At 42.9% G+C, this 72,089-nt stretch overlaps 1 protein-coding gene and 1 long non-coding RNA gene across 2 annotated transcripts; both read left to right on the forward strand.

The window, feature by feature from the left end:
* Window positions 1-8,946: 8,946 nt before the first annotated feature.
* On the forward strand, window positions 8,947-14,758 carry HLX (H2.0 like homeobox). The gene is made up of 5 exons (XM_040985707.1): window positions 8,947-9,014; window positions 9,385-10,385; window positions 11,113-11,292; window positions 12,022-12,206; window positions 13,922-14,758. Exons 2-5 carry the CDS (start codon window positions 9,773-9,775, stop codon window positions 14,450-14,452), a joined length of 1,509 nt encoding a protein of 502 aa, XP_040841641.1. The 5' UTR covers window positions 8,947-9,014; window positions 9,385-9,772; the 3' UTR covers window positions 14,453-14,758.
* A 7,315-nt stretch (window positions 14,759-22,073) lies between these two features.
* LOC121160050 lies at window positions 22,074-39,210 on the forward strand. Its single transcript, XR_005884485.1, has 3 exons — window positions 22,074-22,393; window positions 33,874-34,008; window positions 38,339-39,210. It is a non-coding gene; the product is annotated as an uncharacterized LOC121160050 (long non-coding RNA).
* The last annotated feature ends 32,879 nt before the right edge of the window (window positions 39,211-72,089 follow it).

Below are 72,089 nucleotides of genomic sequence, written 5' to 3' on the forward strand. Positions count from 1 at the left end.
TAAACTCACAGCTGAGAAAGAAATGACAGCGGATATGAAAAACAGAGTAGGAAGGAAAGCTGTTTCAGGGCCTGCACAGGCCCTGTGGAAGGAGACGGCATGGTAAGGTCTCAGATTCCATATAAGATTAACTCAGGGCCCTGCGTGGTGGCCTAGCACCTAAAGTCCTCACCTTGAATGCACCAGGATCCCATATGGGCACCGGTTCTAATCCTGTCAGATCCAGCTCCCTGCTTGTGGTCTGGGAAAGCAGTCGAGGACAGCCCAAAGACTTGGGACCCTGCACCCGTGTGGGAGACCTGGGGGAAGTTCCTGGCTCCTGGCTTTGGATTGGTTCAGTTCTGGCTGATGTGGTCACTTGGGAAGTGAACTAGTGTATGGAAGATCTTCCTCTCTGTCTCTTCTCCTCTCTATATATCTGACTTTGCAATAAAAATAAATAAATCTTTAAAAAAAGATTAACCCAGTTCTTCTATAGAGAAAGGAGACCATGGAAATAGCGGGGCTGGACAAATGGACAGTGTCTTAATCATGGAGAGCATTGTGGGTGATATGAAGGTTTAAAGACTGGATGCTAAGGGTGGTGGGAAGCCACTGTGGGATTTGAATAGAGGAATGGCATGATTCTACCATGGAACTGTGGATAATCACTTTATTTGTAGAATATACAACAAGGGTGCTGTGGTGGTGTAGCAAGCTAATTCTCCAGGAGCAAAGAAGCCAGTGTTAGCAGGCTGCTGTAGAAGACATGATAGTACCTAGGGGATAGCAATGGAAGATGGTTACACAAGTGGGAGTTGGAAGACTCGTTAAATGTGAGGCATGACAGCAAGAGTCCAGGGTGCTTGTGCTTAAAGAGAAATGTATCAGTTTGGAGAGGGAAATAATTAGTTAAGTTGGGGTCATGTAGAAAATTGAGAGGCAAATGGAACAAGTAAAGTGAGTGTTTTTCTGGAGTTGGGGCTTCAAGTGTGAACCCTTCACTCTTGTGTGTGAAGCACACTGGTGCATGCCAGCTTCATGTCTGTTTCCTGCTCACATAGTTTCTTTGTGTAAATGAGATATTATCATTTAGTACTACAAGTTATTATTTGAAAAGTTAGTATTCCTTTGTGTTTAGTGTTCCTTTCTTTTTTTTTTTTTTAAATACTTGTAGGCAAAGAGATAAAAAGAGAGAGAAATATAAAGAGATATCTTCCATGTTCTGGTTCACTCCCCAAATGGCTGCAACAGCCTGGACTGGGCCAGGGTTAAGCTAGGAGCTAGGAACTCTATCTGGGTTTCTCACATGAGTTGTAATAGCCCAGAGACTTGGGCCATGAGTCTCTGATTTCCCACGCTCATTAGTAGGAAGTTGAATTGGAAGTAGAGCAGCTGGGACCCAAACTGGACTCCTTTGGAAGATTCTGAAAGACACAATGAGCAAGCAGCAAATTTAACCCATTAAGGGAGAAAGGGAAAGAAACCAGTGTCCTAAATGGCAGTAGGGTTTCATGTACTCAAAGTGGTGTGATTTCTCATCTTCCTAATGAAGCTCTTGTAAAGCTAGCCACTAAAGAAAAAAAAAAAAAAAGCTAAGCTCCCCGGAGATTATAAGTATTTATCTTCTACAAAGTAAGGGTTTTATGATACTTTTGTGTTCCCAATCTTGCTTTTTTGAACAGACCATCTTTAATGACCACATAATGCTTTTATAAATACTTCTATTTTGAACCTAACAGTTTGCTTATCTGTACCAAATTGCAAACAAACACAACACTTAGTTTTCAGTTCAAAAACACAAACTCAAGAAGGCAGCAAAGGGTGGCTCACATCCTTGGGTCCTTGGGTCCTTGCATCCTCATGCGAGACTGGGATAAAGCCCCAGGCTCTTGGCTTCAGCCTGGTCCAACCATGGCCAATTTGACCATCGAGGGCGTGAACCAGTGGGTGGAAAAATCTCTCTGATGGAAGATCTTTGTCTTTCTGTATATAAATCTTCCTTTCAAATAAATGAATGTGATCTTTTTTTAAAAAAAAGAACTCAAATACAACTGATCATCACTAAAGAAGCATGCACTTTTTTTTTTAGTTTCTCCCATTGAATCAAGAAGCCACAAAACAAAAAAGCGAAACATAATGTTACCAACACTATTAAATTATCAACAGGTGCCTCTTTTACAAATGCACAATGGAGTGTGGTTACAATAATTCTCTCTGGGCCTGGCATGGTAGCCTAGTGGCTAAAATCCTCTCCTTGCACGCACCATATGGACATTGATTCTAAAGTCCTGGTGGCCCCAGTTCCCATCCAGCTCTCTGTTTGTGGCCTGGGAACGGAGTCGAGGATGACCCAAAACCTTGGGACCCTGCACCCATGTGGGAGACTCGGAAGAGGCTCCAGGCTTCTGGTTTCAGGCCAGCTCAGCTCTGGCTGTTGTGAATACTTGGGGGGGTAAGTCAGCAGATGGAAGATCTTCCTCTCTGTCTTTCTCCCTCTTTGTGTATATGACTTTCCAATAAAAATAAATAAAATCTAAAAAAAAAAAGATTTGACCAAAAGTCCAACACATTTAATAATAATAATTATTATTCTCCCTTAATAAGGGAAATGTCTAAATCCCAAATGTAGATGCTTTGAAATCTTGGATAGTACTAAACTGTGCATTGAATATCTTTTCCTATATACACATACCTATGATGAAATTTAATTTATACAATTCAGCTTAATAAAATTAGCAACAATAAATAATAATTGAACAGTTGTAACAATGTTCTGTCATAAAAGTTTTGTGTGGGTTCTTTTACTGTCTCTCTTTCTCTCTCTGAAAACATCTTTTTGTATTTCTTACCTTTTCACATAAAGGAGACACATTCCAGGTTTCCTTAGGCATATCTGAATTGACAGAACCACTGCTGCTGTGGTTTGGGGTTATTATGAGTAAAATAAGGTTTACTGGGACAGAAGCATTGTCATGGTTAATCTGGGAACTAAATAGAGCGTGGATCTGCCAGGTAAAAGAATGACTCACACCCCATATCTTTCAGTAGGATGACATGTGATTTCATTATGTGACTCAGAATTGAATTGTATGCAATCTACAACTGATTAATTGCTTCTTTCAGGACATTTCCTCTTTATATTTTCTAAATACTGTTGGCTACAGGCACATCACACCTCAGGAAGCAAAGCTCTGGGCAAGAGAAGGCTATTGAATGTATGTATTCCAGCACTACATGTTCTCTAACAGGGATTGCTCAAGGATGAAGTTACTGAATAGCCTGTTCATCTTATGACCTAGATGTTGGATAGTCTGTCTCCTGATCCCCATCCACAATAACTATCTCTGCTGGAGTTGAGGCTTCCCTGTTTCTCATTAGCTCCATTTCTGAGAGTAAGCTGAACTCGATGGACACCAGTCAGCAGGAGAAACCCAGTTCCACTGAAGTCTAGTCAGCAAGAGAAACCCAGTTCCACTGAAGTCTTTTGTCTCTCTACTCTTTTGCAACTCTGATCCTTTTTTACCCTCTTTCAAAACCCTTGAATACTATTATTTTGAGTATTTGTCATTCCTAAGACTGAAACATGAGCAGCACAGACTATGAACTATGCTGGAGTGTAACAAAATTGGGCATTGAAATCCTGCAAAACTGTTTGGTTTGATGTGTGGTGGTAGGTAGTGGTGGTGCATCCATGGCAGAGTACACACTGTCAGCTTCCTCTCTGCATTCAGAGTACTTGCTACAGAGGGGACAGATCCTAGAACAATTCTGAAATGGAAAGACACCTTCCAGTCTCTTTGGACATGCTCCATGGGGAAGCCAAGCCCCAAGGCTCCCACAGGGATCTCTGTGTGGTCTACAAAGGCCTGTTTTTGTGGTTGTACTTCACACTCAGGACCTGCTTCTGTTTTCATTCTGCCTGTTCAGACAGTTCTTGCCCTCCAGTATTGTCACAATGGAGAGATGCTTGCACATTAAATCATAACAGGATACCTCATCTCTAAAGGAGGAGACGTAGACTTCAGGTGTCTTCAGAGAAAGAGAAGAGAAATATTTTGGATCCAGGACCTCTCTCATACATCCAAGTTAGAAGTTAATGATATAATCACCAATTTGCTCACATTTGACTGTTTATGAATCAATTCCTAAGTTAGACAGTTTCCTTCTCCAGTCTGTTTCCTAAAACCAATGTACTTTCTGAGTAGAGGCAAATGTATGTTCCTCTGAATGAGTCTTTTGCCCTAAAGAAATGCACCACGTGTGTAGCACTGGGTGATGAGTCAGAAAACCAAGCTTTTGTTCCTTGCAGCACTGTTTTCTCACTATGTAACCTTGGGCAAATCACTTAACCTCCCTGAGAATTAGTTTCCTAAACTCAGACTAAGATCCCACCTTACAAAAGGCTGAGACTGTGAGTGTGAACTGGCCTTGAGATCTGTAAAATGCAGTCTTGTTACTGAAGAATTAATGCCTCGCTCACCTTGTCTCTTGGTTTTTAACACATAATACAAGAGCTTTTCATATTGTTGTCAATATGGTAGGAAACAGCTGCTGGTCAAAGCCAATTTTAGAAACTCACATTTTTACAAAAGAAAGTCAACCTCTATACCAACAATGATGCTAACATAGGATGGGCACTGCCAAAAAAAATGCAGATGTGATCCAGCAGGTGTCAGCAGAGAACCAACTTTTAGAACCCCATGGGCTCATTCAGGCAGAGAGAAGCTGGTGATTCTGCCATGACATCCACAGCAATCCCAGCTCTGGTGTGGCAAGGGTAGGCAGATTCAGATCACCAAGATGGGGACAAGTGTTCAGCTTTATCTACAAAGTCCTTATCATTGCAATTACCCTCGAGAAGATCTCCCCCATTCCTGCCTCTGATTTCCTCTTCTGGGTCTGAGTCTCTCTTCTGTCCTCTGAGTATGTCCTCTCACTCAGAAAATCTGTCTCAAAGTGCAGGGAGGTTTTCTTGTTTCTTTAGAGAAACAGTGCTTTTTGAGTGACTTAAATTGCTTCCTCTCAATACCAGGGCTGTTTTGAATATATTATTTTCTCCTGTAGTTCCTTCTTCTATCTTAAAAGTAGGGTTTGAGGCAACAACTGCAGCACCTAAAGGCAGCTAGCTAATCTATTGCTGGTGGGAGAACACTGTTTACAAACACTAAAGACACCTGTGGAATGAGTTTTTAAATCTCTTCTATACCACAGATACTTGCTCATATGCTATTCTTATGGGGGGCCAAATTTCACAGCAAAAGTAGTGCATTTATGCTAAAACATGACATGTAGACATGGGTCTGACCATAGGCTTTTATGAAGTATAGGATCATTCCTGCCTCGATTTAGAGAAGATGTCTTGTAGAGCAAGAGATACAACTCTTCGTAACAGGAGCATATTCCTAAATATCTGCCTTAGCCCCTGTGTGTGTGTGTGTGTGTGTATGAGAGAGAGAGAGAGAGAGAGAGAGAGAGAGAGAGAGAGAGAGAGAGAGAGAGAGAGAGAATGATATATCCTAGTAGTGGAGGGAAAGGAAATACATACAAATTCCAAACTTAGTGAGAGTTAAGGCCAAATAGGATCAGACCTAAGGGGATGCTTGAGACTTTGGATCTAGACCAATGGGTAATAAATGCTCAAGGGCAGGAGCATGAGCACAGAGACAGCTGACCACATACAATTCTTCTGAGTCTGCCACCCCTGGGAAATGGTGACAAGCAAAACGAATAAATCAAATGGTTACAAACCCTGGTGGTCCCATTGCACTAGGATTTGGCTTTCTCACCTTGTAGTAAAGTCCAACTCTCCTCAACAACACAAGAATTGTGTTTGGTTCTAGAATAACTCTGTGGTCGCCAGGAAAATGGCTGTGGCCCACTTGGAAAAATCCAATGTGCATGTGAGTGTCTGTGTCCAGGATTATATCTAGAGTGGTCCCTGGAATCCTAAACTCCGGAATGCAGCATCCACAAGGCATAGAAGCCCGAGGGTCACCTTTAAACATGAGTGTTTGGCCTAGGGATCCATATGCTTACTGGCTGAGTAAGAGACCAAGAGATTCCTACTCCATTGTAAATCTCTCAAATCCTCAAACAGTTGGGGAATCTCTGCTTCATTTGAATATTCATTTCCACCTCTAAAATCAGTAGGCCTCTAGTTTGAAAGAATAGTTAAGACTGAGGGGGTGGGGAAGGGATTCCAAGTCCACAGAGCAATCATCTTGTGCTTTATTTTGTCTTGAGTTTACAGGAAAACACAAGAACAGGTAGCTGAGCTGGCCAGGGCAAGCTGTGTGGAGTTACGTTCCTATAACAGGTGAAACCCACAGTCATTGACCTTGTGTGTTCAGTCAGTGTGGATTCGTGCCCCGGCAAGGTAGTCAAGAATTTTGACACTGATGTAACTGCTCAAGTCCCCTACACAGAGAGACCGAAAGAATAGTGAAACCCATCTCTTATCCATAGGGTCCCTTTACTCAACCCCAAACCCATTGTTAAACAGTCCTTCTCTGGCCTTGCCCACACTAGTCAGCCCTTCATTCCACCAAGGGAAAGCTATATGAAGCATTGAGACACTTTAAAACAACAGTCAGAAATTCTGGAAAACCTCAGCCAATGTCACACCTTTCAAAAACTGGATCCACAGTAGTCTAGCTGCTGAGCAGGCCACGTTTAAGTGAAGAGGGTTTAGGCCACTCTCTCTTCCCCTCCAGCCTTAAGCCTCCCGGTTACCATATCAAGGGAGCATCGCCCTTGCCCACTTAGCCTCAGTTGCCCGCTCCAGAGCTCCAGCGGATTTATTTCACCACAGTCAGGAGCCGCTCGGAAAGCAAAGATTAAAGGGGAAAGTCGCAGCTGTATATTTATATTTTCATTGCTAGAAGGGAATTGATTTCCGCGCATTTATTTTGGTAGTTGTAATACACAAGGGCGGATTTGCGTCACCCAAGCAACTTGTCGGTGGAGATAAAGTTGCACAAATATTGAAAGGGGAAGTGCTAGGAGTCATTATAGAGTTTTTCTCCGGAAGAAATAAGGATTTCTGCAGTATCCTAAAATACTAAGGCCGCTTCTATTTTGAGACCAATCTCACAGGCACATCCGCTCATTTAGTCGGAGTTGGAGCCCATCAAAAAACAGGAGATGACCTGAACTCCGACGAGCCCAGGGTTTCCTGCTGCTTTCTTGGTTCGGAGGGGGCGGAGGGGATCGCTCCTCAGGCTGCCTTGAGCTAGGGTAGGCCCTGGATAGCGCTGGCTGATGTCTTTACTGAGGAACTCGTGACCTGCGAGTACAGAGGATCCGTGGGCGAAGCTACAGCTTGCAACCGGGCTGCGGGCTGTAGTGCTGGGAGAGGCGTGCGGCCTGGCGAGCTAGCAGTCTGTGTGGAATCACGCCCTCCCGGCTCTGAAGTTGTGAGAGCTACCTAACGCGGGGGATTTGGGTGCCACAGGGAATCTGAAAGACCCGGTGTTCCCGGGCAACAGGTTCCCAGGATCCTCCCAAAGACACTAGTCAAAGCATGTGTATGTGTGTGTGTGTGTGCGCGCGCGCGCGCGCGGCCGGGGGCGTTGGGGGGGTCGTTTTCATTTCTCGGTCTGGTGCCTCCCTGAGCATAAACTCAGAGCTGAGCCCCGGGCTGAAAGTCCACTGTCAAGTTGGAACCGCCCGCGGATTCCAGCGCTCGCCAAGCGAGGACAGGACGCACGGCCACCCTGCAGCCAGGTTGCTGGGGCCCGCCTGCCTGGCCAATGCACACCTTGGGCCGGGTGCCCCACCGCCCTGTTCCTTGTCACTCCTTTGCCTCCAGTCACACACAGCATCGATCTTCCTGCCTCTGTAGACCCGGGTTCCCTGCTTTCAGGTGACCACACTCCTCCATCTCGGTGGAGAGTGCACCCCTGTCCTGGCCAGCTGGGAGGAGAGGGAGAGGGGCAGGGAGTGGGTTGAGGAGATCCCAGCGCAGGCTTCTCGGAAGTGATCGGCTAATCAATGATGCCGAGCACTTTGGAGAAAGTCCAACCCTAAACAGGGCGGCAGCAGCCTTCCCCTCAGCGAGCTCACCCACAGTCTGTCCCTGACTTGGGCGCGGCGAGCCCAAGCTCCCCTTCCAACATAGTTGGTCAGATGTCTTAGTGGTGAGGGTAAGTCAGAACGCCACAGAAGTTCTATTAGGAGATGCTTATTAGGACAATCGAAAACAAAATGTTACGTGGTTTCATTATGGTTATTATTTTATTTTCTTCCTGAAATGTGCAAGAACAGCTCATCTGGGTGGCCTGTGGTCGGTTTGGGAGAGGGGTGGGGAAACCCGTCCTGACTATAATTTAAAAGAGGGTGAATTCTTAAAATAGAGATGTTGATGTTGCAGAAAATCCCCCCCCTCCCCAGCGCACCGCACCCACCCAGCCTACTACAGACCCCAGAGCGCGACTGGGTGAAGGCGGCCAGCCCCGCGACTCCTGTGACCAGGCCAGAGACGCTCCCAGACCGGGAGAGAGGAGGTCAAATTGAAAGTGGTTTTTAACCCTAAGGAAATCTGCTTTCCTGGGCAATTTGCAAAGCAATGGCCCCCACGTGATAGGGGGTGACAGGGATGAAGCAGGAGGGAGCCGAGGACATTTCCTACAAGGTGCGTGCCTTGGGGACACGCGTGCCACCCTCCTGGGCTCTGTGCTCCGGGGACTTGTCTGGTTACATCCTGGGGAGATGGACATTCGGGGTCATCCATTCGATTTTGTTTGAAAAGCCACTCGTCCAAATTGTCACTGCGTGACTGTTCAGAGTATAACCAACTTGTTATACCCCCGTCCTAGTTTCTCGGGAGGATCTCCGCGGGACTCCAGTGGGGCTGGCGGGAATCGGGGTCACAGCACCCGGGCAGGGCCCTGGGCAGGATGCGGGAATCCCGCGGTAAACGCAGAGCGCTAGGGAATCGCGCAAGGTCACCAAGAGCCAGTCAGGAAAGCTCCTTGCTCCACCCAGACGCGCGGGAGCAATAGCTCCCCACCTCACGAAGACCCCGACCGGCGGTGAGTGCTTCCCTCTCGGGTGGCTTTGGAGGACTCTGGGGTCCCCGAAGCCGCCACCCGCCCGCCCCTAGGCAGCGCGTAACCGGCGCAGAGCCCAGCTTGGCCCCAGGCTTTGGCGTGGCCGGGGCGTGGCAGAGAGCAAGGGCCACGCCTCCTCTGTCCCAATTCCCGTCCACTCCCGGGCCCCATTGGTCTCGAGCATGGCCAATGAGCGCCCGGATCGAGGTCCTACCCCGGGACAGACTAGTAAGCTCCTGCCAAAACTTTGGGAGTTTTTAGAGAGGAGTTTTTTTTTTTTCCCCCCCCCCCCCCGCCTTTACTTTTTTTTTTTTAAGCTAACGGATTATTATTGTTGTTGTTTTAAATTTAGCTCTCAGGGCTTAGCTGTTGGAGTTTTTCTTTCGGTGCCCAGCCCCTGTCTCCCCGGCGTGCGCTGAGCCGCGGCCCCCGCCCGCCCGGCCGCTCCAGCACCTCTCGCTCGTCTCCAGCCGCTGGGAGAGCGCGGGCGCCTCGCCGCCTTTCAAGTGAGGCCAGGGGCCGAGGTGGGGATCAGCCGGCGCCTCCTCCCTCGGTTGCGCCAGGGTTCCCTGGCCGCTCTTCTTCAGGACAGGCGGAAAAGCGAAAGCGGATCGTCTCTGGCCTGGCCTCCGCCGCCTCCCGCTGTCGTCCTCGGCGCGCCCGGTCCCCGCACATCCACCCAGCGGCCCGGCTCCGGCTGGACTGCGGCCGCCGCGCGCGTGCGGCCGGCCCCTGCCAGGATGTTTGCGGCCGGGCTGGCCCCTTTCTACGCCTCCAACTTCAGCCTCTGGTCGGCTGCTTACTGCTCCTCGGCCGGTCCGGGCGGCTGCGCTTTTGCCTTGGATCCAGGCGCCGGGAAGAAGCCATCCTTCTGCATCGCAGATATCTTGCACGCCGGCGTGGGGGAGCCAGGGGCGGCTCCCGAGGGCCTGGTGGGCACCTCGGCCGCCGCCCTCACCGCGCACTTGGGTTCCGTTCACCCGCACGCCTCTTTCCAAGCTGCCACCAGGTCCCCGCTTCGACCCACGCCTGTGGTGGCGCCCTCGGAGGTCGCAGCTGGCTTCCCACAGCGGCTGTCCCCGCTCTCAGCCGCCTACCACCACCACCACCCGCAGCCGCAACAGCCGCAGCAGCAGCCGCAACAGCCACCCCCACCGCCGCCACCACCACCACCACCGCAACCCCGCGCTGGCTCCTTGCAGCCGCTGGTCTCCGGCACTAGAGGGGCCCCGAACTCGCACCACCACAGTGGCTCGGCCCCGGCCCCCTCCAGCAAAGACCTCAAATTTGGAATTGACCGTATTTTGTCTGCAGAATTTGACCCCAAAGTCAAGGAAGGCAACACGCTGAGAGGTAGGCGTTGGGTGGGAGGCTGCGGGCCTCTCCCTTGACCCCGGACTGGCGTGGGTTGCCCTTGAGCGTTTTCACAATTCTGGACAAATGGTTGAAACGAATTGTAAGGAACGTGGGATCCACTGGGTCTAAAACTCACCTGCTCTACGCAGAACAAATCATTCCAAAGAGGCTTTAAAGAAAAACACGCATGCTAGAATCAGTATTCATAGAAAACAGTGGTTGGTGTAAATGTTGGCCAGAATGACCATGATCTCTCTTGGATTATATGCTGAGAGTGAGAGGACAAGAGAGAGACACACAGAGAAACGGAGAGAGCTAGCGAGTTGTGTTGGCTGACAGGGAAAGCCCTTCTGGGGAACACTTTCCCTTCCTTTTATTTGATTTCTAGTACAATCCCACCCAAGGGGGATAGGTAAACAAAGCCTCGGGGGTCCGCCGGATTCCCTGAAGAGATGCAATGCAGCGGCCTGGGGGTACCTTGGTAGGGGGTGGTCTGGCCTGTGCGATGCCCGAAGGCTTCTTTGCCTTGCTTCCGCCAATAAGTGACTGCGTTTGGGCTCATTCTGTGGGACCCTTTGCGTGGATGTGGGCGTGAGGGACGTGCACTTGGGAGCCCAGAGGCGCGGGTGCAGGGGGGTCTCTCCTGACTTGAAGCCAATCCCCGTTACGGAGTGTGCCTTTGCCCCAGGTGTAACGTTCTTTCGTTTTTTGGTCTCCTCTCCAGATCTCACATCCCTGCTAACCGGAGGGCGGCCCGCTGGGGTGCACCTTTCGGGCCTGCAGCCCTCCACAGGCCAATTCTTCGCATCCCTTGATCCCATTAACGAGGCTTCCGCCATCCTGAGCCCCTTGAGCTCCAACCCCAGAAACTCCGTTCAGCATCAGTTCCAAGATACGTTTCCAGGTACAGAAACTCTTGTCTCCGGCCCAATGGTCAGGCGTGTTGACTGTCAAAAAATCCCAGGACAGACGAGGTGGCGCAATCCTGTAGTCTGGGCGGGCCAGCGGCTACAAAGTCAGGAGAGAAACCGAAAGATTTCTCCCCAGCGAGCTGAGCTCTTGCTTGCTTAGGTGGCTCCTTGGGGGAGAGGGGCAGTACAGGGGGAGCCTAGAAAATATCCAGGATGAAGGAGGGGTGTGTGTGTGTGGGGGGGGAGCGCAGTTGAGAGCTTTCCCTAATCTTTTCGCTGGAGAGGGTGGTTTGAAAAATATGACACCAAGAAGTGTGGCTTATAAACAAACACTGACACATTTTTCGGGGATAGGCTCAAACCCCCTTAGCTCGGAGAAGTTCTCTGTCCCTGGGCGTATCAAAGAGTACACGCAGGCACGCACGCCTCTGTGCACCACCCAGGCCCCAAGGACTTTTTTTTTTTTGCCTATCATTAGCATGACTGATGGCCATGCACTAGTGTTTGTTTTTACCTTGGAATTCATCCACAGCATGTTGGTTTTAAACTTTCTGTTCATCGTCTTAAAAACTGTATTGAGGAGTTAGGCCATTCAGTGTGTGCGTCAGTGGATACGGAGCCATTAGCGCAGTTTGAAGCAGCTTGGTGAGCCGCAAGGCCAGGCCTCAAGCTGGACATTAACGTGGCACTGTTGTCTCTGCTCCCGCGTCCATGGGGCACAGGTCCCTATGCTGTGCTCACCAAGGACACCATGCCTCAGACTTACAAGAGGAAGCGCTCGTGGTCACGCGCCGTCTTCTCCAACCTGCAAAGGAAAGGCCTGGAGAAAAGGTTTGAGATCCAGAAATACGTGACCAAGCCAGACCGAAAGCAGTTGGCGGCCATGCTGGGCCTCACCGACGCCCAGGTAAGTCCGTACCAGCATCAGCGCACAGCGCCCTCGGGCGGGCGGCGACACCGGGTCTAGTCCTGCGAGCCCTCTTCACCTAGGCCGACTAGCCGGCCACCTGCGGCCTCAACGCTGGGTCTTGGGTTCCAGGAGACTTGCTGAAGTTGGAGACACGAGGTCCAAGGAGAGAAGGGTTAGTTTGAAGCGCAGAAGTTATGAACAAGTAGCCCATCTCCAAAAATGTCAACAAGTCTCGCCTGTTTATTTTGGCCAACAAGGGAATGAACTTCAGCGAAAGCAAATAGGCCGCGGGAGATAGTAATTATGTACTCAAATGTAGTGCCGGTGGCTTTAGGATGAAGTTTATTTCGGAAGGGTGAAAAACAAAAATGGATTATTCTCCCCCCCCCTTTTGTCCACTCTCTCTCCCTCCTGCCCTCCCTCCTCCCCCTGCTGCTGCTGTTGGATTATGAAATCCCCAGTTGTGAGGAAGTGAAAATATCATTTCCAACAGAATGACTTAGCTGCTGAAAGGCAGGCGTCTGCCTGGAGCAGCCACAGTCAGCCCCATGTTTTGCCGGCTTAGGCTTGGGAGGAAGTCTGATGGTGGTAGGTTTTGCCTACTTGAATTTGGGGGAGAGACAATAGGACACCTCCAGTACTTCCACTGTTTTGTTGTTTTTGTTTTCCCTCAAATTTAAGAAATGGGGTTTCCTTTTTTTTTTTTTTTGAGTTTGTGGTTGACTCGTCTTGTTTTATACCCCCCACAGCAGTGGCCCTGGTGTCCTCAGAACTCATAGTCGCCAGCAGGACAGTGACCAAAGGAGGGGGGTATGCTTCTCAACCCCCAGATACTCTGGCTCTGTGACTATGCCACTGTGCCACTGTGCTGTCCTCCACTGTACAACTTCTCTTCCCAACACACACACACACACACACACACACACACACACACACACACACACACGAGGAGCTCAGCCGTTTTCCACCAGCTGTGTATGTTATTTTTAAAAGGGAAGCTGGAACTTGTGTGAATACATCGTTGAGTCCCCCTAGGGGATCGTATATATTTATATAGATTCTCTGCCCCTGTGGCTACCCTCCTCTTCACTTTGAACACGTTGAATTTTTTCTGAGCCCGAGGGAGGACTGACTGGGGCAAGGTCTCTATCAGCCAAGGAAATGCCCTGTTACTGAATTTTTTCCTGGGTGCATCCACCCCTCTGGGAGAACTCTTCCAGCCCCTGCGGGCTTCTCTGAGTCCCATAGTTGCTCTTTAAACAATCATTGCTCTTGCAGGGACTTTCCTTGGTTAGGGACAGCAGGAGAGGGCAGACATACAGCCGGGATTCTTGACATTGGCTCATCACAACGCCAGACTGCCTTTAGCTTTAGCGTGGTTTTTCTGAGCCACGGGTCCATATTTTTAGGCAGATTCTCATGGTAGTACTTACTCAAGTGTTTAATCAAGAAGCATCGATTTAAGGTTGAGAACGCTAGTAGGTTAGGGATGTGTGCAAGAATCTGCCTTTACAGTATTCACCCAGGTCACTTCAGGTGGGACGGGAGAACCACGTTTTCAGACCTGTTCTTTCCTCTGGGACTCTGAGCCTATTGCAGCGTTTGGCACTTGGGAGAGCAGCTCGGTGCCCGCTTGCCGTGCGGGGCTGCAATTGAGTCGTCGTGTCAGCGTCTCATCCCAGTGTCCTTTCTTGCCTCCTTGTGCGACCCAGGTCAAGGTGTGGTTCCAGAACCGGAGAATGAAGTGGCGGCACTCCAAGGAGGCCCAGGCCCAGAAAGACAAGGACAAGGAGGTGGGCGAGAAGCCTGCGGGCGGAGCCTCGGCTGCGGATGGAGAGCAGGACGAGAGGAGCCCTAGCCGCTCGGAAGGCGAGGCGGAGAGTGAGAGCAGCGACTCGGAGTCGCTGGACATGGCCCCGAGCGACACAGAGCGGACCGAGGGGGCAGAGCGTACTCTGCACCAAACAACAGTTATCAAGACATCGGCCTCCGGCTCCCTCGTCCCGTCCAGCAGCAGCAGCAGCAGCGGAGGCAGCGCTGGAGGTGGCGGCAGTTTTAGCTTCGGCAGCGCAAGCGGCCTCAGCGCAGGCGGCCTCAGCAGCAACAACAGCTCGGGGAGCGCCAGCAATCTTGGCTGTAATGGCGCCCCGGAATTGCTCCCTGCGCCCCAGCCCGCCACAGTCAGTGGTGCTCCCCAAAGCCCCGAGCCAGCCCCAAACTCCGCTGGGCGGCTTATAGGCTAGACCCAAGCGGAAGGACCAGGGGCCCTGCGTGCGGCCTTTGCAGCTGCACCGGCTGGGTTTTGTGCCTACTTTATGTTGGCAGCCACGGAACAATGGGTGGCAATATGTTCTACCCCTGGATCGCACTGAAGCTCGCACCCGCCCTGAGTCCACGCGAGGCAAAAGGCTCCAAGCGAGTGGAACTCTCCTTGGAAGGGAGCCGTTGGGGACTGAATTGTGAAGTGTTTAACTGTTCCTCCCCTACCAGAAGTCGTTGCGTAAAGACGCGCTGCACTTCCGCGGACGCCTTAAACTTGTAAATAAAAAGTTTACTATGGTTTTTAAAAGGATGGTTGGCTTGCTGGGGCGAGGCGGTTGGTCGTTAGGGCCAGGGATCTCCCATAGCCTGCCTCCCTTGCACTTCAGAGTGTAGTAACTGAAAGGCGAGGGGCAGTCTCAAAGCCACCTCTGTGGTTCCTCTAGTAGTTCCAGGTTCCAGCCATGATCCTTAGGGTGGCCTGGGTGAAAAGTGGGATATGAAATCCGTGAGGCCAGTGCAGCAGATGATGTTTCCACGTGGAATCTGGACTCAATGAACATATGCCCCGACTTTACTGACTTCAATGTGCAGAGTCGGAGTGGAGAAAGCTGCGGTGCTGAGCAGCTTGGCTGCCCAACCAGTCTTACTCACCAGGAAGCTGCTCATCACCCTGCACAGGCTCTCCCAGCAGCCGCACCCCTTACTCAGAAATGGGTAGGAGGGGCACAGGCAGGACTGTAATGTTACAGCAGAAAAGACAGGCTAGGGCTGGAAGCTCAGCCCATAGCCCCGTCATGATTTTAAAAAGATGCCTGAGCAATTCTGTCAAGGAGGTGACTTGTCCATGGTTTAGGGGGATGCAGGACCCCACGGTCTACTTTCAACGAGCCATAAGCCTATAACTGACTTCCCTACCCTACAAATCTTCCTTGGAAAATCAGCCACTGCAGGGATGCAGCACAACAGAGCCCCTTTCTTGCAAAGCCAGAGGCGAATCCAGAGGCTGCTTCCTATCCCTATGGGAATATGTTGAACCTGTTTTACCTTGACACTGATGCTAGGATGGTCTGTTTAGTACCATTTTTTTTCAAGTTTCCAACTCAAACTTTTCTTGAGATCGGTCATCTCTGGATCTCCTTTCCTGGATACTACAAGATGGCTGGGGTTGTAAATGCCCCTTTGGGAGATATTAAAACAAATTTATGTTGCTGAAAAATTTTGACCACTCGACGGATACTGTAGAAACAGCACAGCAGGCCTCCAGGCCCCCCCCACCCCCAGACCCAGAGTCCAGAACAGGGATATATTTAGGTCAGACAGCCTAGGTCCCATTGGCTCCTTCATTTTGACTCATGTCCCTGGAGTTCTAGGACTCTCATTCTAAACCTCCCCACACTGGGGTGGAGCAGAGGCCACAGATGTAACCTCCTTTCTCAACAAGAGCATCAGAGTGGGTACAAAGACTCCAGGCCCCTAGCCCCCTGTGCCAGCCAATATCCCAAACCCCCAATGGAGCAGGGCCTCTTCAAGCAAAGGCACAGCTTAAAGGGTAGCGTACTACAGGGGGAACCCAGCTTCAATGGCCTTAGCTTTGTCTTGAGAGTTTCTACACGCCCCTCTCTGGGTGGGGACTGGGGTGGTCCCTCCAGTTTTTCCACAAGGCCTTCTAACCCTTCCCAAGGTGTTCTGTGTTTCTGTTTCATCTTTATTACTGAGGGCTGCGTCTTCTGACTTAGCAAATTTGAAAAATCTGGAACTAGAACATTAGCATTTTGAGGCATTTAAGCCAGGTGTTGATGCTAAGGAAAATAACCTAGCCGCATAAACTCGTATTTAGTTGGGTAGCTGAGGTGGGCTGGTGGCGGGGTGGCGGGGTGGCGGGGGGGGGGAAGCTTGGGAGGGATTGGTTCTGTGTGACCGATAGCTACCACCAAGGATCCCAGCACTGCCAGCCCACTCGGAGTATCCTTCCATTCCTGCTAAACCTCTACCACATTTCCCCTCCACCCCCTGCCCTTCAAAAGTGAAGGAAACAGTCTCCAGGGGCACACAGTGATGTGATTTCAGATAGAATTAGGCCTGAACTCGTCCAGGTTCCTCCAGGTCTGGGAGCTGGGGGCAGGGTAAGCCATACAGCAGTCACCGAATATGGTAAGGGGCAGCGCGGAGATTGAATGCTTTTTTTGCATGGGTACTCCTCCAACTCCCCAGCTTCGGAACATTCGTCCCATGAAATTCTCTGGAACAGTTTTACCCTGGACAGTAGAGTTCTTCCACATTTCAATCAGAAACGAATTGTCAAGAATCCTGGTGAAGTTTCCCAGTCTTTGGGAAGGAGAGTGGCTGGGAGGTAAGGATTTCTTTCTGTGAGTGGAGCCGGGATGAGAAAGCCCTCCTGGTGGCGCTCCTTGCCAGCAGGCACGGCCGGCCAGGGAAGCTAGAACCCAGGGTCCCCAGGCTGGAAGAAAAGGCTGAGCTTGTGTTAGGTCCCTAGGTGCCGGGTCTCGAGGCCGGAGCGAATGGGCGGGGGTGGGGGGGTGGGGGGGGTTGGGGAGGGGAGGGGCGGGGAACGGGGGAGTAGGGGATGGAGCAGGTGGGAATAGGGGAGGAACCTAAGCTCTGGGGCTGAGCTACGTGCCCTGGAGCTGCAGCCCCTGGTCCTTGGGCGTGCCACTCAGGGCTCCAGCTCCCCTCTAGCACCTCTGAGCAGAGTTCTACACGCCGGCACTCCGGGAGTCCACGGAGCGCGCAGTGCTTTGCGCATAAGCCTACCAAGGTGCACCGAAACAAACAACGGTGTTTGTTTGGATAGAGAGAGACCTAATCCCACGCCCCCCTCCGTCTCTGGCACTTACAGACAATACACAGCGAAGACACGTGGACTCGCGTAGAAAAGGATGATCTACTGGTTTCTTCAACGATTGTGGACCAAATTCCCGATCCTCTATGACAAGGCACAGCTAGCCTTCTCCTCCCAACCCTTTACAGGCCGACTGCTGCGTCCGCGAGTGGGTGGGAAGGTTGTCTTAGCAGAAAAAAGTTGCCAAGCGCTAAGTTCCTCAGACTAAAATGCTGAATCCGTGCCATGTTCTCCGGTATTTGCCGACTCCAGGCAGAGTGGGCAGGTGTCTTCAAGTGGGGAAGCACCATCTCCTGGGGACAGAACGGACAAAGCTGACCTGCGCTGGCACACATAGAAGTTGGGTCTTACTTTCTCCAAAGAGGAATTTGGCAGTCACATCAGCTGAGGAGCGCACTCTGTGTTGTCTCCCACGCCCACTCCTAAGTAAGGATTTCTGTGCACCGAGGCTCAGATTCCCGTTTACCTAAAACTCCTCGGAGCACTCCCCTCTGCTTCACTTTCCGCCCCCACCCTGTCCCACAGCTCTGTACAGCTCTTTGGGGGAGACTAAAGGAAGCCCAGTGGCCCAGATCCTTTTACCATATGCTTTCCCTATCCAGCTCTGGAGAGGGAAGGCAGCCCTGGATGTTGGAGAGGTCAGGGTAATATGAAAGTGAATCTGGCCACACTCTTCTCTGGGCGTTGGTGGAGGGAAGGCAGAGCAGGAATCTGGGCCATCAGTAGGGCTTTGTGGCTTGAACTTGACCTGTGGAGCTTTAATTCATTCCTGGGTCTGACTCCACCTGTCCCTTAAGCAAGACCAACTTGAAATGGACTCCCTTGGATGGAATGGGCTGAAGTGAGAAATGGGGAAGAGATGTTGGAGGCTGAGATCACGGCAACGACTCCTTTGTCACCTCTTGGTTTGAGTGTCTCCCCGTGGTTTGTCCTTTTTGAAAAAGAAAAAGCAGAAGGATCTTGTGTTCAGCACATTCCACTGCTTCAGAGATGCCCGAGAGAACCCTAAGCACACAGGCACCTCTCTTCCTCCTTCTGTGGCTTCTGGCAGGGGAAGATGCAAGCTGGGGGTATTAAGGAGGACTTTGACTCAGAATGTCAAAACTGAAGGATTAAAAAAGAGAGTATAAGAGAGTCCATGGTGGTGAGGAGTTCCCATTAGCCCTCCTTTTCCCCCCCGGGCAGTACCTGAAGGATGTCCCAGTGGGAGTCGCCATTCTCCAGGAGAACTGTGCGTAGGGGCCTGGACATGCCGTGCCTGTGGGCACCATTTGTGAGGGGTTTTTTCCCCCTTCAGTTCTTGACTGGAAATCTAGGAAAGATTCAAGACTGGAGGTCAGTAGTGGCCTCCGCAGACACTTTCTCTATTCCCTTATTAGTTCTGGACTCAGCCCGAGATGCAAGTCCCTATTGCTAGACAGCAGAAGACAAGGCAGCAGGTGGCACCACTTGATGCAGGTTCAGAGCTCCAGGCTCCTGATGTGGGAAGTATGAAAGAAGGCCAATGGAAGGAGCTGGGCGTGCCTAGCAAGGACTGTGTAGATACCGACTAGGCACAGAGGTGTGCATTCCTCCTTCCTTCCCTCACTTACCAATAACTAGTGACATGACCTAGGGGCATTCAGCAAACTTGGTGGCTTTAGTTTCCTCCACTGCATGACAGGATATAGTCAAGCCTATCTCGAGGATTTATTGTATTGAAATAATGCATGAATGGGACTGACATTTGACATATGGTTAAGAATCACTTGGGTGGCTTGCAACTTATATTGAAGTGTCTGGGTTCTGGCCTGGGTGCTGCTTCTGATTCCAGCATCCTGCTAATGTACACCCTTGGAGGAAGCATGTGGCTGCTGAAACAGTTGTTCTCTTGCTACCCGCATAGGAGACCTGGATTAAGTTGGTTCCTGGTTTTTGAATGCCACAGCTGCAACTGTTGGGGAGCATTTGGGCAGTGAATGAATGAGAGATCTGTCTTTCTCTATGTGTCTTTCTCTTCCTCTCAGATAGACAAAATAAGTTTAAGACTTTTAAGAAGTGAATGAATATAGTGGCTTATATACAATTATAGGTTTGGAAGTCATAATATCTTCTTGAATTTATCCATTGTAATATTTATTGAGGTAATTGTTAGCATTTTTATATAATGGGGACAAAAACACAATGAAGACGATCCTTAAACTTTTTCAGTCATTAGGTGGGGTTTGTCCTGTGGCCAAGTGCTCAGAGGATGTCCTCAAGGACAAGCCTGGCAGTTAGGACCCTGTGTGCTCACTGATTCCATTTATTCCATTCAGGCATACACTGGCACCTCTTCCTTTTGATGTGTTTTGGATCTGAGCTCAAAGCCTTGTGGATAGAGAAGGTGCTCAACACAGTTGATTGGAGGTGTAGTTGAGATGGTTTTCTGACACTTAAGACTTGTGGAAAGCCTTAAGCAAGTGTCTGGGATCAGCAGAATGAAAGTTATGCCTACCTGGTCAGATGTTATCAGGACAAATGAGATTCTTAGAGAATATTGTGTTAGTGTTCTCACCTGACTGCAGTAAGAGAATATAGGCAAAACGGAAACGGGAAGTCAACATGAAGGCACCCTCAGTCTCCTGGCCATCTTCTGGATCCCACTGGGAGGAGAATCACAGGCTGAGCATGCCCCACAGGAGTGGCCCCTGAAATTCTGCACAGCCTAGCTTGTCATGCCAAAAGCACAGAGCTGGCTCCAACCATCACGTTCTTTGAGTCGCTTGATCTCCACCGATTCTGCACCGTGTAGGTAGGTCTGAATCAGTGTTCTGGGACCTTCAAGAATTCAGGTCCACAGTTGGGTGGCCAAACATCCAGTCCCGTGCTGGTCAGGTGCGAGCCGAGCTATAGGACTGGGAGGCTACCATTTTGAGGGGGCATTGGCTATAGTTGGTGATCTAAGCATTTTCATTTCCTTTGCCTCTCAAAGGTCCCTACAGCCTGTGATGCCCACTCTAAAACCCTCACGCAGCATTTTGTGCCTGAAAAAATAAAAAGAAGAGATGAAAAGCTATACAGAAATAAAAATTGGGCTGGTGCAATAGCTCAATAGGTTAATCCTCTCTCTTACAGTGCTAACATCTCACATACCTCTGGCTGATCCACTTTTGATTCAGCTTTCTGCTTTTGGCCTGGGAAAGCAGTGGAGGATGGCCCAGAGTTTTGGGAACCTGAACCCACATTGGGGACCCAGAAGAGGTTCCTGGCTCCTGGCTTCAGATCAGCTCAGCTGGCCATTACGGTCATTTGGGGGAGTGAATCAATGAATAGAAGATCTTTCTTTCTGTCTCTTCTTCTCCCTGTAATTCTGCCTTTAAAATAAAACAAATAAACCTTTAAAAAGAAGTCAAACTAAAGACTAGCCCAATTTCAAAACTGTGTGCCCACAACAATTTACAGTTCTCACCTCTCTGGCTCTTCCCATTTCTTTGTCCTGCTCCTAATTTGTTTGTCTCACCACTTCCTATTTTTCATCGTTTCTTTCTCTGCTTCCTGGGCTCTGGCCTTTATTTTGGGGATTTCTGGGTGTTCAGCTTTCATCCTCACCCACCTTTGAGGGGAGATCTGGGTGGAGGCTGAATTTAGAGAAGGAGGTCCCAGGCAGGGCAGCCTGAATGCCCCAGGGTGACGGACCCTAGTTGGTGAATCAAAATGTAACGAACTTGACTTTTGAAAATCATTCTAAAAGGAATTGGTCAGCTTAATTTTTAGAAAGTACCCCACAGATATTCCATTCTCCTCAGGGGCATTGTTCGGGAGCCAAGAGTGTGGGGCAAGACCCAGTGTCATCTGTTTATACATTCTTGAACCCTTTGATCCCCCACTATGTGCTGGGTTTACCTGACATTCCCAACCATCAGTGTCTCCGGGTACAAAGAGCTGAAGGCTCTTAAATGCATCTTCCAAACCAAAAGCTCCTGCTCCCATCTCTTTCCCTTTTGGTCCCTCGTTTTTCCCATCCCAGAAACACACAGGAGCAGTAGTGAGTAGGTGTGTCCCACTTCATGCTGGCCCATTGCATCTGCTCTTTCTGCCTCACCCACTACTCCCCACCAGCCCCTATCAGTTTGTTTTGGAACTTGTAGGTAATTACCCCTGGTGCAGAGTACAGCTACAGGCACAGTTCTCTGGGCAAACAGTGGGAGCTCAATAAGTGGGAATTGTTATTAAACTAGCACCATTACCATCATTTCATGAAAATTACATGAAAGCATCTGCACTCGGGGCTTGAAATTATTACAGGATGTGGGGACAGAATGGAGGAGGCACGAGCCTTTCTCCTTAAAACGAGGTGACAGTGTTGCACCTCATGAAGTCTTTCTGGCAAACAGAGGAAGAAAGTGGTTCTCCTCTCACAGATAGGCATGCTGCGGAAGTCCAAAATTTGGGTCATTTGATCGAAGTAAAGTATGTTAAGTAGCCAAGCTGAGCCTCCATCTCAGAAGTTCCCTAATGTCTCCAACTAATCATCAATTCGGTGTGCTTCGGAGATTGAGTCAAAGGAAAAGGAACATACGAAGTTTGTCTTTGTTGACGAATTAGCTCAGCATTATTTCAAAACATTTAGCAACGTTAGTGTAGATGCAATCGCTGAGTTTTCGGAATAATCAGTTCCGTTCCCCACAGGAAAAGTGTATTCCTAGTGTGGTACAGAGCGCAAGGCTCATAATCTTGGAGAGCGCATGGCTTCGCTGCAAAAATTGGTCCAAGCTAATTGGAAACTGCACTTACTGTGCTGGTGCTGACTTCAGTAGGAAAGGTGTGAAAACTTTAAGCAGCCACAGGAGCTTCCCTTTACTGGCTCCTCACTGATCTTTCTCTTTACCCCGCTCACCTGGCCCTCTTTCAGGCCTCGCCTCCCAAAGCCTGCCTGCTCCGCTGCCCCAATCCTGCGGTCGGGGGCCTCCTGGAGGCTGAGCCCTGCGTTTTAGAGACCCCCGTGGTGCACTTGTAGCTGCCGTACTGCGGAGCTAAGCTGCAGAGCGCGGCTGAGAGCGTCGGGAGGGCTTTGACACCAGCAGTAGTCACCGGGGCGCGGGTAAGCGACCGGCGCGAGGAGGCGGATTCAGGCGCGCAGCCCCCCAGACTCCGAGCGCCGCGCCGCGCCGGGCGGGTCGGGAAATTTATGGTCTGTATACACTTTCTGGCTCCAAAGCCCTGCGCACCAGGAGGATGGGGCCCTGCGAACCCGAGGCGGCGAGCTGGGGGCCTCACACCCCGCGACCATCTATGGTGCCCACGCGTCTTTCGGTTCTGCCCGGCTGTGGTCATAAACCTCCCTGGGCGCATGCCGCTGAAAACGAAAGTCCCGGCGAGAGGTCGCGCACGCTGCCAAGTGCCGGCCCCGCCAGGCACGTTTAGGAAACCTGTTCTTTGGGGCCGGGTTGGTTCGCCCCTCCTCGGTGAGCGGCTGGGAATTGCGCGCGGTGCTACGGGATGGAATTCTGAACCCTGTGACTGGCTGTGTGACCTAAATACGGGCAGGTCTCACTCCCGAGTGTCCGGACCGCGCCCTTCCTGCTGTGGTGGTGTGAAAATTTAGGCCGTCATCTTTGCTGTTAGAGACCTGGATGGGATTCCGTTCCTCTCGTCAGTATGCAGCAGATAAAAAGGTCCATCCTAAAGATAGGGCAGCCAAGAGAATCCTCTGGGCCCTGGACGTCAGAGTAGGCGGCGAGGGCCCTGAGAACCGCCCGGAGCAGAAGGCCTAACTGCGTGGGGGCTCAGAGGTCGTGCTGCTAGCGTTCCACCGTCGCAGAGCAGGCCACGCCGCTCCCCTTTGAAGTCCGATCCGGCTTTCCACGTCCCTCCGCCCGGTCCCAAGCCACACCTGTGCAAAGAAGCTGCGCGTTAAGCTGCTCCATCAGAGCTGCGCAGGTGCTTTTACTCTAGGGGTCACACAAGCCGGCATGGCTGACTCTAACGGCGTAGGTTAAACGTACAATATCAGGCATAACCTTCCCATTTGTATTCATAGTAAAATTTTGCGCGCAACGTTGTGCCAAGATCTCAATTCCTTTGCTTTTTTTTTTTTTTTTTTTACCAAATTCCAAAGTTTTTTTCTTTCCGTTATTTACTTGCCTGTTGACACGTGCCCAGCAAATGGCATTGGGAGCAGCCCCCTCCCGCATCCCTGTCTCCATCAGCGCTCATTCCCGAGTCATCTCCAGCACTGGAGTGTGAAGAGGCAAGAGACAGAGAGAGCGGTAGACCGCTTTCCTCAGAATGTCAGGATCGCTGTACTTTGAATCCTTTCTGCGAATCCTTTCCCCAAAGGAGCAAGCGCGCTCTCTGCTCTGGAGCTGGCTGCCGTGTCCTCAGCCAGAAGAGATGGCTGTGACGTGAATATCTGCTTTTGGGCAGTGAACAGCAGGGGTGTGTTAATTGAACTGGGGGCAATCCAGACAGTAAATTTCTCTTGTAATCTGCGTTGTTCTGATTTACTGTAGGGGTTGGGTCTCTGCACCCTGACGCTCCGTGGGACTCTAGGCTTGGTTAGAAACCACGCTTGCTCGGGGTTCACCCGACCTTTGGAACTGAGGTGTGGTGTTTGACTCTGTACGGTTTCTCTCTGAAGCCATCTAATTATTCTTGTCTTAATAAAACAATTGTATTAATTAAACGTATTTGAGAGGCAGACAAACGCACGGAGAAGGAGGGGCGGGGAGAGATAGAGAGGACTCCCATCCACTAATTCATTCCCTAAGTGCCTGTAAATGGTAAGCACAGAGCCAGGCCAGAGTTGGAACTAGTGGGAATCTCACAGGCAGGTGTATGGGCAGAACTATTTGAGCTATCACTGCTGCCTCCCAAGCTGCATACGGCAGGAAGATGTGATAAGGAGGGGAACAGGGACTGGAACGCCAAGCACTGAAGGGATGATGGGACAGCAGGACTTTTTTTCTTTTTAAGATTTATTTATTTTTATTGGAAAGGCAGACCAGATTTATGCACAGAAGAAGAGAGAAAGATCTTCTGTCTGCTGGTTCACTCCCCAGATGGCTGCTGAACTGATCCGAAGCCAGGAGGTAGCTTCTTCCTGGTCTCCCAAGGTTTTGGGTCTCCCTCTGATGCTTTTTTCCCAGGCCACACACAGGCAGACCAACAGGCAACCGGCAAACAGGTCTTAATCAGAGCCTTAACCTCTGGGCCAAATTGCATCTCTAATGGGTGCCTATGGGTTTCCTTTCTGGGATAGGGAAGTGGCATCAAAGGAGGTGGAAACTTTGTTTTTGGAAAACTGGACAAGCAGAGAGAAAAGGGGGAAAAATAGGAAGGGAAGATGGAAACCCTGAACGTAAGTGGGATTCGGAAGCGTTTCTCACATTTTTAAGGAGGGTGGGCAGAGTTGACACAACTGGGTTGGGTTTGGGCCATAAATTCATAGAAGATTTATTCCTCAATCAGGGAAAAGCCATTAAGATATTCTTGGCTTCATCTGTGGGAAAATAATTTCTTTGATTGAATTGCCCCAAAAGACCCTGTGAAGCCCTCTCTTCTTTGCCCTGACCCGCCCCGTCTTTCCTGCCGGCTGGAAGGAGGGGAGAAGCAGGAGACTCCAGGGACAAGGGGCCTCTCCATCTTTTCCAGCAGCTTGAATTTCACTTTGGGCTTTTCTTTCTGCTACTCGGCTGGAGACGCCTTCCTTGGGGACTTGGAGCCTCGGAGGGAACATCCTCCTGCAGCTAGCCAAGCTGCCGTCGCCACTCTCCATCCCCCAGGACAGCTGCTTTGACCCAGGGCTGAGACTCAGCCTCTCCCTCCCACCAGCCCAGCCAGAAAAGCTGAACCTGGGGGTGGTGCAGGCTAGGTGAGAGCCACAAAAGTGGAAGGAAGGAGTAGTGGATTAGGGAAGCCTTTGTTTTTTTAGCACAAGGGGCTGGGCTCTGTCAGTCCCTGGAAACCCCAGGGTTGGTCCTGGGCCTCTGAGGATCCCTGCTGCCGAGACCTGTGAGGTAGGGCTATGTTCATAATCAGAGCTTATTGCCCTTGTCACAACTGAACATCGGTGACTCCCAGAGGCTTCATGACTGCGTGAATGTGAAGTCATGGCTCAGGTGGCTGAGAGAATGAGTGCACACATCCTAACAGTTCACAAATGTTATTTTTTATATTTTACCATGGTAAAAATGCTTGTCAAATGTTTTATTTTTATAGCTATACCTGTGTTTTGTGTGTGTTCATATTTAAATTCAATATGGGGTGAAATGAAAACTTTGACTACCTCGGTCACCAAGACAAAATTCTTCCGCAGCCACAAATGACTAGTGGCTGTCCAAAGCATGGTAGACACAGATTGCCTCTGCCGTTTCAGAATCTATGCCGTAAGTAAAAGTAGGTGTAATCAGGATAGGACAGAAAAAAAAATCAGTGTAAATCAGCTGGGTTCCTCACTCTTAGCAATCCTTTACATTTGTAGAAGATGACAAAGTTCTTAACATCTTAACAGCACTGTCACTAAAATAATCAAATTTCTGTTTTTGGTAGAGTTTATATCTTCCTAAGGGTTTAGTGTTCTTTTGAAAAATTGCTTTTTGAATTAGAGAAAACAAGAGGGAGAGAGTGAAGGGAAGGAAGGAGAGAGGGAGAGGGAGAAGATGAGAGACTTCAGCTAGCTTGCTCCCCAAATGTCAGAGCTGGGACAGATCTGGTCTGCTGTTTAAGTGATAGGAACCGCATGCTGGAGCATCACTACCTTCTCCCAGGGTGCATGTTAGCAGGCAGGTGGAGTTAGCAGGGAGCCAAGACTTTTATCCAGGCACTACAACATGGGACGCCTATACCCCAAGTGGCATCTTGATCATTGTGCCAAACAACTGATATGGACTAAGTTTTCTGTATTTTTTCCTGTAGGTGAATTTTCAGTTGAAAATATTGGACAAATACAACAGGTGTACTAATTACGATGAGTTAAGATGCAAATGAAAGGAATTCCAACTAAATGTGGCATACTTAATGAAGGAAATCTTTGGCTTTCTATGATTAAAAAGGGGTAGTACTGCTAGAACCAATTTTGTACATGATTGGATCTGAGTTCTAGCTTTGCTTTCTGTGGGATTCTTGTCCCTGCATTCTCTCTATGTTCATTTTATGTTGAACCTGGCCATCCCCTGAAGGTTTCACATCTATATGAACTACATTATCTAGAAAAAAAACCCAGCTGAACTGATTGGCATGATTCATATATCTCTGGTTACTTCCATCATTAAAAAATATATTTATTTTTATTTAAAGGTCAGATTTACAGGTAGAAAGACAAACACAGAGGGAAAGATCTTCCATCCTCTGGTTTGCTTCCCAAATGGCTGCAATGGCCAGCTGAGCCAATCCAAAGCCAGGAGTCAAGAGCTTCTTCCCAAGGGTTTGGGCCATCTTCTCCTATTTTCCAAGGCAACAGGCAGGGAGCTGGGTGGGAAGAAGAAAAGCTGGGACATGAGCTAGTGTCTAGACGGGATGCTGGTACTTGAAGGTGTAGCCAGATCAGCCTGCCAAGCCATGGTGCCAACCTCTTGCTCCTATAGGCCAGGGAATAGAATACCCTAATTGAATGAGCTGATATTGTTTCTTCACTTTAATCATAAAGATCCTAAAAAGAATATTGAGAGGCTATTTGGAAAGGGAAACAGAAAATGGAAAATAAAGAGGCAATACAAAACTAATGTCCCTTCTCCCTGGTTGGGGGAGGGTATAGAATGTTATCTTCATGGAGAAGACAGTTGAGTTGGGATTTCATTTTTCATGATTGGAGCACTTCCCTTGTCTTCTTTTCAAGACCTGTGTGCTTCATGGGCATTGAAATCAGCTCTTGGTCAAAGTTGGAAGGAAGAGCAATTGTGGAAACATTCTAGTGTTGAATGACAGCTCCTCCTCTTCCCCCACCACATCATTAACATTGTTCCTATTATGAACATTCCCCATCTTATGTTCTTGCCCTAGATTCTGCACCTTGTCTACTCATCTCAAATGTGTGTTAAAATCAAGATTCTTGTGGCTTCTCTGCTAGATTCTGATCTGATAGATCTTGAATATGGTGATGACTGGATGTTTGGGTGTTTAACAAGGTATAGAGTTGGTTTCTATTATCAGGCTTGTTTACAAAGTAGTGAACTGTATTGGATCATGCAGTTCCCCTTTGAGCCGTTTGAGCTTTGTGTTGTTATCCGTAGATTAATGTTTGAAAATTGTCCTGGATTGTGTGAATTTTGAAACTAATATTTGTTTTGGCTTTGTATTTATTTTATTTTCTTTTCTCTCTACTTTTCTACAATAAAATTTTATTGTATCAACTTCACAATATACTATCTTAAACTCTTTTTGAAATGTAGTTGAATGTATCAGATCATATTTTGGCAGGCAAAAGAAGATACACTCAGTGGGATTTTTGAGGAGCGTTTTCACGAAGGATTATTCCCAGAAGTGTGGGAACCAGCAAGAAATGTTGCTATTAGCAACAGCAGGCTGGGCCATATGAATTCCCTATGCTGTTGTCACAAACGAACACAGATTTAGGGATTAAACCAGCAGAAATTTACTTTGCTGCAGTTCTGGAGGTCAGAAGCCTGAAATGAATTTCCCTGGGCTCCAGTCACAGTGTTGGCAGGGCTGGTTCCTTCTGGAGGCTCCGGGGAGAATCCAGTCATTGCCTTTCTCAGCTTCTGGCTGCTGCCAGCATTCTTTGGCTTGTGTCCACGTCACTCTAATCTCTGCTTCTCTGGTCACAGAGACTTGTTGTCTGCATCAAATTCTCCACAGCTTTCCTCTGATAAGCACCATAGTGGCTGCAATTAGTGCCCACTCAGACAATCCGGGATGATGTCCTATCTCAGTCCTATCTTAGTCCTATTTCAGCCAGGTCCTGTTTGCCACATTAGGTAACATACACAGGTTCCAGGGATCAGAAACTTGTATCCTTGGGGCTGTTATTCAGGATCCCCATGAGGAATGGGATTGCTGAAGCTTAGTAGTAGGAAAGGCAGGCATGCAACAGTGGCTGTGGTGAGAAAAAATAACCACCATCAGAATGAAGTTCCTTGTCTTTGTAGGGAGGGATTGGGAGGAAAAAATACCCTGACCTTCCTTTCTCTATCCCCTGCCAGCTCTCCAGCCAGTGCATCCCACCAGCAGAGGCAGAAGGTGATTTCTGTACAGGTCAATCTCCTGGGTACAGGATAAGAGCAGAATGTGGATCTGGAAGGAAACCAGAGAGCAGGTAGCATCAATGCAGACCTCTGCAAAGATGTGGGCCTGATTATAGTCTTGGATTCTGAGCAGTCTCTTATGCCAAAGGAAGCTGCATGTGAGCACATGCGTGTACACACACACACTCCAGAGTTTCCGTGCCATCTCTGGGAGGAGGTGGTATGAAATTTAAGGCCAACCTTCAGTTCAGGATTTACGTTTCTCTTTTGTTATCTTCAGCACCCTAGTTTAAAGTGTAAAGGACTGGGTGCTGTGAAAGTTATAGAATCCCAGGCATTCAGAAAACCACCTCTGAAATCAGAGCCAGTCTCTCATCAGAAGGTTCCAGTCCCAGGCTGTCAGGCTGCAGGTCTTGCCTTCTGGAACCCCATGCTGTTCCTGAGACTTGCAGTAAAGCTATGATACCTTGCATACTACAGCTTCCAACTCCACATAGAAATTTAAAACCCAGCTTAGGTCAGCAAGGGCAGAAGTCTGGCATCCGTATGGTGTAAGTAAGCCTGTGGGGCTGCAAGCCCAGGTCCCACAGTCTGTGCCTACACATTCCTCAGTTTTTGCTGCCACTTCCTAACAGGTACCTGTTTTTCTACCTCTGCCAGAGATCACCTATTAGTCTGTCTGTAGCTATAAATTTGGTCCTTTATCTTTTCCTCATACCTTTCCCAGTTAAGAGTTGAGAGGTTCTTCATGGCAAACTGGCTGGGATTGACATCAGGTGATTTGGGAAACACCCATGTTCAAATTCTTGCCTTCTAGTGATTGCCCTGATGTTTAAAATTGACATTTGAAACTAAAGACTAAACCAGCTGCTTCTTGAAGAGCTAAAAGCAAAACATGAAAAGAATCTCCCATATAACCCACTCCACTCTCCCAACCAAAGCCCAACCAATAAAATGAATCCAGCCAATAATTCAATCTCCCTGGCTCATTCACTGTGACTAAAGCCTGCAGAAGCAGCACAGCAGGGACCCTTCATTGACCACAAATTTATCATTAGTAATTTTATTAGCTTTAATGTAGCCAACAGGGGCTATTGATAGTTTTAGTGTTCTTTTTCCTGCAGCATTTTTTTTTTCATCAAGGAAAAATGTACTACAGCACTGACATTTAGTTGCTTTTATAATTTAGGACGGATTGACTGAATGACAAATTTTTCAAAATGCCATCCTTAAAAAGGGAATCCACAGTTTGTAATCTGTATAAATTTGCCATTTGTACCTTTCTTTTAAAGATTTCTCAGGGCTTAGAAGCATATCAAGTGTAATTATTCTAATACTCCTCTAAAGGGAGACACTCATCTGTCATGGTTGAGAGCAATTTCTTTTCAGTAGGAATGGTTTAAAATGTCTTGTTTGGAGAGAAATGGCCATCCATTAATTGGTAATTTAAGCAAGTTCCCTAAAGTCAGGCAATGGGGTTAATGAGAACTTTGGGTCTTTGAAGTTGAATGGGAGCAGGGGTGAGCTCACCACTCCTTAAGAAGACATTAAATCAATTTGGTGTAAAAGGTGGAGGGACATAGTCCCCTCCTACAGTTTCAAGAAAAGATCATGCACACACAGATTAGGCTCCAAGCATGGAAATTAGATGGTGGGTCCCTCAGGACTTCTGGCAAGTACCATACTATCGAGGAAGAAGCAACAGCTGCCCGAACTATATCACACGGAAGGATGACAGCCTGGATTAGGCCTCACATTGGAGGCCAGAAACTTTTGAGGGAGCAGCCGCAGGCAGGACAGAACCAAGGCCGCATGAGTGCCCCAAACTGAAGCAGATGAAGTTGCTGATAAATGAGTTGAAATGCTAGAGGTCCCTGAAGTGGGAGCCTGCTGGATTTACAGAGGGTTGTCCCATTGCAGGGCAGTCTGCCCATCTTCAGATATTAATCAGAGACATTCATGTGTTCTGTCATCCACCCTTCAAAGGAAGGTGTCAAATGTCTTGATGAAAAGCCTCCCATGCTTACCCAGACATGGGGATCAGCCACCTTCTTGATAAATAAGGATGAATCTGTAGAGTGAGGATCAGGTTTGACCAGACATGTGGTCACAGGGCAAGAGTAATTATGTCATAAGTGTTCTATGGGCAGAACTCAGCCAATGCCATGGTCCACATTTGAAGGCAACATTTGCAGTTGAGAAGTAGAAGGCTGTAAGGAGTGAGGGTATGGAAATGTGGAATTCAAGAAGACCTCACTATGTTATGGTAGCCAGCTTTTGCCAAGTCCAGGCTCCACATAAGGAAGTTTGGAAGAAGAAGCAGCAGAACTGTCTGATGTTGTCATTAGTGTTGACAAGGGGTAAAAGGATCATTTGAGGAACCTAGAAGAGTGAGGCCATCTAGGTCACAGTGGCTGAAAGGGAGATGCATGGTGGGTGAATTCATATTCACTGAACAGCTGAGCTGAATTTAGAGAGAAAACACTGGCATTTCACAAAAACACCATTGGGGTTGCAATTTGTAGCTGGAAGGTGCTACTGTTCCAAGGCTACTTCCCTGCTGTGTCCCCCTGCTTGTGTTACTTGCCTTTGGCACCCATCAAACACCCCAAGATATATTTCCTTTCTGGGCAACACTATCATTCACCCTTTAGCTTGGAGGGACTTGGAATGGTTTCCTTCATGATGCTGAGAGGAAGGAGATGGGGACAGAAAGAAAATCCCTGCATTCAGGTTATTTTTAGGGCATCATCCCAGGATGGTGCTGACCATTCTTCCTAGGGGAATCTTACGCTGCTAGTTACCTTTGTCATCTGGTGTTAGAAACATTTGGGTCCATGTACAAATACTCAACAGCTGCTGTGTACCCCTGCCTTGTTGGCTGATCATTTGTCCCATCTTTCATCTCTCCTTCATCCGAGAGCCACTCCTGTGTCTTTCTGACTCCTGGACCACTTTTGAGGTTCTCTATACTCTGATGTCCTGCCCATTATGACTTTTTGGGGTTCTGCTTCTGGATCATAGTAAAGTTAGTCCTTTTTGCCCAAGTTCCTGATGGTTATGTCTTCTTTTAGTTAGAGTTAGAGCACCGGACTAAGTGCTTACCTCATTTCAATATACTGAATCTAAAAGATAATTGTGCCTGAACTGTGGTCTCTCTTGGACAGCCTTGTGGTCCAGTGGCCAAAGCAGTCAACATGTTTTATTTTATTTATTTGACAAGCAGAATTACACAAAGAGAGAAACACAAGGAGGGAGGGAGAGAGGGAAGGGAGAGAGGGGAGGGAAAGGAAAGGAGGGAAAGAAGGGGAGGGGAGGGCAACTCAAGTTTTTGGATTAGTTTTCCAGGCACACTAGCAGGGAGTTTAAGGGGAAGTAGAGTAGCCAGGACTTGAACTAGTGCTCATAAGAGATGCTTGTGTCACAGGCAGCAACTTAACTCATGTGCCAGATGGTTGGTCCTGTTTTCAGGGATTTCTGAATTTTCATTTTGTGTTTTCCTCAACTGAGATTATATTTTCACCTTTGCTGCTGCTTATGCAGTTTTGAGAGCTGTACACCAGGTGGTGGTAGTTTCCTCATCCTGTCATTATACATCCTGAATAGCTTACAGAAGACAAAAATGGAAGAGGAAAACAAAATTTTGATTATCTATCATGGGCCAGACTTCTGTACAATAGCTAAAGTAGTCATTATAACTAATTTATGGGCAGTAAATTCTGTTGTCATTTTATACTTAAGGCAACTGAATCTGGGGAGAGGTACAGTAACTTCCCCTAACTTAACCATTGTTCAGGTTAAAACTCTGGTAGATGTTGCAGCTGAGCTCTCCAGCTTTGTCTATAAGGTGAAGAAACACATCTTTTCCATGTGGTCACACACACACACACACACACACACACACACACACACACACACAATGAAGTCAATTGTCATTGCAGTGCAATTGTTCCAGCAATGTCTGTGGTGTCATTTGATATCTTCTTTACAAACTCCTCTAATGTAATGATACAAAGTTTATAGATAGGCAAAAAAAAAAAACACAAACAAACAAACAAAAAAAGATCTATAGTTCTTGGTAGAAGAAATATCAGCTTTTAAAGCATCTGATGTTCCAAAGTATGTACTTCCCCACAACTAAACCCATATATATATATAAAATTATATATGTATATGTATATATATGGCCAGTTCACCATTTTGCTTTACTTTGAGGGGAGATCCTTCTGTCCTAATGACTTGAGTGTTTGACCCATGTTACTGTGGATAAGTCTTAAGGATAGCTCTTTCTCTTTTCTTGGCTCAGATTTTCCATAAGGCCATTTCAGCCCTCTTTCTCCAGTTGGGTTGATAATTGGGCTGTTGCATGGCTGCCATTCAACTGATTCAGCAGCTATAGGGACATGGCATCACCAAGCACTCCTTCTCAGAGGTTGATTCAAGTAGTGTTTCAAAAATCAGAATAATCAAGCTGCTTCTTAGGGAATTTCGTGGTCAAAAGTGATTTCCTGAATATACCTTCCAACCCCTCCCACCATCTCTGTTTGAACCTTGTATCCATCAACAAATTATATCTCTAAGGAACACACTCCTTTCTTTTTGGTTTTTCTCAGACCATAACAAGCATGTATGTTTGAAGCTATTTCAAAAAGTTTGAGAATGAAAAGATAAGTTTATTGCAATGCAAGACAAATATTGAAATCCTTGTATGAGGGTCTTCAAAAAGTTCATTGAAACTACTTAGAATGAAAAAATGGCATTTATCTTTAAACTTCATCAGCAGCACTTGTTCAAGGAGTATTATTGATGCACTGGGAGTATGAATGTTTTGTTGTCGTCCTCTTTGAATATGAAACCAATATGGTAAATTAACTGTGAGACAATTGGGAACACCTCCATTTTGGGGTTTATGATATTTGGATTGGAAAGGTTATGTTTATTCTTCTTACATAGAAATTAAGTAGAAATAAGCGTTTCTGATGATGAAAAAAATTGTATATAACACACAGAAAAATTTATGCTGCCATTCCTCACAACCCACTTCCACTTCACAGTAAGGTGCTTGCATTATTTCCCAATGAAGGTGCTTGCATTATTTCCCTCTTCATATTTTAACCAAAGCCAAAATCGCAAATTTACTATGACTAGTCTGGTGAATAATAACATCTGCGTAAGAATTTCGGGAGCTATGGAAAGGAGATGATTCAGAAGGGCTGACCTCTCGCCCAGCTGAGAAGCAAAGCTGCGACCTTCAATTGCAGACAGCTGAGCTTCTACCAAGAGGCTTCCTCCCAGGCCCTCATCAGAGCAAAGCCTGGAACTCTGCTTAATTAGCCATTGATTGTACTCTTTTTTTTTTTTTTCTAACCTACACCTGCAGTTATCCTTCTCTTTAAAACACTTCACTGGCTTGTTGGGAAGGGAAGAGCGCATTTTGGATCCAGCGAGCACTTCTTCGCCAGGATTGCTGGTTTGTGGAAACAACCCCCTTTCTCCTGTGACTGGCTATCTAGAGGTAAGCACAAATGGCTTGATTATTTTGCTCTGTAACGTTGTTTCTAATGTTTATGTGACTTAACACAGTGGGGTGAACATGTGACAGAATTTGCTTTGTAGCAATGCTGAACGGATATGTTGTTACTTAACAAGCGTTTAGATAAATTATTTTCAGATTCTTACACATAATCTTATAAGGCATATTTATAGAAAAATTTTTGACTTCATATTAGGTGTATTATTTTATGGAAAATTTTGTAAAATAGCATGGTTAGATATTCTTCTCGTTGTGGTTTTTGGTTTTCTTTGAATTTTGGTTTCCACTTTTTGATTGTAGTAGGAAATTATAAACAGTGGATTTTTTCTAAGTGCTCCTAAACACTCAAAAACAGAAAGACGAAAACAAACAGCCCTTACATACCAGACACAGGTGGCAAAAAGTCTCTTTCTAATTTGAATGTTGTTGGTTTCCAGTGAAGTTTTGAGTTTTCACATATTTACAGATTTTTAAAAAGAGATTATTTTACTTCTATTTGAAAGGCAGAGAGTGAAAGTGAGCAAGACAAAGAGAGAGACAGAGAGAGAGAGGAAAAAAGGAAGGGAAAGAAAGAAAGAAAGAAGAGAACAGATCTTCTATCTGATGGTTTGCTCTCCCAAATGGCTACAACGGATGGAGCTGGGGTGATCTGAAGCCAGGAGCTCAGAGCTTCTTCTGGGTCTCCCACAGGCACATAGGGGCCCAAGCACTTGGACTATCCTCTGCTGTGTTTCCGGGCCACCAGTAGTGAGCTTGATGGAAGTGGAATAACAAGGACACTAACTAGCATCTGGCATCTATATGGGATGCTGGCTTAGCTTATTATGCCACCATGTTGGCTTAAAAAATTTTTTTTTAAGGAATTTATTCGAAATGTCAGAGAGAGGAAGAGTGAACTTTCATCCTGGCAAAGTTAGGAGCATCACCCTGACCTTCCACATGGGTGGCAGCAGTTCAAGTACTTGGGCTGTCATTTGCCACATTTTCAAGAGCATTGGCAGGAAGCTGGATCAGAAGTGCAGGAGCCAAGACATAAACGATACACTGATATGAGATGTGGGTGTCACAGGTTCAGGCTTAATTCCTGCATCACAACTCTAGCTCTGGCATGTTTATTGATTGTTGCTATTTTTGCTATAATTAACTAGAACTTAATGTGCTTGGCATATTTTTTTTATTGGAGTGTTTTTTCTTTCATGATCTCTCATCAGATTCTTACATAGATAGAGGCAATAACTTGTGTATAAATATTTTTCCCTGGTGATATTTATTTTAATTTTAGTCCTGGTGATTTTTTTTTTAATATTCAGAAAATGTCAATTTTTTTTTAAAGGTTGACTTTATTTTTTCCTTGGAAAGTTAGATATACAGAGAGGAAGATCTTCCGTCCAATGATTCACTCCCCAAGTGGCTGCAATGGCCAGAGTTGCAGCAAATCTGAAGCCAGGAGCCCAGAGCCTCTTCTGGGTCTCCCCTGTGGATCCCAAGGTCTTGGACTGTCCTTTATTGCTTTCCCAGGCTACAAGCAGGGAGCTGGATGGGAAACGGGGCCACTGGGACTAGAACCAGAATCCATATGAGATCCCTGTATGTGCAAGGCAAGGACTTTAGTTAGGCTACTATGCTGGGCCCAGAAAATGTAAATTTTTATATAGCAAAGATTCCATTTTTTTCCTTCCAAACTAACATTTTATAAATGTCCTTTAAATTTTTCACAAGAAGTGAAATTAAAAGATGTTTATTTTTTGCAAAATATCCATGCAGGTTTTTCATAAAAAATATTTCTGTGAAAACTTTGAAGACCTCTTGAATATTTAGACTTTGAAACTATTTCCAATTATACATTTTAAAATTCAATAATTTAACATTTGTAAACATTTTTCCAGTCATTTCATATTTACACATTATATAAATACATATCTTTCTTAACAGGAATGTTAATATCACAAAATGAGGGCTACATGACAATGATCATGTAGTGGGGAACATAGGATAAATTGTCATTATGTGGTATAATTCAGTCAAGCAATATATAATTATATACAAAGTCTTATAAAAATCCACATAATTTTTATACTCTGTACCTATTAGCTCAAACATAGATATCATTTTTTTCCTGATTTTTCTCACTACTTTTTTTCCCTCAAAGACTTATTTATTTGAAAGGCAGAGTTACAGAGATCTTCTATCTGTTGATTCTTTTCACAAATGGCTGCAACAACCAGGCCTGGAGCATGTCTCAGGAGCCTGAAACTCCATCTGGGTCTTCCAGGTGCATTAGCAGGGAGTTGGCTCTGAAGTAGAGCAATCAGGACTTAAACCAGTGCGAAAATGTCATGAAGGGGAAAGCTTAATGAGCTGTGCTAGAACTGACACCCTCAAGTCTTTTTTATAAGTGTATTTATCATCGTCTATTTGAAAGATAGAATGAGAGAGAAGTAGAAAGAGCCTTTCCATCTGCTGGTTCACACACCAGAGGCCTAGGAAAACCAGCAGGGGTCTGCCTTCAAGCCCGGAGCCAGGAATTTCATCTGGGTGTCTTTTTTTGGGTGTGTACTATCTGGTGCCCCTCATGATGCATTAACAGGAAGCTGGCTGGGGAGCAGAGCACCCGAGACTCAAAGTTGCACTCTCAAATGGAATATGGGCATTCCAAGTGAGAACTTATTGTGATGCACCAGAATGCCTGCCTTGAATAAATATTTTGGGGGATAAGCTTATCTTTTAATTCCATTTCACCTTGAACCATATTAAATACCCTTGAATGTTTTAAAAGATTTCAAAATATTCTATAATTACTTACTTTGTAATGTAGTGATCTGTCATTGATCTGGTATTTATTTTGGTATATAAGATGAGGACTCTTATTATTTCACCATATATTAAATAATTTTTCTTCCTTCACTTATTTCAAATGCTACTTTTAGGTGATTCTATTTTTAAAATTTTATTTAAAGTTATGTAAATTTATTCTATTTAACTCTTATGAAAAATGTATTTCTAGTTGTCAAATTGTGGGAATAGTGAGAAGTTTCAGGAAAGAAGCAGAATGATGGGGACAGTGATGACATTGCAGAACCAGGAAGACTAGCAGCAAGGACACAGCCTTAGATCTTTACTTTTCGATTAGAAAAATCCGTCACAATAGGATGAGAAACATATTCCTATTCTTTTACTGCTAGAAAATGTTTGTTGATTTATCACTTCTGGATCTGATTGCACTGTGGGTTCACATGTCAGTCAAAGATCGTCTCTGTCATAGATGCCCTTATCCCTCCTTGGTGGGGGATCATGTTGGCTAAGAATATTGTAAAAATGTCTAATTTATATGTATTTTTATTCTTACTAATTTCAATATTTATAGAATATATATTATGAAGTTGCAATTAACTCATGATCAGGAGGTACAGCATATAGATTGATCTAACATCATGAGACATTTCATTTCCATTGAAGTTCAAGTCTCCTAAGAACTTAGTATAGTATCCAACTTATATATTTGTGTTTGAAGTTTACAGAAAATTGGTACATAGTCGATTCTATTATGTGGGTCACTTAACTTAGGAAGAGACTCTATCCTAAAGTACCATCATTATAAAGGGGACATATTACATTTACATTTTACCTTTGTCACATGAATATTGTTTATCACTCTTTGCGAGTTTTAGCATGTATAGATGTTCTTGCTGCTTCTTTTCCTTCCCTTCTTTTTTTGATTCTTTACTTTTTATTTTTTCTTAAAGATCAGTTGATTTGAGAGAGAAACCTTCCATCTTCTGGTTCACTCCTCAAGTAGCCACGATGGCTGAGGGTGGGCCAGGCCAAAGCCAGGAAACAAACTCCATGTGGGCCTTCCATAACAGTGGTAGGATGCTTGGGTCATCATCCACTCTTTCAGGTGTATTAGTTGGGAACTAGATTGGAAGTGGAGCAGTTGCAACTTGAACAGACACTCTGATGTGGGATGCTAGTGATGCAGGTGGCTGCTTAAACTTCAGCGTCCCTGTGAACAAAATGCGTAACTAAACATGATTCATCTGGAACCATGGTGGTATGCAAATACTGATCTTAGTTTATCAGCTGAAAGATCAAAAGACTTTGGGTTGTCCTCTCTGATATTATAGGTCTTTCCCTTCATTGTTGCAAGAGAGCTGCAGCTTCTCCAATCATTCCATCCTCATCCAACCATGGTCAAAAGAAAGGGACAATGACAATGCCGAGTTAAGAGTTTTCTTTCATTGTGCCACCCTTTTACCATGGAAGAAAAATATTCCAGACGTTATCAAAGTGACTTTCTTTTTTCATCTTGTAGGTCAAAAATGAGTCACATTCTCAGGCATAGATCGGAGGGTGGGTCCACTTCTGGAGGCTAATGCGTATCTTACCAGTTATGAGGAAGATTCTGCTTCTGTGAAGAAGGTGAAAGGGGAAATAACTCTTGAGGCAAAGAATGGTGTTTGCCACACAGAGATATATCTTTATACAAACATGTCTAGTAAAATAAGTCCTTACAGAGAGATTCCAATATGTTCTGCTCCTTATTACCTTGGTAAATGTAGACCATAAGACAGTGAACACTTAACACCTATCAGCTACTTAATGCAAATGGTGTCATTTTTGATACAACTTGTGTAGTTCCAACTTTGTGTTCAGTTTTGACATGTGGCAAAGGACAGGCCAGAGACAGGGTGGGGATGAGGATTAGGTCAGGCACAAAATGAGTTTTGAAAAGATCCTGGGAAGTCCTCTTAGGTGTCTGCACATATCCCAACCTAGACCAACAGTATGGAAAAAGAAGGCTTCTTCTCTTACTAGTGTGTTGGAGGACACTGTTTTCAGTGTGGGGTTTCTTAGATTTTCATGCAGGAAGGTGGATGTCTAGGAAATCTACAATTTGAAATCTATGTGGAGAGAATCTGTGGTGAATGTTGATAAGAAGGAGTGGTGAACTTGCTCCCTCTTGCTTGATGTTTACTCGTCCTCTGGGGTGTGGTTCATGAATTCCCACAACCTGCTAATGGATGATGTTAGACTCGGTTCCCATCAGGCAAAGCGCTCTCTCTCTCTCAGCTTTTAAAATCAACCAGAAATTGAAAGAGTGGCAATGGGGGTGACTCTATAGGGGACGTTGGTGTTGAAGTTCAACCGTTTCCTTTTTGTGGGTGTGGGAGAGAAAGATTTCTGAATGTGCCCTGACCTTTTAAACTTTAGCCTGCTTGCTAAACTGGTTAAAGCCCAAGTTCCTCTTCTAACCACAAAAGTCCTGTGCTTTCTCCCTGGAAATATGGAGCCTTGCCATTACCCACATCTGCCAGAGAGTCTTTTAAACCTTGTTTGAACCTTGGTCCACATTTAACCAACCCATCTACTAAGGCAGCTTGCTAAACAGATGGCTTTGGATGTAGTTAATAATCTTGTCATTTCTACCTTGTGGTCTTTCATATCTTTCCTCATCCAGTTAAATTAAATTGCCATCAGTCTCTTTCCCATCAGGGTGAAGATTAATGGGTCTTCAACTGTCTTCTTAGAACACATGTAATTGACATGTTCTGAAGAGAGAGGTTAGGGCTAATAAATTATGGGCTGTCATCACAGAGGATGGTTGGTAGCTCTGGAGTCCTTGGTTTACAAGGGTTTAAGTTGGGCATGTGCGTGGTGGGCACCTTATTGCAGCACCCATAACTGCTAATGCTTTTGAGAGGTGCAGGGAACCTGGGATTTTGTGAACCCAGGAAGTGCATGGCCAGTAAGCTGTTTCTTCTTGTGAGGCTTTAGGAGTATTGGAAGCAGGCAGGCCTATTCCCACAAGGGATGCCCTCTAACTGGTTAGCTACTCTTGCTACTGCCACTCTGTTGTCTGGAAAAATATTTCTGTCCGGCCCAAGGATTTGTCTCCTGAATCTCTGAAAGGCTTGTCCTCTCTGGACATGAATAATGGCTTTCTAGATCATATTGAATCATGCAGCTCCCAGGAATGTCCCAAAATATCACTGCCAATAAGCAACTCCTGGGCTTATAAAACCTACGGTGATCACAATGACATTGTCCTCTAGTGCTTGCATGCCCCTGCACTTTCTCATTGACCAGTTGTGAGGAAAGCTTGAAAAGTCAACAGTGGGAAGAAATCCAATTCTCTTTTAATAGAATAGACTTGCTTTGTAGTTGTTCGTTGTTTTATTGATGGATTAAGTTCTAAAAAGAAGTAAAACATTTACAGATGGATGTCTTATTGGTACCAAGTACTTCCTGATGTCTTTAAGAAGCAAAAGCAACAGTGCAGTTGATAAAGCAACCCTCTTAACCCTGTGAGTAGAGTTGAAGATTTTTGTCTCATTTCCTCCCTGACTGTTAAATCCAAGGTATTGGCCATAGCTAATGATCTAACTTTATTCTGGGAATCATTTTTTTTTTTTCTGTTGGTTGGGAAAACTGGCTCCGGTGGAAAATTAGGTGTCACAAACCTGAACAACTGTAAGTAATTTTGCTTTTTACATATCAGCAAATATAGAATTTATTACTAGACTTAATTAGAACATAAATGATCCTATATTCTAAGGAATTTTGAGACTCTGAGTAAGTCCTTTTATTCCTTCAATCTTTGCTGATGTTTGGTTTCTTCACATGTAAAAATGGAGATACTAATATGACACCCACTTCATTATAGCATGTAGGACTACTGATATAAATAGATCATAAAGAGCAGTCTTCAGTTCAGTAGATGAATAGCATTTAGTTTAACAGGTTGCATTGATAAGGTGTTTCAAACAAGTTTCTAACACATGTCTGATCTTAATTGCTGCAATTAAAAAAAAAGGATTTATTTTTATTGGAAAGGAGGAACAGAGATAAAGATCTCCTGTCCACTGTTTCACTCCCCAAATGGTTGCAATGGCCATAGTTGAGCCAATCCAAAGCAAGGATCCAGGAGCTTCTCTGGGTCTTCCACATGGGTTCAGAGTCCCAAGGCTTTGGGCTGTCCTCTGCTGCTTTCCCAGGCCCTAAACTGAGAGCTATATTGGAAGTGGAGCAGGTGGGACATGAACTGATATCCAGCTGGGGTGCTGGTGCTGCAAGACAGACAATTACCCAGTTAAGCCATTGCACCAGTTTCATTTGCTGTATTTCAATAGGTATACTTATTTTGCTACTTCTATAGAAGAAAACAACTGACATTATTTTCATTTTCCCAAGCATTAGTTTTTACTCTTAATCTTCTTATGAACATTATGAGGACTAGATATTCTTATTGTTATTACAGATAAGGATATGAGGGCATGGAGAGATTCAGAATCTTGTCCAAGATTACATAGTAAGATGAAGAGCTGGGAATCCTGGGCAGGTGGTTTGGTTCTAGAGTTCTCAGTTGTAATATATTCAGTTATATAACTAGGGTAAAGCAGTTAATGAGAGACTCTTATCCTATATCAATTCTCAGTTTTTTTCTCTTTCCATACCACTTCTTGTTTACTTAATATCCAGGGTGTTTATCATTTCAAAAATCGTTATAGAAACTGTATGTACATGTGCTACATAAACACACACTTATCTCTGTATATTTAGACAGTGTCCCTCAAATATGTTTGCACTAAGAATGCAGCAGACACTCCCCATTCTGATTAGAATAGGGAAAAAGTGATAAAGGACCTCCAACTGGAGACTCACCATCTTGACAGTCACCGTTTATGCTGAAATGTGCACTGTTTTCAGCAAGAAGTATGATCCTGGTTTCCAAAGGTCAAATAAATCACCTTTAAAGTCGTGAAAAGGTAAACAGACTGATGCCTGGGCAGCTTTCCTGAGTTTATGAGGTCTTCTGGCAACAGGGATATACAAAAGCCCCATCCATCAACCCCCACCCCCACACAGGCCCCCAAAGCATTTATTCCTAGGGGAGGAATCGCTCTGCCATTCAGGGTAATTTCCCCTCAAACCATTATTAGGAAATATGAAGTCAAAAGAAAATGTAAACCTTGGAGTAAATGTACTTCTACAGAAAGGCAATTTCTCTCTAATCGAACTTTATAAAAATATAGCTGTGATTCAAAAATGCTGAGCAAGAAGAGATTGAATGTTGGGATGGAGGAGCAGGAATTTAATGGAAGAGTGACAGAGCAGAAGAGTGGGGAGAAAATAGGGCAGGCTAGTGTGATACAACATAAATAAAGTAGTTGTCACTGATGAGAAGTAATTCCACGCGGCACTGCAGTGAATGCTTGACTGCCAATCATGGTCCACTTTGTTGGTATCATCTTTTAAAGTCTCTAGAAGGGCTCTACAAATTGTCTTTCAGCACATTCTTAAGTTCTACATATAAATAATAATAAAAAAAACCCCTCCCTGTAAATCTATAAGTCATGCTGGAAATGACTATTCTGTACAAGAAAATAAATGTCTTTTAAAGACCTTTTCATCAGAGTACTTAAATTCTGTGCTATGATTTCTCTGCCATGTAATGAGAGCTGGCCTGGTGTAAACAAAAACCCTTTAAAGAAGCGATTACCGCCGTGCCTAGTGAGCTGCTGAATGGATCCTTGGCCATTCAGCCATGTTGAAATCCATACCAGTCTCCTGGGAGTGATCTCATCTTGTCCCAAGTTTTTCTTCTGGTTACAGCAACTACCCAAGCCAGGCCTTTCCTTTTGGAGAAGCTTCTTTCTGTTTACATGCGAGCTGGTGTTTTCTACCTGTCCAGATTTCATCGAGGACATGTGGGAAGAAGGCTAACTAAACACCTTTGAATCTTGTAAGATTCTCCTTCGGAGTTTTTCTTTTTTTTGAAATGGGAAGGCCAAGGGAGATTAAAACTCATTTTTCTTCTGTATTTTGCTCCTTTTAAGATTTAAATACATTTTAGAATTTGGATGAAATTTGATTTTTTCTTGATCCCTTTTCTTTTTCAAGTGAACTTAGCCTGGGATTTGTCCAAGTCAGACTGCAGAGACCACCAAGTGTTCTCATCAACCAGAGACCTAATTGTGGTCATTTATTATAGTCACTTATCTGATAGTAGCTTCACTATCTGTGATAGTTTTACAGGGACAAAATCCACCAGGCATCCAATGGAGTATATAAACATGTTACCTTGTGACAGGGTGTCTGTTACTTACTGTCAACACTAACTGGCCCTCGCCACATATCTGCAGCTTATATGAAGTAACGATGAGTTTAATAAGCTCCAGTGAAAGCTGCAATGTAAACATCACATCAGGAGTGTTTGCCTTGTAAGGCCTCTTAAACAAATAAAGGTGATGGAGAAGTACAAACATGATGGGACTGGAGGCTAATGAGATGACCAGCGGGCAGCCCGGGGAAATTCCACTGATGCTTCTCTGCAGACAGGATTGTCACAACAAACAATGCATTTGTATCTACCATACTTAGAAGGAGGCTGCTCAGAAATTCACAGCTGAAGCTCACTTCAAGCTCTTAATTTGGAAACTTGGGTGAATTTGTTGTCCGTTTGGGGGCAAATATATACTGACAATAGCTAGTTGTTTCTCAAGATGAGTTTGAAAGATACCATGTTTGGCATTATGCAGCTAGCACAAATGGACATATTCCTTTTGTTAGCAACTTTCCATACACAATGGGAGCAGGTTTCTGTTCAGCCTAAATTATTAATGGATAGCAATGCATATGAGTTGCACAAATCAAAGCATCCAGAGATGTGAAGCTATTTTTATAAAGCTCCATTCCACACATGTACCTTCATAAAAGTGTGAGGCTGTTTACAGATCTTTGCAACCTTAGCTTGGAAAAAGGTGGAAAGTTTCCTTGTTCAGCCAAATAGAGCTTTCCCTGTAACCCCTGTGTACTACAAAACATAAAGGAGGGGCTTGAGAGAGTTCCTTATTTAAGTCTTAAATTTGTTGCCTCTTTTTGTCTTTACAGTATTTTAGAAAGTACGGGCTAGAATCAAAGAGGCAGTTGATGAAACAATGCTGTTATGATTAACTCGACATGTTAAGGTTAGTTCGATTATCTAACTTTATTGAGACGTGGTATAGGAGACATGTGAGGGGAGAGGAGTTCAAAGGGAGACCAGTGCTATAGTGGTTATCCTCAAAATATATTTTGCAGAACAGTAGTTCTTTGTACCTTTGATAGATATTATTAAAAAACAGGGGGCTATGATCAAAAGCATTTGGAAAAGTAAGGTTAAAGAGGTTTTCTAATACAGGACTTCTTGGCACTTTTCCTAGAGATTTATGTGCTATACTGCTTTGGTAAAGGATCCACTACGCTATTGTGTTCAACTGTGAACAATTCTTTTAAGCAATGTCTTAAGGAAAAGCATTCTTGAGTTCACAATTGGAGAGTGTGTCCATCAGTAACAGCTTCGCTTGGAAAGTGCAGGGGGTGATGTTCTTTTGTGTCCAGGGATCATGGAGCTCTTGAACCTAAAGTAGCAGGAGGTAGAGTGATTGTGTGGGCAGAGGGTGCCAAAAGTGAGCCAGGTGAGGTTGGAGGGACAATTAGCCTGTAAGTGTGGCTGTGTGGTCAACAGCAGGGGCGGTGCGCATAGCTCAGTGTAGAAATGTCCCAACCAGTGAGGAAAGCCTAAAGTATTCTGTAGAGCATTAATGGGGCTAGTAATGGAGGATGACCTGACACAGGACACAAAGCTACGAAATAGTTACACAGTCCTTTTTGTGCATGGGGAGGAGCAGAATGGGGATGGACTGGGGAGTCTTTTGGATGCCGTAATGCAGGTCACAGCACAATCTGAAGACCCACAGGCTATGGAGGGAAAAACGGGGAAAGAACCAGGAATGTGGCAAGTGATAAATTTTCCTCAGCCTTGACTTTTTGTTGGTGCCTAGAATGAACGTTGGCCCATAGTAGCTGCCTAATAAATACTAGCTGAACTGAATAGGATGTAGTGGAATTTGAGAGGAAGGTAAACCCTGGACTTTTCATCTCTGCTATAGCCTTGTAATGCTATTTAAGAAAATGTGGGGCTTTGTAACAACATTAAGAAAGCTGTCAATGATGAGGAATATGTTGCCCTTGTGTTCCAGTAATGGAGGCCTTCCTGAAAAGCAGGCGAAACGCTAAGTCCATTCACCATTGTTCTGCATTATGACTTCATTCCCTTTTATCTTCAGTTCAAGTAAGTTTGCATTTGGCAGGCATTCCAAATTCTTCCCACTCAAATACTTGAATTCATAAAATGTGTTACCAGAGGAATCCTTCGAAAGAATAACAATTTCTTTCAGATAATAAGCTTGAACATTGATAAGGGATCTTGTAAAAGTGAAGCATGCTTGTGGCAATAAAGAAAAGGAGCAAACTTGGATTGAAAACTTGCAGGGAGCCAGAGGCCCTGGAGTTACTGTCACAGGAGAAGGAAATGTGTAATAAGTATGACTGTCTAGGATTTGGGAAGGGAACTTCCAGTGGAGCAAGTTCTTTGCCAGTGTTGTGCCCTGAGTTGTCATAATCCCTATTGTGACTGTATTAAGAGAAAAGACCTATAAGGAAATAATAAGGATGAGTGAGGAATAAGAGGACTTGTTCTGATAATTTCAGTGTCCTTATAAGAAAGACAGCAGAGCTCTTTTTCCTGACAATGTGTTGATAAGACAAGGCTGGAGCAGGGCCCTCACTAGGAATCAGCTGACACCTCGATCTTGGATTTGCTTGGCTTGAAGACTATGAGATAATAGATCTTGGTTTCTGCTGAAGTTGCCATAAATGTTTTGATTCTGAGAAACCTTCTACCCATCAGTCCTGGTCACAGATGGGCAGCACTGGGCTCCTTTTGTTTGCTTTCCCCAGATTCTTTCTCTTGCTTTTTCTCACCCTTTTGGGTTGCACAGAGTATCTTTTTCAGTTTCTCCTCCAACTCTAGCCACTTTTTCTATTTTCAATGACATTCAAACCCATCTATTAAGCACATAAGTGAGATTGTGCTGGCGACGCATTCATGCTTTGATGTATGGGTAATGTGACAGGTTTTTACAACAGCAAAGAAAAAAACATGTGCTGAGATCTTCCCTCACAAATGTCAAGCTACCCAAACTTCCTAGCAGGAAGCCCAGGCTGGGGTCGTGGTTTGAAACTCAGGAAGGCCATCTGTGATGATAGAGCTCAAAAAAGCAGATGGTTTCTTGAGCTGCTGGGAAATTGAGTTGATTATTTATTTGAAAAAAAAAAATGGCCTGCAGTTATCTGTATAGCAATACTCAGATATTTAAAAAAATGTGTCAGTTCATGGCAGTGAGTACATGCTGTGTTTTACCACTTGAATGAGTGAGTTTGCTTTTTAAAAACTTTTATGGTATGTTTTCTGGACTTTTAATTTGGCTAGGGAATTCTCTAGATAATAGGTAAAAATCTGAATCATGAGAACAATGTCAGAATCTCTGCAAGTTTTTAAATGCCTTATATATTTTTATGATTGGTGGACTTGAATCAAAGATGGTGTCAGGTGCCTTTTCTTCCTACGTTAATGTTAGGTCAGAGTCCAAATGACTTATTTTTACCAGCAGAAACTGCTGATGTCCCCAGAGAATCAGAGTTTTCATTGGAATTCTCAGGAGCAGGGCTTAGGCAGGCAAAGAGGAAGACTCGATGTCCTTGGCAGCTGGGCTGCCATACCAATTTAGATTTTGGAAGCCTTGGAGCAATTAGTAGATCACATGCCACCTGCAGACATTAATTGGTTGCCCTGGACACCTGCTGCTTAGAGTCTATTTGACAAGCAGCTAATGAAAATAAAAAGAGCAGTGAGGATGATTACAAGTTTCTTATTTACCAAGTGGCTGTGCTAGGTTAGCTATTGTAGTCATTTTATTTAAGCTTGGTAACGAAATTTGACATTGCTATTACAATAATACAGAGCAATATATGCATTAGAATCATACCCATTTTCGTATGAGAAAACCGAGGTGCAGAATTTACTTGCCTATAGCTATGTGGCTAACAAGCAACAAGTGATAAAGTCTACACTTAAAAAAAAAAATCCTGACACACTGCTGCTGTAAATCAGCCAAATGACCTGTATTTTCTTAGGCATCTTAAGATTGGCCCAAATTAACAAATTCTTATTTTCTATTTTTTTTTTGCACTTTAGCACTATTCAACTCATTAGTTTACTTTTTAAAAAGATTTCTTTTTATTTGAAATACAGTTAGAGGAGACACACTATCTTCCATGTGATGGTTCACTCCCCAGATGACTGCAATGGCTGGAGAGGATCTGATCTAATGCCAGAAGCCCCCTCCAAGTCTTCCACATGGATGCAGGAGCCTTAGCACTTCTGCCGTCCCAGCTGACCATTAGCATGGAGAGGGATTGGAACTGGAGCAGCTGGGACCTGGAATGGCACGGATATGGGATGCTGACGTTGCTGTCATGGCCTTAACTTGCTTAACTATGGAGCTGGTCCCAATAGTTTACTAATTTTGGAGACAACATTTTAAATTTATATTATAGTCAAAGGCTTAGTGGTTTTAGTAAATAAAGAGTTCAACAAATGAAAAGTACAAAAGACCATACTGCTTCAGGAAAATAGGAAAGGGCCATGAACAGTAATCAAATAAAAGTTTTATTATTCTCCAAAGTTTGCAGGCTGAAGGAAATAGGAAGTATTTCTGTAAGTATGAGAATATTCACAAATAATGTAATTGCCAGGTTTCGTAGTATAGGAGATGTGAGTGCTGGCAAAAAAGGACGCAGAATATAGAACTAATGACACTTGCAAATTTAGAACAGTAAAATCACTGTGAACTGGGGACAAAAGACGAGGTGGTTACATCAGCAGAAGTTAAATTTCATGAAAGTAAGAATCTTGTCTTATTCATTAATGTAAAATGGTCCCAGATACAGAACAGATGCTCAAAATTACTGATTGAGTATGTGAATATTTATGGATCTACTGGTTGATTTCTTCAGTCTCTTCCATAGTATTTAATTTATGTGAATAATATTTTCCACTTTGTACCAGACTACTGCTGAATCTTTCCTTGTTTGCAGTCCATTTTGAAATGCTAGAGTAATTACCTGCATACTTGAAGGTTAAATGCTTCAAAATGACATTATACGCACTAATAATAATCAAAATGTAGTCACTGCTCTAATGTGATAAAGACCTGACTTAGTTTGAATAAGCATCACAGTTCATGGACACTTTACTGATGAATTATACAGACAGTCTCCATTCCTTAGTTCGTGATGCAGCTCATTTCTCAGCACTAAAAGGGACTAAAAGCATCAGTCACCTGTTTTCCTGGATGTCTTTGTAACTAGGGCATGGGTTTGTAGTTCGATATTGGCAATAGTATGCTAAATATTACTATGTTTACCCATGAGGACTGTAGTTATGGTATTCTGTATTCAGAGGATACTTGCTCAAAGACTAATAGGGTGAGGTTTGAAGATCAGAAATATGGAATAAGCTTTGGATTTGATGATGTAATGAACTGTTGAACCAATCTTGAAATTTCCTTCTTCTTGAGTTTTTGCTATGAGAGATAATAAATGTTCTTACAATTTTCTCCATTACTAACAAGGTTGCATGTCTATACATAATATTGTTTCTTTACTCAGCTTCTAATTTAATTGACTATAGCTCTTACAGTGGGGAACATTTCCTATATCTGGTTCACAGTGGGATAGTGTGCCTGTGGAGTGCTTGAGACATATCAGTGTATTTCAGACGAGTTATGAAAACCTACTGCATTAACATGCTCTGCATGGGTGTCTTCTTCCACAAACTGTACTTTTCTACATGATGGGAGAGTAATTCCTCATTGTGCCCCAAGACTTAGCCAAGAACCCACTGTGTAATCATATTGAGTACATAGTGAGTACTTATTGAGTGTGTATGTGCATGTGTGTGTCAATATGATTTTGTGTATTATGCCCAATTTCTGATTATTTGTGAAGTATTAACTCATGTAATTTTTACAACATCTGAAGAGATGGTGATCCAAGTTCTGAACAAGTAGGTATGACTCAGAATTCCTACTTAAGCACATGATATTCCATCTCTTACAAATGAAAGCTTCATAGTAAACTTTTGCTGGATTGAATAGAACTGAAATGGCTCCGTGAGATTATGCTTTTCATGGGATAGACACTCAGTAAATATTTGTTAAATGGCATCCAGTCCCTGCTCAATTACTCTGGATAAACCAGGGAAGAATTTCTGAAGAGACTTTGCTTTGGGCATGGCTCTGACAGATACAGCAGCTCTTGGGCACATTGGCATCGTTTCCTCCAGAGTCTGCAGCTCAACTCCACGCCCAGGTCCTGATTCAATACATGAGGACTTCTAGTTGCAGCTTAAGAGGAATAAATGGAAACTTTAACATAGAGCCTAATGGAAAAAAAATGCTTTGACAAGTCCAACTTCTCTTCTGGCAGCCTAACCAGGTAACAGGAAAAAGTTAGATGGTTCTTTGCTTAAACTTAACTGAAGTTTGCTTTCACCTTTTCTAAGTCAGGCTAAGAGAGCTATGAGTGGCATCTAGATAAGGAAGAGCCTCTTCCAGCATACCCTAATCATGGTATCAATGGGGAAGGTAGCATAGGTTGAGTGTTCAGAATACAAAAACATGAGGGTAGAGTTAGGGATGGGGAAAGCTGGGCTTGATTTAGTTTGTAGTTCTATAGTTTATATCATTCTGTAAAATATAAGTGTACTGACTTTTAGAAGCTTGTAATACAGCTATATAATAAAGAGAAATAATAATACAGGAAAAATGATGTGTTTTAAAATATCTACATGATGAAAAGAGATGTATTTAGTTGAGGAGTACTGTATTCAAATACATCCTCCAAGGTTTATGAGGTAGGAAGTTGATCCTCAGTGCAACAGGATTAAGAAGTGGGGTCCTAAGACATGATTACATCATGAGGGTTTTGTCTTCAAGCATGGGTTAATCCTGTTATTTCCAGAGCGACTTCATTGTCACAGAGTGGTTCTTAGAAAGGATGAATTTGGCTCCCTCCCTCTTTAGCACGTGTGATGCCTTCAGCTATGTTTTGATGCAATAAGGTAAGTCTCACCAAAAGTGACCCTTCAGTCTTGGACTTCCCAACACCCAGAATAAATAAATGCTTGTTCTTTATAAACCAACCAGTCTGTACTGTAGCACAGAATGAGCCAAGAGAGGGAGACTGTATTAGAAACAAAGGTTGAGTGTCCATGCAATGGTATGTGATTAACTGGATAACACTCTTGTTTGCTGTAATATTGAAGTTGCTTACTACCCTTTCCACATGCCCAACTATTGTCAAAATCTCATGGTTGTCTTCACCACAGAGGGGGTTCATATCATTTGTGATTTGTCAAGGCAGCAAGATGTCCTTCCATGGTTTAAATATAGGCATGAGTGATCTCTCAAGGGGTCCTCCCACCCCTACTCCATTTATCATGACCTCCTTAAACCCAAACAGCTCCAATAGGTTTTCCATTTATTTTTAATATTTATTTTTACCAGAGTGGTTTAACATCTCTGAAATAAGTGGCAGTGGATTTAGTGAGCAACAACTGTCTTAACTGGTAAGTGACTTTATCCACTCATGTGGTGGTGGCTGTTTTGCCAGGACACACAGGACAGATCTATTTCTAATCCTTAATCTAGGCCACCCATTGTAGAGGGCTTGTGTGGGCACAGGTAATTCCAGGTGCAGATCAGAAATGCTGCTTGTAGCTTTCCCTGTTGGGCTATTGTTTCCTTCCCTGTGTAACCACAGCCTCTAGTTGTCTGGAGCTGATAACAGGATCATAAATCTCCCTTCTGGCTGCAAAGCGACACCTGAAACCTCAGTCCAGGCTTGATGTGAGAAAACCAGATAAGGCATTATGACTAGATTGTGAGGCATTTTTAAGTTATCCAGAGACCTATAGGGAAATATTGGTAGTTATTGGTAGCAATAACATTCCTTCGGATGCTGTTTACCCTGCCAGGTAAATTGCTGTGAGATGAATGGTGCTACCTGTTGATTCTGCCCTCTGGCTCTGTATTAGATTAAAAAACTTGTCAGCAGGTCTGTGGATGCTTTCTCCTGAAAATATTTAATGGTGCCAGGGAGAAGGAGAGAATATGCTAGCAATTTCCTTGACCCTGCAAGGAGTTGGCAAGTGACAAGATGTCCAAATGTCCTGAACCGATATTTAAGGATTCTGTGATCTGGTCCCTATGTGTCATAACCAGAGGAAGACTGGTTCTTTAAAGATTTATTTATTTTTATTGGAAAGGCAGATAAATAGAGAGGAGGAGAGACAGACAGGAAGATCTTCCATCTGATGGTTCACTCCCCAAGTGGCCGCAATGGCTGGAACTGAGCCAATCTGAGGCCAGGAGTCAGGAGCTTCTTCCAGGTCTCCCACGCGAGTGCATGGTCCCAAGACTTTGGGCCATCCACAACTGCTTTCCCAGGCTACTGACAGGGAGCTGGATGGGAAGCAGGGTTGCCAGGATTAGAACCGGCACTCATATGGGATCCTGGAGCCTGCAAGGTGAGGACTTTAAATGCTACGCTATCGTCTTGGGCCCATTTTATAGTTCTGTATGTAAAGGACTTCATCCTTTTCCTTCTTTTTTCCCCTTCTTCTCCCCTCCCCATTGTCTGCTGTATTTTACAATAATATGGTCTTTCAGCTGTAGCCTCCATTCGAGCTTTCTGTTCTTTATGTGTGTCATGTGTTGCCTTTAAGGAAAAGTCAAAGTTTTATCTAGAGGAATTGTTAGGAAGGATAGAATTGCTTTCAAGGAGTGTAGGGAGGGAGAGAGCAAACTGCTTTTAGGCTGGAGATGGTCTTGTACTGTGAAATAAAAATGTACATATAATAATATGTAAGTATGTGTATAATACATATGTATATACAGTATTTATACATATAGGATTTTATATATATAGTTCTCTCTATATAATTGCATAGGATGATACACTTCCATGGTATGATATTCTTGGTAAAGTTTTTATGTTAGGATGGCCTCTGTGTAAATTGGGTAAGGTGGAAGATGGTCAAGTAGGGATGTGACCAATAAACATTCATGCAACTCCAGGTCCTGCTTTTTTCTCATGTTAACACTATTTATTTTCTTCCCTGATAGGGATCTAGCATGTCAAGATAAGTGGCATTCAAATAGGGAAGCTCATAGCATGTCTCCAAGCAGGATTGTACCTTGAAGTGGTTTTGATATCTTCATTTCAACTAGATGAAGCCCACAAAATTGTGTCAAAGGGGAACACCCAGAAACTTTGGGAAGTTATGATAAACACTCCTGATACTTTGCAGCTGGGTCCATCATCTGTGAATTTCCCAATAAAATTTTATGATGCATCCAGACACCCAGCTGCTTGTATTCATGGGGCCAGCATTTCCTCTGCTACACTGTTCAGATCTGTTTCACCTGGGAGTTGTTTCCCTTTTTCATCAACTTCTTGCAAATGACAATGGAACTTCACTGTTGCATAGTTCCTGTGAGGCAACTTCATTTTATTAGGCACACAGAGAGTATTCCATGGTATCTAGCAAAAAGAACAAATGTTTTGGAGCTTTGGGAAGCACAATAGAAAGGGTCACCCATTTCTTGGCTAAGCACAAGATGTGCAGGATGTCTCTGGACAGAGTCTCCTCTTTCTCTTATTTTGAACTTGGTTTTCTCATTTGCAGAATGGCAGTAACTATATATCACCGCAGCTGGCTGTGTGTAAATTCTTTATAGCAGTGTGAGCCACACAACTGAGGATCAGTAGGTCTTGGCTGTTACCATCATGTGTTGGTGGCGTATACTGTTTTCTTAGACTCAAACACTGAAGGTCGTTGATATACTTGAGATCCCATCCTAACTGAAGTGTTCTTGTGGTAAGAGATAATTTTTGTTTTGGGAATAGTCTTACCAAGTCACGTCATCCTGACCCTCCAAATGGACAGTGTTATTCTGGATCATCTAGCTAGTTCCCAGAATTGTTTCCTAGAAGCTCCATTTAATAGGCCTTCGTCACCTGGAATGAGAGAGAAGGGTAGAGTGCTTTGTTTATCTTTTTCTTTAATTTAAAATTTTAATTATACAAGGTATACATATGGGTATTCTTTCTTGCAAAGCTATATTTTTATGCAAAGAATTATAATCTTCCTTTATGGAGACTCTTAGTTCTTCTGCCTTCCTTTCTCTTCTCTGCTCTCAAAACCAAGTAAACACTATAAATCACTTGGTATGTATCACGCTACACTTTTTAATTTCACCTTACATGCCTAATGTTTACATGGAAGGCACCTATTTTTTGGGGGGTGGGTTTGGTGTATTACACAAATGAAATCTATGTTTTTAATAATTGCTTCAGAAATCTAGCCATCTTAGTACATAGTGGCTAACTTCATTTTCACTGCTGCTTGTAACAAATATTGCTTGATGTGAACATCTGTTTATTTTACCTCTCCCCTGTGGCCGAGCACACAGTTTGTTTCCATTTTTTTTCAGCATTTTAAACCACATTGTAGTAAACCATAACGTACTTGCTCGATTACTTATCATTATCTTATTTACATGAATGTTTTCCAAGGGAGAAGATGAATTGCTATATTATAGGATAAAATCATTTAAGTTTTAATAGGCACTTGCTGAATTGTTCTTTTAGTTTTTTAAAAAGTTTTTTTGGAAAGGCAGATGTACAGAGAAGGAGAGACATAGAGATAAAAAGCTCATCCATCTGCTGATTTACTCCCCAAGTGGCCGCAACATCAGGAGCAAAGCCCATCCAAAGCCCATCCAAAGCCAGGATCCTGGTCTCTCATGTGGGTTCAGGAGCCCAAGGACTTGGTCCATCTTTGCTGCTTTCCTGGGCCGTAAGCAGGGAGCTAGATTTGAAGTGAAACAAGCAGGACTAGAACCGGCGCCCAAATGGGATGGTAATGCTGTGGGTGGAGGGTTAGTCTGTTGAGCTGCCATGCTGGCCCCTGTTTTATCAGTTTTATCCTTGCTGGTGTTATGGTAGTGTGTGAATTTTTCTGTTATTTTTTATAAGGCTTGCAAGGAAGCTTAGTTTTAAAAAGAGGTTTAGAATCCAACCATGTGGAAATTTCAGCTGAAATACACTATCATTTCATTGACTTATTGTCAGTGTATTGGATGACAATTAGAAATCTTACTGTTTGATGTGGATAGAAGAAATAAAACCATTCTTCAGTTTTGGACTGTCTGAACTTAAAGTGTGCTCAAGTTTGCAGTTGGATTTTGGTGACTTGGCAAATGAAGAAGGTGAATGAAAATGTGACCTAGAAAAACATGGAATGTTGGGATCTAAGTTAGATGTCAGGTTGTTTGGGAGTGTGAAAGACCTGAAATATATATGAAAAAATAAAGCCAATCATCTTGAGTTTCATTAATCTGGTCCTGGAAGCACAATTTTGGGTTATGTAAAGAGTTGTTAGATTTATCCAGGATAAGACAACAATTAAGCTAGAGCAAATGCCTGGATCAAATATTTTAAACTCTTATTTCCCTCTGCCTGATTCTCCTGGCAGGTAAGAATGGATTGCAGGTTTCAGATGTTCTTGAAACCACTGTTTCTCATTTCTAATCACAAGTATTTGTGGAGCACCTCCTTTATTCTAGGTACTGTGCTCAGAACTAGGAAAGTGAACAACACATCCCACAGTTCTCACAGAGCTCTTGGTCCAATGGAGTATGTGCATCAAAACAACACAGTTCAGGTTACAGCGAGTGTTGGTAAAAGGTGCTTCTCCTGGGGTGTGGGAGGTCACTGTTCCCTGAGAGCATGGGTGACTGGGACATTCCTGTGCAGTGTTTATGACGTTATTGGAATAGAAGCCTTGTTGTCCTGTGACCCAGTAGAGCAATGTACTTTGGAGAGGAGTGGCTGCAAGGCTTGGACAGACTTCAGCACTTCTATCAGCAAGCGCAGTTAGTGATACCATCTCATTTGGAGCCTGGATGGATGGCTCCCATCGAGGAGGGATTGGTGACTGTCATGGCTTTTTAGTGACCCACAGGTCTTTTTTTTTTTTTTCTGGCTATTGGAATATCCATAGAGGACCAAAGAATTATTTTTTGAAGGACACTTCCGGTGCTATCACATCCTGCTAGATTTGCAGGATCTACTGAATGAGTTATAATATCCTTCTAGGATGTCAGGAACTGTGCAGCTGCTCTTGTTTACATCAAGAGTGACCATGTATTGCAGAGGGTGGTCAAAGGAAAAGCAGTTAGATATTGGAATTGGGGTGAGGAGGGCAGTTACAGAGATGTAAGCAAATAGCTGAGCAGAACAAGATTAGAAAAGGCTTTTTTTTTTTTTTTTTCTGACTCATGCTCCCAGGTTTCTATGTTCTTTTCAGCATGGAAGAACAGATGCAACAATTTAACAGCAAGATATTTGAGCGATATTGAGCACTAGGGCAAAGAGTTGATGTGGAATGATGTAGAATTCCTGTTGGTGGGTGAGTTTCCCAGAACAAAACAAAACGAGTGTCTTACTGAACAGGTGAGAAAGGAAACCTGGGAGAAGGATAGAGCCGGTTATGTAAATCAAGGACAACTTCATCCCTGGACACAGGCGACAATGTTTGTAGCCAATTTTGATGGCCATGACAGAATGTGTTACTGGCATACAGTCAGGAGAGGCGTGGGATGCTGCCAACGCTCTAACACAGCACAGGACAAGTCTACACGAAAGGAAATTATCCAGTCCCCAAATGCTACTAGTGCTGAGTTTGAGAAACCACAGTCTAGTGAGAAAGATAGTAAATAAATATTCAGTTTTGTGGTATTAATGATTATTAGCTTAAAATATTTAAAGAATTTCAGTAGACTTTATTTCATTATCTATGGACAGCTTTAGTAGAGTTTCTTTTTCTTTTTAATTTTTATTCAAATCTCTGTTTCCCAGCCTTGCTTTCTTTTCCCTCTCCTCGTCCACCCTCTTCTTTTCTGCTTAAGCAACATAAATTTATTTCTCAATGTTCTTGAAGCTGAAAGTCCAAGACAAATGCGCCAGAATAGTAGATTTTATTCTGAGACCTAGTTTCCTGGCTTCACCTGTTGCACAGCACTGGCCCTCACAGTATATCTGTTCTTGCTTTCTACCCTGTCCCCTGTGGGTCAGTGCTGTAGGTTAATCCTTTATTTTATGCCTTCAGGAGGCTGCACACTTCCCTTAGCTGGTCTCTTTTCAGATTCAGCACATGGTGGTCAATATCTGAGGGCCAAAGGGTCTTGAACCTACCATCTTAGCTCTCAAATCTTGGCTCTTCTATCAAATGGAGCCAGGAGGTAGTGTGCTGCTGCAATCCCATTTCCTTCATAATTGAAGGATTCCAAAAATTTCCAGGCTTTATTGAAGCAACTTTAATTCTTCTTACTCAGTCTTTGTATCTGGGCTCCTTAGTGACATTTGGGTATTTTGCCATCTTCAGTCACATTCCTGTTAAAACAGGCCTTTCCTTGCTAGCTAATGCATTTTATGAAATTTAAGACCCCTGTTTACAAACATCTCTGTCAGATGCAATGTCAGTGTATCACAAAGCCAGCCCTCTATTCTTGGTAACAGATTTTGTTAAGACACAGAACTGTGCTCAGGAGAGTACATCAGTTATCCTGCTCCAGCCAGTATAAACCAATCGAGGCAAATATGTTGCCCTCTGCCAGTGATTAGTTTGGAAATGGAATAGTGGCCCAGGTCTGGTCAGTGTAATCACACAGAGAGTTGGCTGAGCAATACTGGGAGTTACTTCAAAAGAATGAGATACATGGGGCTGGCACAATGACTCAACTGGCTAATCCTCCACCTGTAAGCACCAATACCCCATATGGGTGCCAGTTCATGTTCCAACTGTACCATTTTGGAACCAGCTTCCTGCTTATGGCCTAGGAGAGCAGTGGAGGATGGCCCAAAACCTTGGGCCCCTACATCCGCTTGAGAGACCTGGACAAGGGTCCTGGCTCCTAGCTTCGGATGGGCTTTGCTCCTGCTGTTGTGGGAATTTGGGAGTAAATCAGTGGATGTAAGATCTTTCTGTCTCTCCATCTTTGTAAAATCTACCTTCCTATAAACATTAAAAAATCTTAAAATATTGAGAGGGACACACACATACAAATAGAAGCCCTTCCTTCCTATCTGCATGTGACTGCATGAGGATATGTTTAGAGTTACTACAGCAATTTTGTGATACAACATGATAAAGCAGAGGACAAATAACACTATCAGAATAATGGAGCAGAAAGATGGGAAGAGTCCATGATGATATCTCTGAACTGTTGAACCAGCTATGGAAATGTTTTCATTTACACTGTTACGTGACATCTGGAAAAGTTACATTATGTCCCCAACTTTATGTCATTCTCTTCCCTTAGGGGGGTTGCATATTCCCATGCAGTTTAAGGTGAACCCTTTGAAGAAGGATATTTCTTTGCACAATTTTGCCATGAGGTAAAGTCATCTGATTTGTATTAGCCAATGGAAGTGATTGAAAGTAACACCACATTTTTGTGGGAATTTTAAGAGCCTTTCATGGTTCTGCTACTTATGTTATTCCTCTAGGATAAAAATGTCAGGTCTGTCATAAGAATAGATACACGTGCTCCTTTTGCTGGGATTCTGAAATTAAGGTGACACCTGGTACAGGAAAAGGGAATCTACAGCTGACATGTACAGATGTATGCTTGTCTGTTGTAAGCCCTGGAATCATGAGCATGCTTGTTGTTGCATCAGAGATAACCTGAGGACAAGAGAAGAGACTTCCATATGATTTCAATCAATCTAGGATGGTTCTATTATTAATTCTTCATATTTTTTTATTGTTGCATTTTAGATTTATTAATATCTAGAAAACAAATTTCATGAATTTCATAGAAACAATTCTAGCAGTACAATTCCTTCTCTCCTTCCTTGCTCCTTCCCTCCTTCCCTCCTCTTTCCTTTTTAAAAAAATTGTGATAATATTTCAATTTACAATTATAGGCTCAATACTTCCTTAAAGGAAGAGTTCTATAAATAAAATGTAGGTATGGATCATATTCTGCAGGGGTATAGAGAAGGGTTACAGACAATCAAATCACAAGATAGGAGTTTATCTCAATATATATTATTTTATGATACTCTGCATAGTTTACAACCAATCAGAGAAAACATGATATTTGTCTTTTTGAGTCTGACATCTTATAAAGCATATTGGTCTCCAGTTGTACTCTTTTTTTGTAGCAAAAGGCACATTTCATTCCTTTTTGTTATGATTGAGTAGGATTATATTTTGTGTATGTATTATGTATTTTTATCTGGTTATAAGTTGCTGGACATCTGGATAAAGTTGATGGATTGATTTAATATCTTAGCTATTGTGAATTGAACTGCTATTATACAGAGATAGAGATAGTGAATGTGGTGCTTTCATTTCCTTTGGGCATATCCCCAGGACTGGGATTGTCAGATTATGTGGTGGATCTATTTTTAGATTTCTGAAGAATATTCAGACTTTTTCCATAATAGTTGTACTAGTTTACATTTCCACCAAGAGTGGATTATGGCACCTTTTCTCTCCACATTTTTGCCAGCAGTTATTCTGGTTTGTGAATGATAGAGATTCTAATGGGTGAGGTGAAACTTCATTGTGGTTTCTATTTGCATTTCACTGATGGCTAGTGACCCTTAGCGTTTTTCTCCTGTTCTGTTGGCTGCTTGAATTTTATTCTTTGAAAAATGCCAATTCATGTCCTTTGCCCATTTCTCAAATGGATTCCTTGTTTTGTTGAGTTTCTTGAGTTCCTTATGTATTCTAAATATTAATCCCTTATCAGATGCACATTTTGAAAATGTTTTCTTCCATTCTTTTGCTTGGCTTTTGGTGTTTTTGAGCATTTCCTTTGCTGTGCAGAAGCTTCTTAGCTTCATGTAATCCCCTTTCCTGTGAGATCAGCTGTGAATTTAATTGCCATTCCTTTATATGTTGATTGATTTTTTTCATGAGCACATTTAAGGATCTTATCCTAATGCTCAGTTGAAGAGAGGTTGATCATCATGTGTCATGGTGAATATCACTTTTGGTCAACCCTGTTTGGAGTTCTGTGCCCCTCCTGGATGCTGTTTCCCAACTCATTCTCCAGATTAAGGAAGTTTTCTTTTATTACTTAATTAGATACATTTTTAAACCCAGCTTCTCTTTCTGCATCTTCGGGAACTCTTATAGCTCTTATTTTTTTAGCTTGACCCAAGTCTGCTTCCAGCTTTTTGATTATTTCCTCATGGTAACAAGAAATATCTTCCAATTTTGAGATTCTTTCTTCTGCCTCCTTCATTCAAATATTGAGACTTTCCACTGAATTTTTAATTTGCTCTATTGCTTCCTTCCTTTCCAATAATTCAGCTTGATTTTGTTTCAGTGTTGCTCTTTGCTGTGTGAAATATTCCTTACATTTTTGCATGTGCCTGATGTAAAACTCGTGGAAATCTTGATCTGCTGATCCTTAATTCTGAGGGCTACCTGTACCTCTTTTGTGTGGAACCTGTAGGATGTCATGTCGTTGAAATTCACTGAGCCTGAAATGAGCTTGCTGCTAGTTTAGTGCATGTGAAGTATAGCCATTGCCTCCCTACATGAGATGGCTTGTTGGGGTTTGGGCTGTGAACTCCATCGTATTTCTGCACCACCTGTTTGGGTTCTGCTATTCTGTCTCTGCTCCTGATCAAATCAAACAAACCAGCAAGATGGGCAGTTCTTTGCCTGGGTTCTCCTCCTGAGTTCCTGGTGAAATCTCCTTCCCATCTGGTTGCTGGTGGAGTTCCAGGAGCTGGTGGAGTTCAGATCACCACTTGCAGGATGCTGCTGGTGTATCACATCACCACACCGTTCTCTGCTGCTTTCCTGTGCCCATCAGCCTCATGGTACCCATCTGCCCTCAGCCTGACCTCTCCTGTTTCAGGGAATGTACCCTCTCTGCTTCACCCTGACTAATGTTTCTCCATCTGTTTAACTGTGTCCTCACCATATTCTGCCGTCTTGATTCTCTCCAAGAGATGCAGTTTTAAAATGTGTTAAGTTCTCAACAACTGGACTTGAAAAGCCACCAGAGGAAATACAAATGGAAGGAGTTTTGTTGTGGGGAAAATTGCTTGGCTGAAAAAATTGATTCAAGAAAGGATAAAAGAAGTTTCAAACTTGAACATATAATTGGGCCATCAAATTTAGGAATAGTTCAAGTCATTGGGCCGTAGGGTGGTTAATTCAGTTACAGGGCCAGTTAGCACCATGATTCTTTCTGGTATCAAAAGGTGTTGTAACTCTGAGAACCCATGGTCTTTTTAAAAAAATCATTTATTTTTATTGGAAAGGCATATCAGATTTACACAGAGAGAGAGAAAGACAAAGATCTGCCCACTGGTTCACTACCCAAATGGCCGCCATGGCTGGAACTGAGCTGATCTGATGCCAGAAGCCAGGAGTTTCTTCTCAGTCTTCCATGAGGTTGCAGGGTCCCCAAGGCTTTGTGCCATGCTTTACTGCTTTCCCAGCCACAAGCAGGGAGCTGGAATGGAAGCAGAGCAACTGGACATGAACCGGCACACATATGGCATGCTGGTATCTTGTAAGTTGAGGATTTTACCATGGAAACATCATGCCAGTCCATGTAGCCATGATCTTTGTCAGAATCTTCATAATAGGGATTGTCAGATCTGAGGACATGTATTTTGAATGATTCACAGGATATACACTCTTGGGTCAGGATATGGGGATGGATGAGTTTTATGTTGTTGGTAATGAGTGCAATTATTTAAAAAAGCTAGAAAACTGTTCAGAGAACTTCTCTGTATGTAGTCGTCCAAGAAATAAAAGTATGTTTATCAAAATACTTTAAGTCATTTTCCCAGTTACATAGTTAAATCAGAAGACAACCAGTGTTTATAGAGTAAAGGAAGCTTATAGAAAAACACCAAGAGGAAATTGCCTCTCATGATCAGTTGACTGGAAATAAACAGTGTTCACTGTAGATATAGGTCCTTCAGAACTCTCTGTGGTTTAAAGATTGATGCTATATCTAATTTGAGGTTGTTTTTCTTTTTGCATATCAGGTCATTCTTTTATAAAATTATTCTGGAGCATAGTAGGTGAATCTACTACCTCAGACACTGGCACACCCTTATGGACACTGGTTCGAGTCCTACCTGCTTCACTTCCATTTCATCTTATAATGTGCCTGGAAAGGCAGTGTAGGATAGCCCACCTGCTTGGGTCCCTGCATCCACATGGGAGACCTGGAGAAAGCTTCCGGGTTCAGACCAGCCCAACTCTAGCTGTTATATCCATCTGTGGAACAAGCCAGAGGATGGGAGACCTTTCTTACTTTCTTTCTCTTGCTCATACTCTGTCTCTGCCTCTGTTGTATATAACTCTGCCTTTCAAATACATGAATCCTTAGAAATTATTCTAATGTTTTAGTCATATTCCCTGCATAAGCATTTCATAATTTACTTAATAGATCCATATTTTGGATGTTTGGCCTCTTTTTACATTTTTCATTGCTAAGTTATTTTTATGTACAGATTTACATATGCCTTAATTTTCTAGAATACATTTCTTGAGGTAGATTTTTTTTTTCTAGATTCAAGGGAATAATCATGCTACCCCAGAAAGAGTATGTAAATCTAAAGATCCAGAAGCAATGTGTTTTCTGAATGTCTTGGGGACATTCCGGGCTTAATCCTGGAGACTGACATGAAATTGGCATGCAGGAGATTACAGCTCCTCATTGTCAAAATCTGCTAGACTAGAGTGGAGATTGCCTTGGCTCTGGTTACCTGTACATGAGTACAGATGTTAATTTCTTCTTTGGCTTTGTTTCCCCATTTGCAAAATTATGTGGTTGGTTTTGGAAGCTCCTTTTAAAGTCCAACATTTTCTTATTCCCAAAGGCAGTGGAAATAGTGAATTTCCTAAATTTGGAGTTCAAACATTCACAGTGAACACTTAGTAAACTTGGTTTATGCTTCAGAATATCCCTGTTGTGCAGAAGGATAATATTTGGGTCCTGGAAAATAAGACCCACCACCCCACCTAGGACCCAAAACACCAAGTGAGGGTGTTTGGCAGCTGTCACATTTTCAAGTATGATTTCCTGAATCTTTGTTCTTTGATGATCTTCTCATGTGCAACTGAGACAGTGAATTATTGTTCAAGGAATTAGCTTTTAAGGACTCTTATTTTCTTCTTCTGCGTGTTTGCCTAATATAAACAGATGGGGGAAGAGCACAGGTGATTGGTAGAGAGCAAATGAAAACTAAACTTTTTTTTTAAAGGTGAAAGTGGGGTTTCATGAATGAATCCAGGCAGCCAGAAAGGAAGGGCTGCTGCATGAACTCCGTGATGTGGCCAGACTGGAATGGGACCCAAGGAATCATGGAAACACCCATTTGCCCTTGCCCTACACCCATGACTCTTGCCCTCTAGTGGCTACCTTCTGATGCCTGACTCCAATGCTGAGAGTATGGCTTATTTTTCCACACTCCTGTCAGTGGTACAGTTGGTAATCAGATTGAATCGTTCTGGTCGATGGGGCCAGCAGCTGAATGATGGTGAGTGGTTCTTTTCTTTTGGTGCAACTGAGTTGCTGTGAAAATGTGCTTATAAGCACTTAGAATAAAGCAGTCTGTACAAGAAGCCAGTGGGAACCCGATGGGAAGGCAGCCATCCACATGGATAATTTATTTCAAATCACACCCAGGAAATCCAGTTTATTTAAACAAAAGCGTACGCCAGGAGGAAGGACTGAGGGAGAGCAACTGGGGAGCAGCCATGAAATGTTAAGTATTGCATAGATCCAATGACTGACTGTAGAAATTATTATAGAATGTAAACTCATCGGATGACATCTAATCCTGTTGTATTTCCCTTGATTATTTCACCCCAGCAGGGTTTACTTTCCCATCAGTCCTGGATCACAGAGCTGTCAGCTGGCGTTTTTGAAGGGTGATTTGCTACTCTAATGATGATTCTGAAATCTGTTTATGGCTGTTTATCTAAGGGTCATCTTTCTTCTGAGACAGCTTTTTTTCTCTTGGGAGTCTATTTGGGCCATTTTCTTTAGTTCCCCAAACAGAGCAACTGTCAGGATTTCATAAAGGGGAAGTCCTCTGTTCATGCTAATTTTACGACCTAGGACTGTGTCATAGCTGTGCAAACTGTTGGAAATCATTCCATATACATTCAAGATGCTTTAAAATGAATCCTGTGTATGTTTATTTCCTGTGCCAGTTATGTGTAGTAGGATAATTATGTATCAGTTCAGTGACTGGTAAAGGAACAATGATGTATGTAGAAAAGTTTGCAGTGTGCCAAACATTGTTCTAAGCAAGAATTCCTGGATATGGATTCTATTATCATCTTCATTTCTTTGGCAAGAAAATCGAGGCACAGAGGTTGAGTCATTTGCTCCGTCACCACAGCTGGTAATCTTTGTGCTACTTACTGAAGGCAGATAGGAAAGTGATAACAAAATGGTTTGGATCAGTACATAAAGAATTTTTTTAGGGCTCGGTGCCATGTCCCAGTGGATAAATCCTCACCTTGCTCATGCTGGGATCCAGTATGGGTGTTGGTTCATGCCCCAGCTGTTCTGCTTCCTATACAGCTCCCTGAAGTGAAAAATGGCCCAAATCTTGGGACCCTGCCCCTGCATGGGAGACGCCAAAGAAGTTCCAGACTCCTGGCTTTGAATTGGTTCAGCTCAGGCTATTATGGCCACCTGGGGAGTGAATGAGCAGCTGGGAGATCTTTCTCTCCATCTCCCCTCTCTGTAAATCTGCTCTTTCACAAAAAATAAACCTTTTATAAAAAGGATTTTTTACATTGTTGGCCTCCCATGGAGGGTCTTCCATGGTAGTCTGACTCTCAGAAGGCCCAATCTTTGCTTTAGATGGTATGTGTTAAAAAACTGTTTTATGCACAATCTGCATTCTGTGTTATAACATACCTGAATTTGTTTAATCCAAAATCCATACCAAATTTTTGAATGAAGCTCAGGAGTTGCCTGGTTCATCTTTTTTCCCCCCTCAAATACCTTTTAATAATTTGGTTAAAAGAATACCAATAAGATATAATTATCATCTTCAATAATTTGACACTCTATTAAATGTCCTCACTTATTTTAGTTTTTAAGATGTTGACTGAGGTAGGTTTGTGGTACAACAGGCCTAGTTGTCACTTTGGATACCCATATCTTGCATCAGAGTGCTGTTTCAAATGCTGTCTACTCTGCTTCTGATCCAGCTTCCTACAAATGCTTCTTGGAAGGTTGAAGATGATGGTGCAAGTGCTGTGTCTCTGCCACTCATGCAGGTAACTTTAATGGAGTAACAGACTCCTGGAAGTTGCAGAAATTTGGGGAGTGGGCCAGGATGGAAAATTCTCTTTCTTTATTTCCCTTTTAAGTAGGTGAAAGTAAAGAAATGAACATGAAAAAGCATTCACTAGATTCATAATTTACCTATGGCCATATATATTATAATCATAGGTAGAGATGCCATACATACAGAACAAATATTACAAGAATTTCTTCTACATTTATTTTATTCTGTAGTTGGCATTTGAGGAGTGAACCAGTGGATGAAAAATTTTTTTTTCTCTTTCTCTCACCCCCTCCCAGCAATTCTGAATTTCAAATAAAACATTAACAACAACAAAATGTTGTATTGATAGATAACAGTGTTTGTCTCTAGACATTTTGTTATATTTACCTTGACAATCTCACACTACTGAAGTGTGAAATTTAAAAAATATTATCTAAAGTTTAATTTTTCAACTTGCAAGATCTTGGTTTTATTTTGATATTTTATGTCTTCATATATTTTAGAAACAAACTGATCATTTCTTTTATAAGTGCTGAAGTTTTGATTAGGATAACATTGATGTATACATTAGGAGAAAATTGGCATCTTTGCAGTACTGACCATTAGCGGACATGGTGTATCCACTGATTTATGAAACTGTTTTTAATTTATATTTAAAAATTTTAAGTAGAGATTTAAAAACTTTTAGTGTTTTTATTTCTATATGCTTAGTTTTTTGCAGTTATGTTTTCAAAATTTTAATTTCATAGTTGCAGCTGATATGAAGAAATACAATTTGTTTTTAGGTATTAGTGTTTTAACTCATGATTTTGTTATATTTTGCTTCTTGATTTTCATTATCTAAGGATTCATTAGAATGCTTGTTGTGATGCATAGCTTATTTTTTATTTTCTACCTTTATAACATTTTTTTTAACCTTACTATATTTTAGGATCTCCAATATATATAAGTGGAAATGAGGTCAAGAAAAATATTGACCTCATTCTTGATCTTAGGGGAAATCAGATATTTCACCATTAAGTTGATGTTTTCTGTGTAAATTTTGAAGATGGTTTTTGTCAGTAGGAAGTTATAGTTTGCTTCTTGTTTAAGAGTATCAGTATTAAAATTGTGAATGTATATTGAGTTTTGTCACATGCTGTTGCCCCACCTATTTATACAATAATTTTTTTCTATAGTCATTGCAGTATATTAGATTTTGCTTTGTGAATTTGAAGCTGTACCTGCATTATTTATAGTGATGTTCTGGTTATGTTCTTAAAAAACAATCCTCTGAGTTACCTATCTATGTATCTATCTATGTTATATGTATATAATATACAACAAAACATTTATGTGCTGCTGTTTATATTATTTATTATATAATATATATAATGAAACATTTATGTCTTGAATTCTTATGGGATTTTCTACACAATATTCTGGAAGTCATGGTGGAAGTGTGTAAGGCTATAACTAATTTAAGATTGTCTAAGAGTTGATGCAATTGTTGGGCCTGGGGGATGTTAAGTACATAGATTTACTATGCTCCATTCTCTATTTTTGCATATTTGAAAGTTCCCATAGCAAAAGGTTAGCTTGAGAAGGTAAATCTTGCCTTGAGGAACACCAGTGAAGCCTCAGATGACCTCAGTACATTTTCATTTATGATGTCTAGTATTTAATAATGATTTCCAGATATAGTAGGTGATGTGAGGTTGACAGGTACATGGTGAACATCAGTTAATAGAGAGACACAGGGAAATCAGGATTTGGAATTATGTACCTAAAAAACATGATTCATGCATCCAAGAAAACACTCTTGTTATTAAAATTTTAGGACTGAAATATAATCTACAAAAAAAGACAGATGGAAAATTGAGAAGTAAAAATTATTTTCAGCATCAAACTTTATGTCATATATAAGTAGAGCAAACAGAAAACAATGTAACAAGCATTTTGGACTTTTTGAAAAATCCCATGTAATCTGAACCTCACAAGAAAATAATTTGAATAGAGCAGAATGATGTTTCAGGAAAACAAATGGCCGCAGCATTTCCCACACTGGCAGTAGGCATGAGGCTGCTGATTCATGCGGCAATATAATGCCTCCCTGAATAAATTTAAAGAAAACCACTTCTTGGCAATCTATAGTAAAACTTAAGAAAAGCAAAGATGAGAAAAACCTCAACTCAGACGATGGAATTTTGAAAGGAGAACTAGAGAAACAACCATCAGGCTTGCTGCTGATTTCTCAAGAGGAATAGCAGAAGACAGGAGACAGTGTAACTGACTCAGCTTAAAGACAAAAGCGTGCCGACTTAGAATTTTATATTCAGAGAAAATATTTAAAATGAGGATGCCATAAGGTCATATTTAGACAAAAACAGGTAAGCACATAATGTTTCATCAGCACAGCATAATAAATGAACTGCAATGAATTTCTTAAGCAGAATAAAAATATCCCAGATTTGTAAAAACACTACAATAGAATGGTTAAATAGAACAAATGCATATTGTTATATTCATAGAACATAGTAATGTATTTTGGGGTTTAAAAAATATATATAACAAATAATAATAAATCTCAAACTGATAGATGGAACTTAAAATATTTTCAAATCCATATTTCCTTTTGGAAAGCAAAAATTGTACAATATTCTTTACTTTGCTAAGTTATGGATATATATTTTAATCTTTGTAGTAGCTGTTAAAAATAATGAGTGTATAACTAGCAAGCTAATAGAGGACATATTGTTCCTCTAAAAATATTTACTGGAAATAAAACTAACCACATGATGCTCACATGAACCAGAGCTGAAGTACAAGATATGAAAAATTTGAAAATCAAATGATGGAAAAAATGTAACATACAATTACAGCCTAAAAGTAAGCTCATTTAGGTACAAGCAGACAAATCAGATATGAAATCAAAAAATACTATTGCAGCTAAGCAAGGATATTTGATAATGGTAATATGTCAACCCAGATGTAATGCATTACAGCTGCAAAGTTGCATGTAGTATATATTACGGCCTCAAAACAAAATAAAATTGACCAAATTGAAAGGAAAAGTAAACCACAGATTTTGAAAGAATGCCATTCTCGGTATGTGGCTTTTCAGAACAATCATGAAGAATCAAATGTACATGTATCTGTGAGTGTATATATATATATATATATATGTATATATGTGTGTATATATATATATATATACAACATTTGAAAAGGCTTTCAAATATTTTTCCTCATGAGTAATTTAGTTTTCATCAAGAAGAAATGTATATGCTGTTTTCCCAGAGAGCTGAATCTATAGGTAGCCAATGAGTTTCCTCATTTTTCCCTGTTTTTCCACTTCAGCTGACCTCAGGTATAGAGAATTTGAGTTATTTATAGTTTGTAATTCAGTGCATATTGTCATTGTAAGCACGAGGCCTCTTTCTTGTTCTTTCTCAGCTTTTATTCCCAAACTTACTCTCAAAATTCCAGCTTTTCTGTATGTTGCCCCTTTTTATTAACCTTGAGAACTATAATTTTCAGAATCACTTGACAGTAAGGTTCTACCTTGCTGTGTCATACTTGAAAATTACATATTACTTCACAAAGAGTTAGACATAAATCTCAGCTGGGCATGTTGGATGGTTGGACTGCAAGAATCCAAGTACCTAGAATCTCTAATTGGTGCTTTTTTGTCATCAGAAGCAGTTGATCCTTTCCTGTCTGAGAACAGCCTTCTCTTGTTCAAAGAGGCTGCCACACTTGCTAACAGACTCTAACAAGTGGTTCTATTTCTTTGAAGATCTGCTTCTACCACTCTTTCTTCATTACCTATAGACCTGTAATTAAAGTCAATCCTTAGTGTATTCCAGGGCATCGGTTCTTTGGGGGAAGTGACCAATTACACTTAAGATGTCTCTATTATAAGAGAGATGAAACAAACACGGGATGTGCCAAATATCTTGATATGGGTATACTGTCAGAAATTTATGGCCTCAGTGTGACAGAGCTCTGGGAGTGGCTCTACCAGTTATTTTTCTGCTGGTTGTCTAAGTGATGATGGATCAGAAGTGGAGCAGCTGGGACATGAGCCTCTGGCATCGCAAAGGATTAGCCTCCATGCCAGAATCTTGAAATATCCGCATAATTTTTAATAATATGCATTTCCATTAACTTTCTGAAGATCATTCTTATTTAGAATTACTTCAGAGAGTGTTTTTTTTACTTTAATTATCAAATGTAATTAAGAAAATACATGAGAAAAGGAAAGTCTATTGTATTTTCCCATGTTTTTTCTTGCTCTTTTTTTCCCCTTCATGTTCCAAAGTTCCTTTTTTATTAATTGTTTCATTTCTCTTTAGTTAGATATCATTTTAAGATTGACCTGTGAGTAACTAGGTTTTTCGATTTTCCATCATTTCAGAATGTCTTGTTTTTCTGTCACTCCTGAAAGGACATTTTCACTGTTTTGAGATTCTGGGTAGGGATCGGCATAATGGTATTGCAGGTAAAGCTTCCACTTTGCAAATACTGTCATACCATGTAGGAGTCAGGTTGTATCTTGCCTGTTTCACTTTTGATTTATCTTTCTGGCAATGACCTGGGAAAAATGGCAAAGTATGGCCTAAATGCTTGGGTCCCCTGTTACTCTTGTGGGAAACCCAAAAGTTGTTCCTAGCTTCTGGCTTCAGACTTCTGGAGAGCGACCTAGCAGAGAGAAGGTCTTTCTCTGTCTCCCCCTTTCTCCATAACTCAGTTTAAAACTAATTAAATCCTTAGCAAAATATTGGTAAAAAGATTTAAAAAATCTGGGTTGAGTTTATGTTTTTTGTCATCATTGACAATTATTATGTTATTAATTTAAAATGATTGCTGATGTAAAAACCAAATGATTACTGATGTAAAAACCCTTGTCATTCAAAGCATTATTCCACAGCAAGGAAGTACCATTTTTTTTAAAATTGTTTTTTGGTAAAATTTAGTTGGCAGTCGGTTCTCTCTCTCCTTCCCCAAATTTTCTCGCCTCTGCTCTGTTCTCCCCACTAGGTTCATAATGTGTGTCCATCGTGAATTTTTCCAAGTCCATCATGCTTCTACTGGAGTGTCTCCCAGCCATGTAGGAGAATAACTTTGTTGTAGGTTAATTCTTGTATCCTGGTGCTCTAACGTAGGAAGTACTGTTTTTTTTCAGCTACTCTTAAGGTTTTTTTTTGCCTTTAGTTTTTGCAAGTTTAAGTATAATGTGTCTTGACATGGATTTCTTTAAGTTTGTTCTTGTTGGTGCTCATTCAATACATTGAATATTTAGTTTATATTTCTTAGAAAATTTGAAAAATTTTCAGCTGCCAGTTCTTTGAGTACTCATCCCTTCCCTCTTTTCCTTCTTTTCTGTAACTATAACACGAATGTTAGAGCTTTCTTATAGTCCCACTGGTCTCTAAACTTTAATAACTTTCTGTTAATTCAGGTACTACTTTTAGTTCTAGTTCATTGATTCTCTACTTTTTTCCCTCCAATTTTTGTTGTAGTGCCTGTTCCTGAGCTTTTTGTTATTATATTTTCCAATTTTAAAATTTCCTTTTGGTTCTATTCCTTTACTTTAACTTTCCATTTATTTTCTGAAACTTTGTATTTTTCACTTGTCATGAGTATGTTTATAATTTCTCACTGAAACATTTTTATAATCAATGCTTTTAAATCTTTGTCAGATATTCCTGTAGTTTTTTGTTTAGATTGATATTTACTGATTGCACATTTATAGTGGGTCTTCCTGGCTATTAGTATGATGGTATTTTCAATTGAAAATTAGATATTTTTGGTACTATGTATGCCTGGATTTCAAAATAACACTCTGATTTAGTAATTCTGTTTGACATAGCTCCAGCAGGAAAATCAGGATAGCACTGCCCATTTATTGATGGTTGGAAGTAAAAAACAATATTCTCCATTTAGCCTTTATTGACATATAAGGAGGAAAGCTCCTTGTTGTAGGTGTGAGTGATAGTTTCATCCATTAATATCCTAGCATAAAGACAAGCAGTAGGAATGTCTCATTGCCATCCAGTTGGGTTGGAAAAATCTTGGGACTGTTCATCATTCTGATTCTTTCCTAGTAGGAGTATTTTGCACTTGAATGTGCATATCGAGACTCTCAATTCAGCCTTTGCTATTTTGGGTAGTGGTGGGCCATCTTTTTTTTTTTTATATCACCCACGTGCTGTATGATGGGGGAAACTATTTTTGAAAAGTTTTCTGCCTTGCTAAGTATTATCTTTCTGCTTCTTTGGATATAAACTCTTGTTGAAGATTGTTTTAAAGATTTATTTATTTCTATGAGGAATGCAGGCTTACAAAAAGCAGGAGTGACAGAAAGATCTTTCATCTGCTGGTTCTTTACCCAAATCGCTGCAGTTGCTGTAACTGAGCTACTCTGAAGCCGGGAGCCAGGAGGTTCCTCTATGTCTCCCACATGAATGCTGGGTTCCAAAGCTTTGGGCCAACTTCTGCTGTCTTCACTGGCTATAAGCAGGGAGCTGGATGGGAAGTAGAGTAGCTAGGAAATGAACCTGTGCCCATATGGGATTCCAATGTCAAAAGGCAGATTGTTAGTTATTTGAGCCATTGCACCGGTCTGCATGCCTTAGTATTTCTGAGTTGCTGAGTTGTTCAAATATAATTATGGAATAAAGCAAATGGAGAACCTAGAAAAATATCATAAGCCAATCTTTTTTCTCCTTCAGAGTTTTTCTTCAAGCAGAATATTTTTATGTATAGTGTCCTGGATCTTTAGTTGTGCATAGCAAGAAAACTGGCAAAAATTGCTGCTATAGGATTTCTCCCAAAGTGTCCCTCTGTTTTAATAGAAATCACCATAAGCTATTTATTCTGACTTGTAGAGTTCTCTGAGTTCTCAGATAGTCTCTAAAGATCTTGATTATTTCCCCATCCCACTGAACATTCCATATGTGTACCATATTAATGGCTTCTTGATGACTGTATGCTTCATGCATTAACATGAATTTATCAGAACACGTAAGACAAACCCATTTTCTAGCGCATTATATTAGATGATATTTCTAAGCCAAGTTGTTCAGAGTATGTCAAAAAGATTCTCTCTTCCAAACTGGATAAAAACATTTTTGACACTTTGTATATTTATTTGTAATGGTGGTGATATCTTTTTAAAAATCTATTTTTATTAAAAAGTCAAATTTACAAAGAGAAGGAAAGACAGAGAGGAAGATCTTCTGTCCACTGGTTAACTGCTCAAGTGGCCACAATGGCCAGAGTTGAGCCAATCCAAAGACAGGAGCCAGGAGCTTCTTCTAGATCTCCCATGTGGGTGCAGTATCCCAAGGCTTTGGGCCGGCTTCCACTGCTTTCCCAGGCCACAAGCAGGGAGCTGGAAGAGAAATGGAACAGTTGGGATGTGAACCAACATCCTTATGGAATCCCTGCACATGCAAAGTGAGGATTAAGCCACTAGGTTATTGTGGCAGGCTCAAAAAAATACTATGTTTTATGCCTCTTTATATTTTAAAGCTTACACGTGTCACATTTGGTATAGCCATATGGACAATTTAATTAGTAAACTTTAATGCTATTGGCTTATGGTGGTCTAGAATCAGAGAAGGCTCTTCAGCTATCTAGGCTTCAGTACAAGTTGTTCTTGGATTTCATGATTCAACAAATCTAGTGATAAGTGAAGTCAAGTAGGTACTGATATTGGATGGAATCTCTGGCATGCCACAGTAAGAGAAGGTAGAAGAAGA

This window comes from Ochotona curzoniae, unplaced genomic scaffold, assembly GCF_017591425.1.
Source record: "Ochotona curzoniae isolate NIBS_2020 unplaced genomic scaffold, NIBS_Ocur_1.0 contig_430, whole genome shotgun sequence".
In the NCBI taxonomy this organism is placed as follows: Eukaryota; Metazoa; Chordata; class Mammalia; order Lagomorpha; family Ochotonidae; genus Ochotona; species Ochotona curzoniae.

Bases quoted from the DNA above. Each gene is read 5' to 3' on its own strand.
- HLX (XM_040985707.1), top strand. From the start codon at position 9,773: ATGTTTGCGGCCGGGCTGGCCCCTTTCTACGCCTCCAACTTCAGCCTC. The intron at 10,386-11,112 runs GTAGGCGTTGGG...TCTCCTCTCCAG, and splicing joins GGAAGGCAACACGCTGAGAG to ATCTCACATCCCTGCTAACC. The intron at 11,293-12,021 runs GTACAGAAACTC...CATGGGGCACAG, and splicing joins GTTCCAAGATACGTTTCCAG to GTCCCTATGCTGTGCTCACC.